Source organism: Ictalurus punctatus, chromosome 13 (assembly GCF_001660625.3).
Source record: "Ictalurus punctatus breed USDA103 chromosome 13, Coco_2.0, whole genome shotgun sequence".
Classification (NCBI taxonomy): Eukaryota; Metazoa; Chordata; class Actinopteri; order Siluriformes; family Ictaluridae; genus Ictalurus; species Ictalurus punctatus.
This window is the reverse complement of record NC_030428.2, coordinates 15,771,592-15,843,680: the sequence shown is the minus strand read 5'-3', so window position 1 is coordinate 15,843,680 and position 72,089 is coordinate 15,771,592. Positions and strand designations below refer to the sequence as shown.

The following is a 72,089-nucleotide window of genomic DNA, read 5'->3' as shown; positions in this document are numbered from 1 at the left end:
TCAGAAGCTTTTCCCCATGACTTCATTTTATCCAGCAGGCTGACCCACTTAAACAGTCAGCTCTAGCTCTGACTCTCTCTCTTATGCAGGTGCAGAACAAACAGAAACATTTCTCATGATGTGTAACATCTATAAGGAATTTTTCCACAGGAGGTTATATTCTTCTGAGGGCATTGGACGTCAAGAACCAGAGTGAGGGACCTACTTTGGAAACCAGTTGAGACCAAGATGTTCGGTTTTAGAGTAAAGGATCTTCTCATAGAGCTCATACAATGGCCTCCAAGGCAACTCGAGATCATCCTGTGAGAGCAGTTCTTTTTTTCTATTTGAAAAGAGAACAGGTTTAGCACCACAAATACACTCAATGCAGAAAAGTAAGAATACAGTACTAGATGTTCTTTTCATTGTTGCAACATGGTGAATTTATGGTGCATACTTGAGTAAGTTGATGAGGAGTCGAGCAAAGCCCTGCAACATGCTGATTTCCAGCTCAGGGATGGTGACCAACTCGTACAAGAGCTTAACGAAGAGCACATGGTCCTCTTTACTGAACTTTCTTCCATTAAGACGAAGGTACCTGTCCATGTACAACGAGACGTTAGTATCAAGAAACAACGTGACAGAAAGCACAATTTATAAAATCATGCCATACACATATAGAACAAACCATCAGTCACTAACAGCCTGACCTCTGTCCAAACTAAACTCAGATAAAACAGGACACAGCAAAGTTAATATTTCAAAACGAATTGACTAAACATGCAATTACTAGTACACTTTCTTAAGAAGATAGCCACTCGACCATATCTTATCTAAACAGGATGTTTATTGGCCTCTGTACAGAAAGAGTAGACATGCTCACAGGGAGGTCAGGCTGTGTCAGGTCAGTAAGTTATGGATAAACAAACAAAATAACTGATTAATGGATAATGATACAATAGCTACTACAATTCACTATATTAAACTAGTTTGTAAACTATAGTTTGCAAACCATTTAGGACTCTCCACTGTCCTTAGAGTACATCATAAAAATACAATACACCCTGAGCAAAACTTTGAACTTTAATGATTAGTTAAAATTAGAAAGCAATATAATAAGGCATAAAAACATGGTGCGAATCTTGAGCATGTTTTCATTCAAAATTAAAATGTAAAAAATAAAAACGACTGTAGTCCAGTCCAGTCTGTGCAGGTTAGTTTTAATATGTGGGGGTGTTACTGTGTATTTGGGGTGGAAATAGTAGTAATAAATACGGAAACAAATGAACGTTGTCGTCAATTACTTCCTGAAATACATTCTAGAGGTCCACGGGCCCCTTTTCCACACAAAGACAGCTACCTATAAAAACTACAAGATATGATAAACCCTAACTTTCTCCCACTGTAAAGGCTGTGGTAGTCTGCTCTCTGTAAAGGCTACTGAGAAAACCTCAGCCTGTGGAATTAGCCATGACGGGCAAACTGTAGCAAATTCCCTGATTACATGATGATAGACAACGTGTGAGTTGCAAATACTAAACAAAAAACATACAGAATTAAGTTAATTTAGTCACTTTTCTGATATTCGTTGATTTACTTCATTATAACAACACTCTTATTGCTAGGTGGTTTAGCAGCTGAGTGACTCAGGAGTAGCAGACTTAGCGGACTAGCCGTTTGCTAGCTAACTAACGTTAGCTTGCTAGCTAGCAGCAATCTTTCCCCCTCTTCAGACAGAACTAGGCACAACGGTTCTGATTATATACTATTGTTTTATTGTTGACGACGAAGTACTAACTTCGAGAGCTACTGAAGGACACAAGTATTTCTTGGGCGATGATGTGAATAGTTTATACTCACGTCGAGAGTTTCCTTGTCCAAAACAAAACTCCGGGCCATAACTCTCTGAGTTGGATAGCGCGACCCAAGTTCCCTTTGATTCTGGACAAAATGTCATTGGATTCGTCGTCTAGTTTCTCTGCATAAGGAAGGAGTTTGTTGTAGACAATGTCTTTTTGAGGGACAAATCCTAATGTTTCGAGCTGCTCCTTTTTCATATTACGATTCCCGAAAATATCCCGTTCTTTTGTAGTTTTCTTTATCCGAAGTCCTTGACAAGTTCCGTTGACAAACCTTTTATTTACAGATCGTCTCCTCTCGATGTGTCATTAGAAAATTGCGCTTGTTTTCAGAGAGAATCACGCTTCCACAGGTAGAGCCGTTATTCCTCAGCTTTTCTGACCTCCTGGTGTCAGGCGTTAGATTCAATCATCAACATATAGTCAATTTTAACACACTTGTACACAAACGCTGCGAGTCATGCGAATTCACAGGTCACCTCTGCAGCTACAGGGCGCCCTCCATCGGGGCCTCTCTGCCACTTCATCGTACTCAAGGTTCTCTCCAGATTGTTGCTCATGGACTGAGGTGCTGGAGTACACAGGAGTACAGTTTAAGGTTTTCATTCCTCATCACATTTGATTCAACTAATCAGCTAAACAATGTGCTGGGAAGGGCTGGGAACTCAGGCATTAAGTACAATCCCTCACTGTATTTGTACACTCATTGCTTCCAAGGAAAAGTGTGTGTATCATGAAAGGTACAATTTAATCCTTTTTGTTTCTCTTTAGAGAGGAATCACAGCATTCATGTTGCATGCACTCAATATGACAGTAATTTTAACTATTCATTACTGAGATCTGAACTTTTTAGGAAGTACATCACACAGTGGAATCGTGTGATGTACCTAACCCTAACCCTGGCTTCCATAATTCATTTTTTTTAGTGAAATAAAATGATATCGTAAATTAAAGATTACATTTTTAACTTGCATCTGGATATGTTTAACATTTCAATAACTCCTAGAACCTTTTCATATAGCATGCACTAAGGACAGAATTCATGGTAATTGACATAAAAACTTGGTGAAAAACTGGTTTATTTTTTGCATATAGGACTTCTTTATATTGTTTAAATGGTTTATCAGTGCTAATGATTATAATAAGGTAACTTCAAATGACTTTTTGTACTATGACCCAGTGCACCATTTCTCATACTTGTTTTGTAAGGACTGTCTAGACACTGTCTAGTGAGTTGTTGCATTAAATGTTCACTCATAATTTTGGGCATGTCAAGTCCAGCTGCATTCCTTACAACAGCTGTATTTTTCCAAGGCCTAACATAAGTAGCATCATATTATTTATTTCCCCTCATCAGCTCTATCAGCACCTTCTCCAACATACCAACAAGATTGCTCTGTGTTGAGGATCACATACGCAAATGTGGGCACACACCCAACTCTTTTACACGAGTTAAGATTAGTCTAATCTCATCAAGCCAATCTCTTGCAGCGAATCAGAAATGTTACATTCTGGTACACCAATCATATGTGCTGACCTGTTACTAGCTAACCAATCAGTCTGTTTGCTTGCAGGATCAGTTAGCTCTAGGAAAGTAGATTTATTTTCCTGGATCATCAGCAGTGTTAATGAAATCCTGGATTAACCAGCCTTCTGGTGTCAACAGTGTCTCAGAGACAGGCTCCATCAATTGACGTAGACAATAGACTGTAATGGAAATCAAGTCAGAATGTTGGAAATTTTTTAACTCATTCATGTAAGAGTGATGTTCTACAGTTGTTGAAACTGGAATGTTTATTGAGACTCTCATTTTATTCTCTCTCTCTTTATTGAGAGCCACACGATCCACTTTCAATCCCTACAGACAATCAGGAATAATTTACCTGACAGGATATATACTCTGTCATCAAAAATAACATTAAAGAGTTATTTAACACTGGTTTACATTGGTTATCACCAGGATGACACGTCTCACTTCCAGCAAGATGATGCATTTATTCGCCTTAAAGATTAACTAAAAGTTTTGACATGACTGCCATCTTGAGGATAAATTAGTGAACTCCACAAAATATACACAGTGTTTAGAAGGGCAGGACAAAGTAACCACTATAATTAGACAGCTATTTAAACGTGTATCTGGTTTCTTTGAAAATAAAACTGCTGATGATGTATATTGAGTGAGTTATTGAATAACACTCTGACCTTAAGGATAATGGCAAATTAACTTGTGTCATGTAAAGACTGCTCAATTAAATGGGAGGCAGAAACTGGCACTGTGAAGAAACACATTACTTCCTCATATAGAAAAATCTTTGACTGCATTCACTTTGATCCACAGTAGAACTACACATCTTCAGTTCCAGTATCAGAAACTGTAAAAAAAAAAAATCTACAAAAATAATTGCTTTAATAGTCTCATCATATCAGAACTTCTTCACTTAATATTGTCCTGTGAGCAAACAGTGTTGGCCTGTGACTCAAAGATTAGACCTGTAACACAATGTTTATCCCAAATTTATAAAAAATCTATTTACCTTTCTACTACTGGCCAGTGGTTAAAGGGAGTTAAGAGACTATAAACCAGTTACTCCCTGTCTGGTTCCAGGGTGACTGATCCTTCTTAAGCTTTTAAACAGAGACTCTGTGCAACATATGTGAAAAGAATGGGAGTAGTGCTTGGTCCACAGGGATATGACATCATCAATCGGATGTTTGGTGTTTAGCTTAGGTTGTGGCTATGGAACATGGTTGTTTTTCGGTTAGTGAGTTTCATAGGAGTGTTCGGGAAACTGAGTGGAGGCCTCACCCCTCTTCTGAAATTACAGTATGTGGAACAATGGCTCCTAAACACACTGCAGGGAGTGCAGAATATAAAGAAAAGTGCCATCAGCAGAAAACCTCTCATTTAAGTTTATTGCACTACTCTTCCAAAGTATTATATGGCCTTCACTGATAACTGTAGTATGTTTTATATTCCATCTGGGGGCAGTAAAAGTTTTTTGTAGAGTTAAGACAAGCATAAACTCAGAGTCAAGTTTTGAAACCCAGCACAGGAACAGAAACTAGATCTGTATCTATATGGTAAAAGGCTGTGATGCAGTAGATCTTGTTCAAATCCTGAGATTATTCAGTATTAACACTTGGTAGTTATTATTCAGATTTTATGTCATCAATCAATCAAGCTTTTCAGAAATAAGTGAAACATTAAAAAAAAAAAAAGTTCATTATTGGCTAGGTTTTTACTATATTTTATTTGCTTTACTATAGAAAAATGCTTCGTGCTGATTAAGAAACACATACATGTAGACCTTGGTATATATCTAGTCATGCATGCCATGTTTCCTGTGAACTTGTCAATTTAAAAGAATCTCATGGGGTGTTTAATATATTGTTATCTCAGTGAGGTGGCAAAGTGCTTCCATATAAGATGAGATAGTATGATAGCTACTCTGTGCTACATATAGTTTGAAATGAATTCTGTACTTTCAATGACTAACAATTAGAAAGATTCAATGAGTTCTACACCAATACAGTATTTTTTCTACATAAAAAAAATCCAAGAAGATTCAGCTTCTCAGTCGCAGCTCAAACTGTCAGAAGTAGACCTGTAGATGGAAAAAAAATAGCACACACTTTTATCCTGGTTTCAACCTTAAGATTGCATTGCATCACTACTTCAGCCCTGAGGTAGGAATATAGAACAGGAATATGCCATCTCATGTCATGAAATATACATTGAAGCCTTTTGTGTTCATCTTTCTCTTCCTTTTCTGGCTATTAGTAAGGAAATATCTTGAAGAGACACAGACTATGTGGCATTAAAAACGGTTGGGCTAAACGTGGTCTATATTTCTCAGTACAGCAGCAGTATAAAGCAGAGAATAAAAAAGGCAGGAGTATAGATTTTGGTGCCAGGCAAGGGTGACCTAAGTGTGAAAAAGAAAATGGGACGCCCAAGAATAGCTGTTGACAGGCTTCTGGGATTTCCCATGATGTGAATCTCACTTATGAGTTTTCACTGGACATGGTTCAGTTGGAAGTTGGCTTTCATAATGACAGTAATTCATGCCCACATATAAATTTCAACACACTCAGTTTTTGCATCTTGGTTCTATGACCTGACATTTAGGACTAATTTGCTGACCAAGTGTTTTCACTTAAGTGCCGGCACAAATGCAGTGTAGTTCAAATATGTAAACTGCCCAGTCAGGATGGCAAACTCACAAAGCCTCAGCAATATCCTGCTGAGTAGACAGACTTGCTGTTCATCTGCACACTCTCTCACGCAATGAATTCCATAAGAAGACATGCTTCTAAGCTTAGGTCTTTCTAAACTTAATCTTTTTTTTAGAGTTATTTATAACTAGTGGAACTTTGCCTCTCATAAAAATGCCATAATTGGTTTTGTGGGCCGACTCAGTTCACATAGAGAAAGCCCAATGACTACCTTTTTACAGAAAATATACTAAATTGTTGAATTATTTCTTTTGGCTTACAAAAATCTCTGGACTAGAAACTCCTTCCAAAAATTCTTCTGCTCTCCCTGGAGTGCATTTATAGCTTTGTTTTGTGTAGTGTATTCTCTCATGAGGTAATACAAGGCATTAGTCTGGGCAGTGAATGTTGTGGAAAAGAGATATGACAAAGTGATAAGATTTTCCACACTTCAGTGATATGTTCAGAGTTCCACATAGTTACATAAACCACCAGTGAAAACTCACTGATATGTGGGTACTCCGACAGAGATAAAGACTATTATAGATTCCAGGTGGTGTGAACTGAAGGCTTTTAAAATAAAACACATCTAAGAACTTATAGCAAAAGATTATCATTTAATCTTTGACACAACAAAAACCTTCCTATCATATGTATCCATCCATCCATCCATTTTCTATATCGCGTATCCTACAGAGTTGCGGGTAACCTGGAGCTTATCCCAGAGAGCATGGGGCACAAGGCGGGGTACACCCTGGACAGGGTAGAATCCATACAAATAGTGTTAACAAGAGAGCATGGTTCATGAAAGTGGGCATGACCTTTTTGTCATCATGCTTAACTTTGGTCAGCCATTTGTCTTTTAAGTCAGACTTAAACACAAGAAGTCATCTATTCAGGGCTCTAAAAACAAATTCTAATTTTCTGTTATTATTATTATTAAACAGTCCATACAGGATTTGTCATTGTTGCGGATAAAAATGCTTGATTTTGCTGCAGCTTTTTTCAAAAAGAAAATTACTTGAATTGGTCGAAATTGCAATTGCACGAAATTGTTTTGCATTGTCTTTCATAGTGATGTTTGTTGGTAAATGAGATCTTTTAGCTATACTCATGTTCGATGCAACTGAATCGAAGAGTGCTTTGACTGAATGCGGGTTGTGATGATGTCCCATGGCGCATCTTGGCCCAAATCTGAGTAAAATTTGTGGCCATTTTGAAAACTTGCAATCTCCTCTGAATATTTCAGGGTTTGCTTGATTTTGAATTAATCTCTGTGATCGCAAAATCCTGGAAGGATAATCTGAACATAATTTCTTGTTCTGAGCCATGTGCTTATTATGTATACATAATTTCTATTTGGTCAAAAGTTCCCTTTGGAAATGGAGTATTTGTTTCTCTGTTTCTTGTGAACATGAATGGGAACATCTGTGAAGCCCTTTGTTTCCTACTAAACTCTATATTTTTTATATATCGTCGAGATAAATGTATCTAATTCCTTATTTCCATTTGAATGGGATTCATACAGTGGTTGATGAACTATTGCATGTTTCATGCTAATAGTTTTGAATATAATGAATGAACCATAATAACATTAGAAACATGGCAGAAATCTATTAATGAATGCAGCTCAAAGGCTTGAACCAACTTTCTCTATTCAGGCACAGATGTTCATAACCAGGGAAGGACGAATGATGAAAAGCACCAAAGAAGGAGGGCTGTGTTTACAGATGGTACTAGAAAATGAATGTGGGCTTTTACTGTGGTGTCAGCACATTCTTTCTAACAGGCCATGTTTTTACAATATCACCCATCCCTGTTTCCTCGCTGGAGTCACGGATAAAAGTAGCCTCCGTGTGATTCCCCATTGTGACTGAGTTACAGCCATCTGCCTGCTGCAGTGGGTTAACTGTGGATTATAGTTGTCCACAATGGATAGCATAATTAGGCCTGCATTAAGTAAGGCTCCACATTACCCACATGCCCCCATACCTCTTTTCACTCCCCTCATGTTTTACGCCATTCACATTCTCAACACTCCATCATCTGTCGTCAGCTCTATTCTTATAACTTTGTGCCTGTATCTATGTATACTTACTTTTTCTCTACACCATTCTGACGCTTCCACTAAACAAGACTACTATCACTTCCTTTGTCTTGTCTTCTCTGTTGACGATGTAAAGTTATGATGGCTCATTATCTGCATGATATCTGTACCATTTTGCAGGAGGAAACTGCCCTTGATATGTGTAATGGAAACCAAAATAATATACCTCTACTATGATGGTAAATCTTGGCAAGCTGGTTAAATATATTTTATTACAGTTAATAAAAGCTATTCCTTCTTTCCCCTTAGAGTCTTGGTTATGATTAGTACCACTGATGCAGCAGTGTGGTCTGTGCACCAGCCTCACCCTGCAATTAGCCTACATCGGCTGGATCTGTGATACACTATGAGAGGCGCTGTTCTCACCACACATACTAACCAGGCAGTTCTGTCATGATTTTAACAAGCAACAGTGGAAATATTATATAAACACATATGTATGTTTAACTCTAAAATATAGAGACACACTTGGCATGATATCAGATTCATCTAGAGCCCTGGGGAGGTATATCAAATGCTCTTAAAATTCTTCTGATGTCAGGATTCCTGCCAGAACCTCATGAAAGTTAAAAATCGAAGCTTTAGGAAACATATGTGAGCCGTTCACAAGTGATTATGCATTAAGGAAATCCCCTTATTTATTTTTCTCCCTGAATGAATTAGCATGCTGACACTTTTACAGGCCTATCAGTCACGGTGCTAATTTAAGTTATAAAACCACAAACTCAAAAGGTTTTCATTTTACTTTTCATTGTATTATTTTCTCCATTTAGTTAAAATAGAATAAGATGATGACCAGGTTTTGTTAGCATTTTTCATGTTTTGACACATAGCCCCAGCTTTAAAAAAACAAAAAAAAAAGACGCAAAACATTGTATGCAATGAATTAGCACAGTCATGCAAATCAGGAAATCTGACCCGAGAAGTCTCAAGTTAAGGCTCACGTAATGTTTCCTCTTGCTCCCATTTGCCAAGACCTGTGCAAAGATAGTCTGATGTGCTTTATCAGTGTACTTCCTCCACTTGATTATATCAAGATAACAGTTGTATTTGGACAGAACAGGCCTTTCTATATATTCTAAAAAGGAAGCAATGGGTAATAAAAAATCTAAATTGGAACAACATGTAGATATACTGTAGATGAGAAAAATGTTCTCAGTTATACGTTCCTTACGTTTGTCTCGCACTTCTGAGGTTGGGGGTTCGATACTCACCTCTGCCCTGTGTGCGTGGAGTTTCCATGTTCTCCCCATGCTTCGGGGGTTTCCTCCCAGTCCCAAGACCTGCGTTGACTGGTATCTCTAAATTCTCCATAGTGTGTGAGTGTGTGTGCAATTGTGCCCTGTGATGGATTGGCACCCCGTCCAGGGTGTCCCCTGCCTTGTGCCCTGAGTCCCCTGGGATAGGCTACAGGCTCCCCCTGACCCTTTGTAGGATAAGTGGTACAGAAAATGGATGGACAGAGCTGAACACAGAGACCTTGGTGTTCACAAGACTATTTTTCAGATTTTTTTGTTCCTGTTCAGAGCGAAGAACAAAATTTCACCAAACTGACAGTGGATTTTAAAACTCATGAAAGCAGTATGGGGAAATAAATAATGTTCCATAAATATATGAATCATTTGTGATTTGTGATCATTTTCTTCTTCTAGGGTGTATGTGAGTGTATTAGATGATTTCTGTGAATAAACTTGATATATATCAAATCAAATCAAAAGTGTGTGATAGTTTGTGAAGCTTGTAGGCCAAAGAAAACAATCATTTTACAATAAACCATAGAAACTGTTAGTCCCTTTAAAAGTGTCCTTCTCTTGTTAGAGTAAATGTCCATCCTTTTTGTGCTTCCTAGGTGCATTTGTACAGTATCTTTCTTTTCAGCTATCTCAAAGGTTAAAAAAGGAAAAGGAACAAGCAGTGCTTTTTGAAGGCTCATGAAATAATATATGGGTATAGCTCTTATTAATTATGTGCACTGCCAAGCCATGGAACATTATCTCCAAACGTTCCACAGAGCTTAGATTTTTTCCAGAAGTTACTGACAGCCTAATTTGAGGCTCCCAAAAGAGCCTTCCTAAAACTTCCTAAGCTGGTCCAGTTTCCCTTGTCCTAATATTCCAAGGCACAATAGAAAACAAAGTGGTGTGCTTCTATTTCCAGATTGTATGGTTTATGAGAAACTGTAATGTTGATTGGGGAAGTTTGACCACAGATGTTCATAGCTACTGCAGCACTGGATGGATGTACTGAATGAAGTGTGTGAGGGTTCACAAGTGAATTACGGTTGAGAACTCTAAGTACAGATAAAACTGAGGGAATATGGCATTTTATCACAAAACCAAGTGCTGGGGAGAGACAGAAAAATGAGGTAAGCAGAACAAACAAATCCCAACTAACATGATCATATGTCTCACTTAATGCTCCATTGCTATTTGTAATTTTTGATAGTAGTGCTTTCACCTCACATTATTAGCCCTAATTAGTGATATTTGCCACTGACTGTCGGTCTTAAATGGTCTCAACCTTAATGCTCATTAAGTACGCATGAGCAGCCCTGTAATGTTTGTCATATGTTACCCTAGTGTTTGGTTCACTGAAGCCAAAATGGAAAACACCTGCCACTGTCTTGGTGATCCTCTGTCTGGTAGGAAAGTCCAAGCATCTGGTTTCATCTGTACTTGACACAGATGGTGGATTATTCTTAAAGCCCTGTCCATTTCTCTAGCACTCACTCGTGTCCCCCTGCTTCATCTTATTTTTTTATTTTTTATTTGAATATCATATGGAACATTCCTTTCCTACTCTCAGTAAAAACAGACAAAAACCCTGTCTGGATTCCTGCGCAGCAGCAACAGCAGTGATTGATAGAGATGTATCTGTTTTCATCTTAAAATTTTGGATAAAACAACCAACCATAAATCTACCAGTGTGCCTGATTAACAGGCCCCAGATAAAAAATAAAAAAAAAGAAACAGCAACTCAGTGAAAACTTTATGGCAGTGACAACATTAATGATGACTTTGGATGGTTTCACTGACTCAGTGTGATCAGATTTAACACGCTGATGCCAGAAAATGTCATTAATCTCCCATGACATACAGATCCATTACCTATGACTCACAACTTTAGACATAGTACACGATCTGTTATTTGATTTAGAATATGGGCAAATCATATGGAAATCATTTTTTAGTATTAGTATTTGTTAGTATCATTTGTTCTACATTATAAACTTTACAAATAATAAAGAAGAAAACACTTCTCCCTGTCATATCTTGGATTTAAATGTATGTTTATCTTTTGATATTGTCATACAATGGTCAGAAAAACTACTCCAGTGGTGCTTCCATTAATATCTATGAAAAATAAAAATAGACATTTGGAAAGTTGCATATATTTGATATTTCATGCAGAAAGTAACACACGAAAAAAATTGGCAACTTTCTAGACAACCCAGTAACAGCTAAGACATATTGAGTTGTAACTCATACTTAAATTTTACGTTTCCACACAAAGCAAAGCAATATGTATGTGAATCTCTAGAGGCCATAGAAATACCCGGAATAGGCCTGATAGGTTTGTGACGTGCCTGAGAAAGTAATTCGTTGTAAAGTAAGGTAATTTGAGCAATAATGGAAAATGGTGTCTGGGGAGGGCAAAGTACAGTTTTATTTATCCCTATCTGTTAGATATGCACACAGATCTCATCCTACTTTCACAGATACAGCAATAAGAGAAAACTAAGGTATGTTGCAATTTTCTATGTCTTCTAAACTTAATTCCTAATACATCAAAACTGTGTGCTGTCCAGGCATTGACATATTTGCCTAATAATTATCATGTCACTCTCCTCCATCCTCTCCTTACCACTGTGGATCAAATGTTCCAGTGAGGCTTACGGTGGTGGTTCAACAGTTAGGGCTCTGGACTTTTAATCTGGGCCTTGAGCAAGGCCCTTAACCCTCATGCTCAACTGTAAGTCACTTTTGATAAAAGTGTCTGCCAAAATGTATTCTAGTACATAGGACAAATAATCTAGCTTTCACATTTCTACTTAGCTGTAAGATAAAAAAAAAAAAAAAATGATGTAGGTCTTTTGCTTTGAATAAGCAGATACTTTCATTACAATGCTACACTATATGGTCAAAAGCATGGCAAAGGTGATCATTGTGGTTGAGGTCAGGGATCTGTGCAGGCCACTCAAGCTCTTCCACTCCACGTTGATAACTTATGATGTAAATGTGTAAAAGGGACACATGTAAGGCCATGATGACTAGTGATAATACTGACTTACTCTGAAATCAACTCTTAGAAGTTCTTGGTAGTCTCTCAGCTTCCTCAGAGATTTTTAGAAGAATTCTTTATATTCTTTATATTTTGTTCCATCCAAACTAAGCTGATGCTAGCTATGTGGAAATACTTTGGCAAGAGTACGTGAGGACTTTCATGATTACTTCATAAATCTTTGTCCAAAACAAGGAGTAAACAGATTTACAATGATTTTAACCAAAGCTCCTGGAGACAGAGTAGACAGAACAGTACAGTTCTTTCATCAAAGTCCATTCCCTGTTCCTACTCCAAGCTCTAAAATAAACACAAAAAATATTCCACTATTTTTTATTATTTATTATTATACAGAGCATAAAATAAAAATTATATTATACAGAGTTTAAATTAAAAAAAACAAACAAACAAATGAACAAAAACAGGAATATATTGTCTGCTAAATGCCATGTGAAGATTCAGTAAATATTGAACATACTTGAAGTTATTCATAAGATAATAAGCCTCAAAAGAGGTGATTGATTCCAGCCAATGTCTGGACCTACATCGCACACCCTTTTTAATGGTTACATGGCATGCACTCTCATGTCACAATTCACAAGAAAGGCCAAATACCATGAAAATGAATTATCCTAGCTCTTCAATATCACACAAATCTGCTTTATCACTAGTGTTTTATTAGTTGTAAATAACCAAATTCTTAAAAAATAAAATAAAATACAGCTTCAAATTATGCACATGAGAAAAACAGATACAGCTTATGATACAAACACACACACACACACACACACACACACACACACACACACACACACACACACACACACACACATTGTTATGTATATTAGCATCTGAGCTGTAAGTTTATTAGCATGGAAATAGTGAATAAATAAAACGCTAGGAAACTTAAGCCATTAAATCATACAGCTTCATACGTAATACTACATCATGTTAGTGAGACTGAGCACTTTTGAGTGCCCAGTGAATCACTGTGGCCTGCTGTTGGCTGACTTAGTCTGTGTTCTTGGTTCATGTTTAAAAGGGGTGCTGTTCACTGGGAACTTGGACATGCGGTATGTTAAAGTAATCACGCTCATGACCAAGACCTGGCTACAACCTGAGGTAGAGGAGGAGACTTTCTCTCTCTGACTGCTTCTCCTCAGTCACAGGATCAACAGCGGAAAAGCAGACTCTGCACAGGCATTGAAATTATGCATGCATGCCAATTGGAAAAATGTCAGTAAACTATAGATTTCTATAATTCACGTTCTGGCAGTAATGTTAAGGTTGCAGTAATTGAAGAAGCATATTCAAACAAATTGATGCAAATTGAATTACGATGAACCAAAAAACTACTGCTGTTGAATCTACAGCTTTGGGTTGCTTGGTCCCCACAGCACGTAAAGTTCCAGAAATTACATGCAAAATCTCTCTATCGCCTTATTGTAAATCACTAACAACTCCAGAGGTGCAGTATACTTAGTCATGATGGTTCCTATTGAAGAATGTAATGACTGAGTACTCTGGTTGCAATTTGGTTTCAGTGGATGTAAAGCATTGCACAAACATTAAGTATTATGTTGGTAGGTCTGTACATCCTGAAACCATGCTAAATAGCTGCATGTGGAAAGCACATTCCATGTGTAGGGCCAAAAACAATGCAAGAAATCCCCTAATATTAAGCTGAGCTTCTTGAAAAGTCATTATAAGCTTGGTGCAAGCAGATAAGGAGATTTTCTGTTGGCTGGGAAAGTCATAACAGACTGTTGAAACCTTCAGTATAAATGCAGTTCAAATTCAGTCCAGATCAAGTGGACATTTGCCCAAGATGAGCTCCTTTGGACCCAAACAGTGTTGCATTGCCAGCAGTCGAGCATATTCGTAAAACTGTATCAGGGAGGTAGAACATTATATTATAATTATGAACTCCTTTAAGAAAAATGTGAGTTTTGTGCAATAATCAATAGGTTATAGTGAACATGCCTTCACTACTATTAATAATGTATTAAACAATTTTATCAAATTGATTTCTGCTAATTACCATGCATCTTAGCTTATTGATTGCAGTGTAACTGTGTGTAATACTAAGTAATTCTGTGGTATTAAATCTAGAACTTTTTGGCAATTGAGACTTGTACAAGCATCTGCTAGAAATATGTGAACAGCTAAATGGCATTACTTTTCACTAAAAATGTGTCCGAACATGCCAGTCCCTACTTGTAAGGCATTTAAATGCTTCCAAATGTCTAAAAAGAAGTCGTTTGTTTCCTATTTTGCCCAAAGGAAATTCAAGTTTAAAGTTTTACATTTTATGATGAAAAATTTGAGCTTAATAATGTTTTATTCTTGAGGACGCTTCAGTAGTTCCAAAATATTTACGTGCTCATAAAAGTTGAATGAATTTTTTGTAACTGTTTAAAAAAAAATATTGTGTGCTTGGTCAAAAAAGTATAATTTTGGTGGCATATCAAAAATGTGATTGGCTTCTGATTTCAGGTAAAAGTAACTTGATTGCTAGGTCAAGGTTTTGCCAAAAAACATTGATGAATAGATTCTATTAATTATATTGATGTGCTGATCAAATGTCTATGATACTGATTGGGTCTGAGCTCTTTCCAGTTTATAATCATCTCTTATAATAATCAAAAGTGCTTTGAAACAGCTGCACTGAGCTTTCCTTGGAATGTTTTTTTCCTTCATTTTGACTTCAAACATCTGGATGACTAGTTGAATAAATATGATTTATGTGGACATCTATCTAAATAATGGAGTGATTTCATCAAGCATCATATTCAAAACTATTTCCTGCAGCCCCTTGGTTAAAAAATATCACATTCATGTTGTAAGGCAATCTGTATTCTATTGTGTCAATTACGTATGACACAAAAAATTAAAGGAAGTGCAAATAAGCTGTGCTTCAGTGCTGAACATGACCAAGTTGAACTTGACCTAAGTAGCATGTGCTGGGAAGTAATGTTGAGTACTGTGGTGGCTTGCTCCCATGCCTGCTGACTTTCAGTCATAAAAGAAGTTCAGTACCACTTTACGTTATGATCTGTAGTAAAAGACATCAGTAAACCAGCCATTTGAACCAAAGCTAAGTTTGCCTTAAGACTTGGGAACAGAGTACCTAAAGTCTCTAATTAAAACCACCAGAGATCATGTAAATTGGTGTCTGGTGTTCTTAATCATTTGTAGCTACACAAAGCCAGGTCTGTGAAGCAGATGGGTCAGGACCAGGATATAGCAGAGACAAAACATACACAGGTTTATACATGGCGAGTCACAATCTGAAGTGTCACACAGAGGCCATTGCAAAAATTTACAACAGAGGTGTCTCTTTATGGTCTTTCCCCAACAATTTGATCTGTTTATTTAACTAGCAGTTAACATTACCCCCAATTCCATTCGACTACTTGCTGATAGTAGTGCCAGTGGGACTTTGTGAGAAAAGAAGCACTTGTTCTTTTGTTTTTAGGAGCTAACAGTGAAACCTGAGTGTCATCACTTATGTTTGAGCTCACTGTAATTTTTTCCTCCTATTAAATACCATTGTAATTGTGCTAGCAATGACGCAGTGTGATGGCAGCATGACAGAAAGCCATGAACTTCTCATGGGACTATTTGTTTGACCATGTATGTAATTATGTTTTTGTTTTTTTGATAGAAGAATGTTTTATGGTTTATTTTCACAGAATTATGTAGAAGAAGAAGAGGAGGAAAACTTTATTTCACATATACATTTCAGCAATGACATTATTTTCTTTGCAACTTGTTAGGAAGTTTTATGGAATATGGAATGGCAGGTCCTATGATCTACATATTATACATAATATTATGCAGCAAATTACTACTACTACTGATAATAACAATGATAATATTAATAATAATAATAATAATAAGAAGAAGAAGAAGAAGAAGAAGAAGAGGAAGAAATAAGTAAATAATAGTAAATAGCAGCTTGTCAAAGCCCAAGCAGGCTTGAAAAACTATAGAACCAACTCAAAGTGAATACTAATACACACAAAGAAAAAGGAAAAAACAAACAAACAAACAAAAAAACAGAGTAACAAATTGCATGTGAATGTAAGTACATGTTCTGCAGTGGGTTATCAATGAAAGCCCCATTCTAGCTCTGAACATTTGGAATGGTCAATTATGTAAAATTATGACCTGAAAAAAAAAAAATTTGCTTTGAATCCTACATGAGATACCATTGTTGGTAGGACATTATCTGCTCTCACTCACTTTGTCATCTTCATCAACTTTGCATGAAAGGATGAAAAAGAATGCTATTCCTCCACCATGAGCCCAGGTTTAATTGCATAATGCCATGATTTTGGCAGGAACTAAATGTAACTGCAGATGTAACTTTGTTAATGAGCAGGGGAGAAGAGCTGCTTAAAGAGAGAGGATGATCCTTTGAAATCCTTTTTTTTTTTTTAAAGGTTTAAATGGCTTTGTGGACATTCTTTACACACATGGCAGTAAAGTAGGATGGGGAAAGCAGCGGTTCTCATTGAAGACATTAAGAAGACAGTATTGATGCTCACATGAATAAAATGAAAAGTTCTGCATATGTTTTCTCTTGCCTTTGCTTGGAGAGCCCAACCTGAGCCAGGGAAAACAGCTGCACAAACCAAACGTTCATTCTTCTTCTTTTCTTTCTCATTAAAACTAATTCTTATGGGTTTTACCTAAATTGAAAGTTCAGACTTTGACAATCTATTTCTCTTTCAACTTTTACCCAACATTAATAATCCGCTTGAAGTAAGGGCAGACAAATATAACCTGAATTTTGATTTGTGCAGGTCAAACTGATACTGATAAACACTTGCGATGTGTGATGTACATAATATCCAGGTGTGATGCAGACTCCCGCCAGGCTGGTAAGTGCACTGAAGAGTTTACTGGTGCATAGCAGAGCAGGGCATCTTTTCTTTATTCTCACCAAAGCATAAAATCCTGGAGAGAGCTGTCAGTCATAGAGAGCTGGGCATCACCACAGGAAGCACTGGATGTTTGGCTTCAGTAGATGCGCTTCGGGGATTTGTTTTCCAAGCACTGTGTTGAGAGACGGGAAGTAGACTTTGTTTTTTGTCCTCTAGATTTTTAGTGCGTATATGTGCACGTCTGCTACCTTTGTACTATCAATCAGTTTATGTAAGTTTGGTTACATGATTTGTAGTGTATATTTGAATCACTTTCTCCATAGTTATTTTTCAGGCTCTAAGTGTGCCTCTATCGTTATTCTCAGTGTGGGTGAGTCAGGGTATGAAGGCTATGACTCACCATCTCCAGCCTTTCTCCACAGGAATGTTCCTTTGCCTCCCTGTAAATCAGAAATCACATCTGGCTGAGGTAATGCAACCAACCTCCCCATCTCATCACTGCAACAGTTCTCTGTTAAACATTTAAGCTCTAATACAGCAGCTCTAATTTAGAAGATAACAGCAATTACACCTTATTACTTTTTTATCTGCTCCTCAGGCACAAGAGTCCGTAAATGGCTGTGCATTAACTATTTTCAAAATGAAGTGAAAGACTTTTGAATAATGCAACTTATCATTTTGAGACTTTTACCTAAATTCTTTTCTTCCTTGTAAACCCCACGCACAGGGAGAGTTCCAAGCATTTCACAGCATCTCAAACAAAAAGAAAGTAGAGTCTCTAAAATTTTGTTTGTTAAAGGCAGAATTATAATTTTAATGGGAAGTTGTCTGCAGGCTGTGTTGATCAGATATCCATCTTGCTTTCCAAGCTCACCACAGAGATCCAGCATGGGATGTGGACGATGGAAGAGCGTGAGAGGACTTCTGCAGGCTTAGCTCCAAGACCAATATAGAGAGTCATGTCTGGGTTTGGTTAGTCCCAATTAACCAATACAAACAGTTTAAGAGAGGAGGATGAGGAGGAAGGGAAAGGGTCCAAGATAAATGCTTTTACCAAGTGATTTTTGCAAGTATCACCAGCATATCCTAGCAGGTAAATGAAATTAATTTCTTTCTTTCTTTCTTTCTTACACAATTTAAAACATTCTGTCTCACATGAAGATTCCCAAAAAGTTTATATATCTCTGTGTGAATTTATTCTGTAAACAGATGCAAATATGATGGGAAACAAAGCTAAAATTTTTCCCAGTCTATTATAAAACATTTGTTATTCTGACATGATATGTCAGCCAAGATCAGAAGTCAGGCTTAAGGTCATCCATTAACATTTCTCAAAAAAAAAAAAGTAAACATGGGATGATGAAATCTTCAGGCCCTCATTTGTCATCAAAGTTTGATCTTAACACACCAGAGCAAATCCTCTGGAAATACCGTAATATTATTGTAACCTCTGATGCTTTTAATTCAACATATACAACTGGGAATTTTGCGAAATGTGAAATTATAGAAATCTGCTGTGATCGGCTGAATACAGAAATATAAAAGTTGAACAGAAAGAGTGGGCTCAAATGTGTGGCGATTCATACAAATTTTTGCCTGATGCTCTGGACAGAATATAAAGAGCCCCTCAAAACATTGTGTCTTCCCCTGTCAGCAAAATCACAGGCAATAACTTCTAAATTAACTTCTAGGGAAGTTTCATGATTTTGCTGTTGTCCACAATTCCTCAAGCTAATTAGCCTGAGGGTTTTTCTTGTTATTACTGGACTTTATTTAATGACTTATGCAACTATGTAAATTATAGTGTATCGATGTAAATTATGTAAATGGTGGTGTATGATGTGGCTTTTTAAAATGAAAGTGAACCGAGATGAATGCAATGAGCAATGAGTGCAAATTCTTCATAAGAGTCAGAGATCAACAAAAACAAAAAGCTTTGCAGTCAGTATCCTGTGGCTATTTTGTAGACCCTGTTGCACCTTGAATGAAAGTTTTTTTGAGTAGTTATTTTAAGATCCAGAAGGCAGTGGCAGAAATGTACATGCACACAGAGAAATTATGTAGGAAATATCACAGCAGGGATTTGTTTACCAATCTGCATGCCTTTGAGCTGTTGTGTTACATCTCATTCTATCAATACTATGAACTGTTATGCCTTTACCTGAGGTAAGCTATGATGTCTACATCTCAGTCTCAGTTACTGGTAACAGTGCTCTGTAGTGATTTGTCTTTCTGTCCCTCCATAAACATTGGAGCTGGAAATTCCATGCCAGATCGTATGGCAGTCAAAATCACCACCAATGTCACATAAGGTTATGCTGGGACTCTCATAGCTTTAAAACCATGAGAGTCTATTTAAAAAAGAGAGATTTGTTACTTGGTCCTCATTCATACCTCCTGACAAACGTTTCCAAGCGCTACGAGGTTCACAGGTGGTGTTCAGTAATAGAAAAGCCATATTTCTCTCCACATACTCTTGGATACTGTGTCATTGAATTCCAGGCTGGCAGGACTCCACGAAAAACCGTATCTACCTTCTCTACTGCTGAAACCAAAGCCATGAAATCCCCCTAGCAGGGGTTTATCACACGCTCCAAATTTCCAGGGTTGTTTTATTTTGTAAAGAAGAAAGAGGCCTTAATGTTATGTATATTGGCACCCTTGTATAGTGATATCCATGAGAGGAGAGTTTTTTTGTGATTTTTTTTAACAAAAGATCAAAAGGTTAGACAATAAAGACAATTATTCACAGCCTTCTTTGCTCATATTTACCAAGGGTGCCAATATTTGTGGAGGGTACTGTGTGTATATATATATATATATATATATATATATATATATATATATATATATATATATATATATATATATATATATATATATGTGTGTGTGTGTGTGTGTGTGTATGTATGTATGTATGAATGTATGTACGTACATACACATAATCTTATACATGTCTGAGAAGGGACTTGAAACCACTTTCCACTTTTAGTAGAACTGTGAATATCAATTAAGTGTAAGTAATATCAAGTGCTGTATGAGTAATGTGCCTTCCATCTTTCAGGTATTTGTAAATGATGTGCTCCATGGCATGAACAAACATTTTTGTAGTTCATTGATTATATTCTCATATACTCAGCCACTCAAGAACACCATATTAAACATATACAGCCCTACCAGTTAATCATACTTTTCCTCTATAATCAGTGGAATTGGATTCATACCCAAAACTTACTTCATTTTATTATCAAACTCTTTTAACATCCCCAGCTGTTGTCTCTAGTTTGGTTGAGTACTGTGCTGCTTTGTTTTCAACTTCTTTAATAGAAAAAAAAAAAAAAAGTAAAATATATTAGCATCACCATATGGTCTCCCCGTCACAAAAACAATGTGATAAACTTCATAAAGCCTCTTATAAAAACTCAACTGCTTTTTCTCTTAATGAACCAAGCACAATCTTTTATCTCATCTCTAAAATCTAATGCATGTTCTTACCTGCTTGATCCTGTGTCTCTGTCATCCCTGCTTCCATCTGTTATCTCATTAACATGTTCCTTATTTCAGGTTATGTCTCTACTGCTATTAAAATTCAAATGACACACCCATCCTTAAGAAACCTGATCTTGACCCTGCCTTACTGAAAAACATCCGACCTATTTCTAATCTACCTTTCCTGCTTAAACCATTGGAAAAAGCTGTAGCCTCACAGGTATTAAACTATAAATAATAATCATTTATAACCTTTTCAGCCTGATTTCTGAACATTACACAGTAATGAGACCACACTTTTACATGCCTTAAATGATCTCCTCCTCTCTGCTGACTCTGGAACGATAAACATTCGAACCCTTCTGGTTTTCAGTGTTGCCATTAATATGGTAAATTATGACATACTCATTTCCCGTCTCTCAGATATTAGGGTTACATGCTTAGCGTTTCCTGTTTCTAATCTTATTTTATTAAAGACAGAAATGTTGCCACTGCTACTGTAACTTATGGTGTTCTCAAGGATCAGTACTTGGCCCACTCTTTTTTTATTATTTACCTGTTACTCTTGGGTCACATTACAGTACAGTGCATCCGGAAAGGATTCACAGCGCTTCACTTTTTCCACATTTTCTTATGTTACAGCCTTGTTCCAAAATGGATTAAATTCATTATTTTCCTCAAAATTCTACAAACAATACCCCATAATGACAACATGAAAGAAGTTTGTTTGAAATCTTTGCAAATTTATTAAAAATAAAAAACAAAAAAAGCACATGTACATAAGTATTCACAGTCTTTGCTCAGTACTTTGTTGAAGCACCTTTGGGACCAATTACAGCCTCAAGTCTTTTTGAGTATGATGCTACAAGCTTGGCACACCTATTTTTGGGCAGTTTCTCCCATTCTTCTTTGCAGGACCTCTCAAGCTCCATCAGGTTGGATGGGGAGCGTCAGTGCACAGCCATTTTCAGATCTCTCCAGAGATGTTCAGTCGGGTTCAAGTCTGGGCTCTGGCTGGGCCACTCAAGGACATTCACAGAGTTGTCCTGTAGCCACTCCTTCGTTATCTTTGCGGTGTGCATAGGTTTGTTGTCCTGTTGAAAGATGAACCTTCACCCCAGTCTGAGGTCCAGAGCGCTCTGGAGCAGGTTTTCATCAAGGATGTCTCTGTACATTGTGCATTCATCTTTCCCTCGATCCTGACTAGTCTCCCAGTTCCTGCCGCTGAAAAACATCCCCACAGCATGATGCTTCCACCACCATGCTTCACTGTAGGGATGGTATTGGCATGTGATGACTGGCGCCTGGTTTCCTCCAGACATGACGCTTGCCATTCAGGCCAAAGAGTTCAATCTTTGTCTTGGTCTTGGTCTGAGAGTCTTTCAGGTGCCTTTTGGCAAACTCCAGGTGGGCTGTCATGTGCCTTTTAATGAGCAGTGGCTTCCATCTGGCCACTCTACCATACAGGCCTGATTGGTGGAGTGCTGCAGAGATGGTTGCTCTTCTGGAAAGTTCTCCTCTCTCCACAGAGACAAGCTGGAGCTCTGTCAGAGTGACCATCGGGTTTTTGGTCACCTCCCTGAATAAGGTCCTTCTCCCCGATTGCTCAGTTTGGCTGGGTGGCCAGCTCTAGGAAGAGTCCTGCTGGTTCCAAACTTCTTCCATTTATGGATGATGGAGGCCACTGTGCTCATTGGGACCGTCAATTCTGCAGAAATGTTTCTGTACCCTTCCCCAGATCAGTGCATCAATACAATCCTGTCTCGGAGGTCTACAGACAGTTCCTTGGACTTCATGGCTTGGTTTGTGCTCTGATATGCATTGCTAACTGTGGGACCTTATATAGACAGGTGTGTGCCTTTCCAAATCATGTCCAATCAACTGAATTTACCACAGGTGGACTCTAATCGAGTTGTAAAAACATCTCAAGGATGATCAGTGGAAACAGGATGTACCTGAGCTCAATTCTGAGTATCACGGCAAAGGCTGTGAATACTTATGTACATGTGCATTTTTTAATTATTATTATTATTTTTTAAATAAATTAGCAAAGATTTCAAACAAACTTCTTTCACATTGTCATTATGGGGTATTGTTTGTAGAATTTTGGAATAAGGCTGTAACATAACAAAATGTGGAAAAAGTGAAGCGCTGTGAATACTTTCCGGATGCACTGTATGTGTCATCATAATCTCAGGCTAAAGTGGTGATACCCAGATTTAATTCTCCACATCCATACCATGACCTGCCCTTATACCATCCATTCAGCATATATAACTATGGATGAACACTAATATTTTTAAATGTAATACTGATAAATATGACATTTTAATTATAGGCCCTATGTTTTAAGTTTTTAGCTTTTTCCTTTTTAAATATGATATTTTAATTATAGGCCCTTTGTTTTTTCACTAAGTATTGAACAACTTCTTTTCTTTTTTTTTAAATGGAGAAATATATACAGTACAGATAACTGCAAAATTGAGTCAGAAGATGTATTTTCCTTATGCATACACAATCTAACAAAAAAAGTTATAGTCTGCAGTTATTAACTATATATACATATTTATATGTACATATGTACACACATGCATGCACAGATATACTTAACATACATATACATGCACATGCCATCTACATATACATAGATACATACATACACGCAAACATATACATATATTCCAACATATAGAAAACTCCTAAAACAAAACAACTCTCCACCCACCAACCGACCATGCACTCTCCGTCTGCCTGATACGCACCGTCTGCTTGATACTCATGGGGAGGAATGCTAAAAACAGCCAACAGTGGAATGGATCTTAGATCCAGATCACATTGCATCAACATCCCTTTCCTCTAAGTCTCCTCTGCCTCCTCCCCCTATGTACCTTATAAAGGGTTCCCATGTTTTAGCGATCTGTTGTCTCTTATTCCGTACTAAGAGGCGTATACGTTTCAGTTGAAGTGTATTTGTTTGTTGAGCCAAAGCTGGAAAGGGGGAGACAATTTATTTTTCCAGAATGTTAAAATGAGAGTTGGGCAATTTCTATGACTTCCTTTGAGTTGAATTTCTCATTAACCTTCAGACCATGTTTTTTAGATTTAATCAGCCACTCACATTTTTTCAACCAAAACCACCACCCATAATCTTTACAGATGGACATATTTGTAACTAACATTTCCATCTCTTGTAAAGCAATAGTAGAAACATATCATATCAAATCTCCTGCACTGCAGATGATGAGAATAAATAGAGCACTTCATATAACATATACATTTACCCACACATATACCCCCCTTCTTCCCCATTATTCCTCAACACTCATCCAACTATAGGTTTTCCAAGCTTCCCAATCATTGTGAGAACCAAGCCACATGTCTCGTTGTGTCTAGTTTGTCTAACAAATATCCCATTATGTTGCAATCCTAGACATTGTTTAACACTTTTTGTTTAAATAGCATGCCTTGATGTTGCATGTATTTTTACTGCAGTTATGAGCAAGGGTCTAGGGTCTAGTTCTGTAGTTACATTCACATAGTTTCTGGTTTTGATCTTTGCCTGACAGTTTGTCTGTCTTAACCATGTCTGCACCCCTGCCATGGACCTTGACAGGGTCATTGTGGCTGGGGCAGGGGCAGCCTGAGTGGTGACTGACACAATTATTGCCATTCTTTGTGCTTACAGAGCATGCTCACACAGGGCTTGATAAAATTACAAGCTCTGCAATCAGGTTTATCAGCCAAATAGCATGGGAAACTTGTCTCTTCATGATGAAGTGCTGCATGTCTATTCCTGGTTTACCTATATGAATGTGCTGGCTGTACTTAAAGCAGATATTGAACTGCTGTGATTCTACCACCTCTCTCCTTCAACGTGTATGAGATATTATCTTGTGCCTATTCATAATGCTAAATGCATGCAGTTATGATTCCTTGTGCATTACAGCTTGTATTTATTGATGTTATTTCATGAACCCGTATTGTAAAATGTTCCCAGCAAGCAACTAATTAATTAACTAGTACATACTCAAAGTTATGTCTCCAGTTTTCTAGTAAGAAAACTTTAAGAAATGTGCCCTCTACAGCAGGGTTCTCTTTTCTTTTTGATGTAATAGCTACGTACGCCGTCTTTTCCATGAAGAGCCTGCTATTTTCTGAGTTGGTTTTAGCCAAGAATGGCCTTATATTGAATGGGACCAAGGCTTACCATTACAGTAAGAAAAAAGTTAATGGGAAACACTGATTCAAATCAAAAATGAGTGAACACCTATAATATCATTTCCCTGACTGAATGTTCAGTCATTTAACTTGGTCTACCATGGTGACTAGACTGTGCAACATTTTTTAATCTGTAATTATTGCAATTTGTAAGATCAGAAGAAATTGGGGATTTTAGACAAAGAGCTCTTATGTGGACTTCAGTTACTGGCTATCTTTCCTTCGCTAGCTCAAATGTACAAACCGCCTGCTATGTGGAATACATTTTAGCAGTCCAGAATCTTGCTGTGCAGTTACGGAGCATGGAAGACAATTACATAATTGAGTGTGGACTCAGCCAACAGGCTGAAAAAGTCAAATGAGCCTGTCAAAAGAGCAATGTACAGACAAATTAAAGTAAAATTGTTGGGTCTATTATGCTGTAGGGAGTGTTTTATTTTACTGGCATGGTTTTTGGTCCACTTATCTCCTTAGAGGGAGGTGTCACTGCAAATCAATACAAAGTTATTTTGACTGATCACCTTTATTCTTTAATGAAACATTTCTATGGTAATAAGAGTACTCTCTTCCAGGATTAAAATATCCCCATCCACAGGACACAAGGGCTTTTTCATGAGTATGAAAATGATGCAAATTTTATGATATGGCTTTGCAGTCCCCAGATATCAACCCAGTTGAACACCTTTTGGACTGAAATGATAGACAGCGATGTCCACCACCATCATCAAAACACCAGTTAAGGAAATATTTTTTGAAGAATGATGTGTATCCCACCAGTACAGTGCCAGAACTTGTACACCTTACTAATACACTTTGTGTTATTTTTCATTTTAATTAATAAACAGATGCTGTATTTTAAATTGATAGAGGATATGCTGGATACAACTTGATTCACCAAGTTCAGAACTGCCACAGCAGAAGATGACAAGCTGTGGTTAAGCTAATCAACCTCATGAATAAATTAGAGAAGTCTTCTCACTAAACGGGTATCTGTTGTAGAATGGAGTCACTAGTATTGAAGCTCTGTTCTGGTGCTAAACTGCTAAAATAATACTCAAACAGAAATAGCCCTGTTCTCACTCAAATGTAACATAGACCAATTCCCTGTGTAACTACCAGAGCCAGCCCAGCTGAACTTCTTATAAGGAGAAAGATTAGAACAACTAGTGCTCTGGAAACTATTTGACATAGATTTATCAACAAGAAAAGAATTAAAAAGGGAAGTATGTCAAAAGAATGCAGCTGGAAAGGGAAAAAAGGCTTACAACATTATAGGGTGAGGCACTTATTGGTCTGTATCTGGGTGATGCTGTAATCACCAAGTACAAGTTTGAGAAAGCCTGAGTTATTCCTGCAGGCATCTTTTGAGAAAGTATCACCCAAATGTTCTACCTCATTAAGATGCATCACCGAGCTCTGCTGCAAGCCACCTTCAAACAATCAAAGTGCCACAGCCTACTCCTCATAACAAATTTGCCAGCAACTACTTCACCAACACTGAATATTAACACAGACCCATGGCCTCACTCTCTCTATCAGTCTCTCTCTCAGCTGCTCATGATTACAGCTCATCCTCTGTCTCTGCTCATGCTAATAGCTCATTCAATTCTCCTGTTCTTGATGCTGACTTAGTCTTTATTACTCTAGCTTCTTGTATTTCTAATCCTGTGTCTCAATCCTTCATTCTGGCCTTGTGTCAATCTCAGCCACTGTCTTACTCAAGCTTACTGAACCTTCAAAGTGTTAGGTTTAAGCCCTACTCTTATACTGTTTCATGTCTTGAACCATTTCTAGTCTCTGTCACTGGCCTTGATGCCTTGCCCAATCCTGAGATAAACTAGACTCACTGTGCACTCATTCATGAAAATATCTACTCAGCCAATTGTGTAGCAGCAGTGCAATGCATAAAATCATGCAGATCTGGGTCATCAGCTTTGGGTAATGTTCACATCAATCATCAGAATGAGGAAAAGTGATTTTCACACACAACCATCTCTAGAGTTTACTCGGAATGGTACAATAAAGAAAAACATCCAGCCAGTGGCAGTTCTGTGGACAGAAACACCTTGTTGATTAGAGAGATCAATGGTTTGTGTTGACAGAAAGACTATCAGTAACTCAGATAACCCCTCTGTGCAATTGTGGTGAGCAGAAAAGCATCTCAGAATGCACAACATGTCGAACCTTGAGGTGGATGGACTACAAAAAACAGAAGACCAGGTCGGGTTCCACTTCTGTCAGCCAAAAAAAGTTGAGACTGCAGTGGGCAATTTTTCTTGGCTGACAGAAGTGGAACTTGACCAGGTCTTCTGTTTTTTGTAGTCCATCCACTGAGGCTGCAGTGGGCACAGGCTCACCAAAACTGGACAGTTGAAGACTGGAAAAACATAGCCTGGTCTGATGAATCTTGATTTCTGCTGAACCACACATTTACATTTACATTTATTCATTTAGCAGACGCTTTTATCCACAGCGACTTACAAATGAGAAAATACAAGCACAGATGGTAGGGTCAGAATGTGGCACCAACATCATGAATCCATAGACCCAACCTGCCTTGTGTCAATAGTCCAGGCTGGTGGAGGTGATGTAATGGTGTAGGGAAAGTTTTCTTGGCATATTTTAATCCCAATCAATTGTCACTTGAATGCCAAATCCTATATGAATGTTGTTGCTGACCATGTGCATCCCTTCATGGCCATGATTTACCTATCTTCTAATGGCTCCATCTAGCTTAATAATACACCATGTCACAAAGCAAAAGTTGTCTCAAACTGGTTTCATGAACATGACAATGAGTTCAGTGTTCTTCAGTAGCATTCCCAGTCACCTGATCTGAATCTGAAGTAGAACACCTTTGGGATGTGGTAAAATAGGAGATTTACAGCATAAAGTGCACCTGAAAAATCTGCAGGAATTGTGTGATGCAATCATGTCAACATGGACCAGAATCTCATAGGAATGTTTCCAATGTCTTGTGGAATACATACAACAAAGAAGTGAGGCTGTTTTGAGTGCAAAGAGAGGCCCTACCCAGTATGACTTTAGTGTTCCTAATAAAGTGTTCGGTGAGTGTATATTGTCATTCTAATCCCCATTCATGATGCTGATTCTGCCTCCAAGATTTTTGTGAAGTCTCTTTATTTCTTAATTTGCTTCACTTTTTCATATGTGCACACCACTGATCAAAATGATTAGCCGCAGTGTGTCTAATTTGTAACCCATTTGATTGTAGGGTCTCTTATAGGTATGATCCCTGCATTTCTGAGTTTCCATGTTTCCTTGTTTCCATGTTCCTATATAGCTTGTTTTCTAGTTTCAGATTCTATCCTGTCCCTGTCTTTTTGATTATGATAGTGGACTTGAATGCATTTATGATGTCTCTGTCTTACCCCTCACTATGGACTTAGACAATGATTCATAGAAAAGCCTGACCAACTGCCAACCATCCTTACAGAATTTAAACAGCCATAAATATCCTAGATAGCTAACTCAGACATAATAATGGCCAAATAATGGCTAAAATAAAACTGTCACACTGCAGTACCTTGGGGGCACTAGAAAACAGCAAGAGGGGTTTGTTTTTCTATCTGATCCCATGATATCATAAGAAATATGACCCCATCAGCATGGTTCATTATTTTACTTTGCTTCATTATTTATAATAGGCTAGCAAAGATCTCTGAAATGAGATGAAAGCAACTCAGTAGGCTGTCGCCTTTTTCTTATTATTTTTAATGATGATAAATGTCTTCATTTAAAGTTGAATCTTTAAAACAATAGATTGTCATTTATAACAACTGAACTCTAAATGATAAGAGCTGTGTATGAAAAAGACTGTGTATATAAACATAGAATGGAAAAAAGCTATCACACACATATTTCATTATGTGAGATGAAAAGAAGAGTTAAGGTCAAGTTTTCAGTAAGAATTTAGGAAATGTTGACTCATATACCCCAGTCATTTTCTAATGTATGATCCCTCATAATTCAAGTAACTGAATTGTTAAAATACACAATTACCCACTTAAAAGGTGTGAAATATGAAAAGTAATAAAATATTTTCACAGGTCCAAGACAATGGCACAGAACTGTAAATGACTGAAGTAATGAGAATTTGTCATACTGCCCCTTTTCATAGTCAGTGCTTAGGGATTCTGTGCCAGTCTGGAAGCAATTAACTGAAAGTTAGCTATGTGAATTCTTTGCAGGTCAGCTTAGGGAAGAAGACAGGAAATATATTTCTGCTTGTTATGGACCTTAATGCATTTAAACTAGTAAAGAGAAACAGACATAGTTCATTTTAATAATGCCTTAAATGGAAATAAACTTTAATAGGAGCAAGGTTGGTAGAAAATATTACTCATGATATGCCATACTAAGGAGGTAGCTTTACTGAAAGTGGAATTGAGCAAAACTAGGAATTGAAATATGTAGCACTGCAACAGGAGAAGTCAACCATAAACACTCACTAAAACATATACACAAACACCTTGCTAGAATTTCTCTGTCTGCCATGTGCATAAATATGAATACATGGACTTCACAAAACACATTAGTATGACACAGTAGTCTGAATATTAGATCTAAAAAAGAGTCATTAATCTACATTTCTCTGTAAGATTTACTTTATTATATAATATAATATAATATAATATATATAATATAATATATAATTAATATATTATATTACTTTATTTAGTTAATATATATTGGCTTGCCAAAACCAGTGTAAATTCCATTTTTTCAGCATTACTCTTTCAAAGGCTAAATGTCCACAAAATCAGGGGGCACAACATAACCTGTGCCAGCTCACCTGAATGCATCAATTTATAATAATTGCCAACAGACAAACATGCAACATCGTAGCACCTAGTTCAAGAAATGTCTGTGACGAGGTTCCATGCAAATCATTTTCAGGCTACACCTCAGAAATGACATCTATAAACTTCTTTCTGACAATGAACTTGAAACAAGATCACGCTTCATTCAAACAATCGCTATTTTTTTGTTTAGTCCTGTACAACGTGTACTTTATTACCACAGATACTCACATTTCCTATAAACATTTATGTGGAGATTAAACTTGTAGTTTGATGCAATGGGTCAACACTCATTTGCACCTCTTGTTGCACTTTGTTCTGGGGGAAAGATTCTGACTTCATTAAAAGGGCGTTAAAATAATTTGGAGGGCGTAGACCTTTTTTGAAACCTGCTAGTTCACTGCAAATGACACATCTGTCATGCATTTTAGTGAGCTTTTTCCACAGGGCTCAGAAATCTGCATATACACCCTATAACCACAGGGAAAAGCTGTGTAAACTGGCAGCTCTTCTATTGAGTGACTATTAAGTATGCTTTTTCAGCAGTGGACAACTGGACATTTTTCATCCATCCATCCATCTTCTATACCGCTGATCCTTTCCAGGGTCACAGGGAACCTGGAGCCTATCCCAGGGAACACTGGGCACAAGGTGGGGTACACCCTGGACAGGGTGCCAATCCATCGCAGGGCACAATCACATACACACTCACACACCCATTCATACACTACGGACACTTTAGACACGCCAATCAGGCTACCATGCATGTCTTTGGACTGAGGGAAGAAATCAGAGTACCAGGAGGAAACCCCTACAGCACGGGGAGAATATGCAAACTCTGCACACACAGGACCACGGTGGGAATCAAACCCCCAACCCTAGAGGTGTGAGGCGAACGGGCTAACCACTAAGCCGGGTTTAATGCCGACATTTTTCATATTATATTTTATCCACTATATAGTATTACATATTACTCATCATACTAGAGGAACTCACTGCATCCAACCTAATTGGTAACGGACAACAATGTGACATCCCTTTTTCCTGTAGTTTAGTATTCCATCCATCTAATCATTAATTTATCTTAGCTCGAAGGTATTTCCTTTCCTTCCCAAAGAAATGTCAGTTTCACAGTAGTAGCACAGTGGATTAAAATGGCAGACAAGGGGTAAAAAACCCCTTAAAAATAGCTAACTGCAAAATCTGTGACTGAGAACAACAAATTGATTATGCTAAACCCTCAAGTATAACCTAGGTTATAATGAAATGACCCACATCTACAATTATGGTTAAAAGTATATACTGTTAACATTGCTGCTAAATATATGAATGTAGCACTGACACCAGCATTGGAAGGGTAGCTCTGTTTCAGTGCTGTCTTATCTAACCAGAACCTCCTCCGGGCTAGGGGTAACCTCCAGATGGGACGTGAAGTCATCCGAAACCCCCCCCAAACCCGGAGCAAAATTCTTGGTAAGTCATTTGGTGAATAGAAAAATGCATTGACGAAACACACAGCCCCGATGCCGTTCGTACACTGCACACCCTCTTCTTTCCTTGAGACTCCTCCTTACAACTTCAGATGCGCGCGGACGATAAGCCCCGGATTCAGGCGCACTATTAAGGAGGAGTGCGCGAGGCTGGGATCACCGGTATCGATCAAATTTCAAGCTTTGGAGCACACACACTGCTTGAGTGCATCCCAACCCACGACCACAGCGTTTAACAGGAGAAGTGATTGACGGTTTTCCTCGGAGTGAACACAAAGACCCTGCGTGCCGAGTACGCTGGATCCGCCTTTTACGCACACAGTGGCTGGATTTCTTTGGCGACTTTACCCCCTGCAGAACTGATTCATGACAAGAGCAGGCGTCCATTTAAAACTTTTTTGAGGACCCTGGCATTCCCCCTCCCCATAAATCCAAGGACTTCATCTTTGGTTCAGGTAGGACAGCTGTGCTCCGGAATTTTGCAAGCAATTATCCAGTTTATTGTGGGACTAATTAAAAGACGGTTTTGCTTTCGTGAAGTAAAACTTTTGCGCATACAGTAGCTACATTTCCCAATCTATCCTGATTTCTTTTTCCTAAACAGTGAAATCAGATCGGTGTAACTGTCATTAACGCATAAAGCATCTGAATCTATTTTGCTTAGTTATCGATGATCATCTAAAGTAGAAGTGAGTGCAAGGTTAACTAATTCTTATGCATTGTTTAGGAATTATGATTCTCCGAAAATGCCACTTCGGGCTGGTCCTTTTGTTTCTGTGCGCCTCCGCCATCGATCCAGGTAATTTTCAACTTAATACACACACTCTCACTTTCACATCATACACGCTTAGAAAATATAGAACCCACTCATTTAATTACAGGAACCCTTAACGGATCTAGAACCCCACAGCAGCGTTTCCTTATAAGAAAGCATGCAAGTAAAACCCAATTTGGAAGCAAAGCACCCTTAATTATAAACGCAATCCCTTTTCTAAGAGTGTATGTATGTTATTATGCAATGCAATGCAATGCAATGCAAAAAAAAAATATGACTAGGCTATTAGATGGCAACTATCCCAACAATTCCACCTTAATGTATGCCTTTTAGAAGAGCCGGTGGAGGACGTGAGCGTGTTTGACTTATTCGAAAGCAGTGGAATCACACAGAGGACCATCGGGGTGAAATTGTTCCGAGGCCCGGACCCGGACTCCCCGGCGTATCGCTTCATCCGCTTCGACCATCTTCCCTCAGTCAAACCTCAAGCTCTGGAGCAGCTCGTGCAGCAAATTCAGAACAACGAGGGCTTCACCTTGACTGCAAGCCTGCGCCAGGACCGTGCGTCCCGCGGCACTCTGGTCTCCATCGAAGGTCCCGGCGAGCGCCGGCAGTTCGAGCTGCTTTCCGACGGCAGAGCTAATACACTCGAGCTGGTGTACTGGTGGGCCGACGGCTCGCGCAACGTCATCGCGTTTGAGGATGTCGAGCTGGTGGACTCGCAATGGAAAAACGTCACGTTGCACGTGCACGGCGAGACGGCCACGCTGTACGTGGGCTGCAGCCTCATCGACAGTTATATTCTCGACGAACCTTTCTACGAGCACCTGCACGCCTCGGGTGGACGGATGTACGTGGCGAAAGGATCCAGCCGCGAGACACATTTTAGGGTGAGAACGTTTGGTCATTCACACCGGCGAACACAGGATGTCATCCTAGTCCTTACTTTACATTATGGTTTCAACACACTTGATAATGAGCATTCTACAGCTTACCTGTTACATGTGTTTCTGTTCCTGGGATCCTGGTTAGTGGGTCTGGAAGACACTTTTCAGAGCCAACCCAGCACACTGAGGCCTACAGCAGTGTCATTTCCAGGATTTTAGACGTGGTGATACTTAAACACACTAAGTCGTGGCACCACCTAATTACATGCATACCAAGGTTGTTTTTGTTCCTTGGTGCAAAATGAGTGGCCACTTAAAGACATAAACTTTGGATTCATATTTGCCCTATAGCCCTAATACTTGAGTGATTTGCCTAAAACATACTTAGATATGATTCATTAAGTCTGCCTGAATTGCATAGGTGTACCAGAACTCTCAGAGATGTGATTTTAGGTCAAAGTCAGGGAGTCGATTGGGGTGGCAAGGTGGCCATTGCCAACCCGTGCCACCCATATGTCACCACCCCTGGCTTATCAATGTAACTAACTAAACTATAAATACCATGATACTGATTGCACACAACAGATAATTCATTTATTTCTAATGGTGAACTTGACCTAGTCAATTCAGACTAGAAAACTGAACTGGTGCTCCTCTATATGCCTCTATTTTTTCAATATCCCTGCTGGCAGGCTGAAGAATGCTTATATTTTATCCTTATATTTCTATGTGTATTCAGGGGCTGCTGCAGAATGTGCAGTTTATTTTCGACATCCCTCTAGAGGACGTTCTAGAGAGCAGAGGGTGTGAGCTGGCAAATACAGGTATAGTGTTTAATGCTTTTCTGCTATATATCCTTTGACACATTTAGACTCTCTTCCAACATAAAGTCTGTACTAAGAAAAATAATACAGATAAGCAGTGGTTTCTTTTATGTCAGCTGAATCTTGAATCTCTGAAGTGCTCTCTAGAATGGGCTGACAAGTTAGAGTTTCCAGTTTCAGTCCTGGAGGGCTGCAGCATTCCAGCGCTGATGCATACATTTCACCTTATCAGATTATCAAGTACTGAATTTAATAAATTGGTTTGGATTCAGTCAAGAAAGGAAGATATGAGAGCAGTGTTGTGGAACTCCAGGAGTGGAAGTGAGGTATCTTGCAATGGTGTTCTGGAAATATTCTGTAACAGTCCAGCAAACTGTCGCTTATGATTATGTGAGTTTTTTTTAAATCACTGGCTAAAGAAGGAAAGTAAAATATCCCGAGTGAGACTGACATTCTTACACCCATCCAGACAAAAGAAACAATTAGTAACAGGATAGCTTGAGTGTATATGTGTTGACTTTGTCAATGCCATTTGATTGAAGGCTGGAATGTTTGTGCAATTGACTTGTAACTTGCACGCGTAACTTGCACACGTAACTGATTAAAACTCAGTAGATCATATTTTGTAACATACATATTATATTTCAGAATATACAGGTAATATGTGAGACATAACTTCTCAGTTTTTACACAGAGGTGGATACTCATTTGGCTCAGTCTTGTAATACGATATATCCTGGACCTTAATGACATCAATGAGGTCATGTAATAAGAACAACAAAAGGGGGTCAGACACACACATATATATGCACACACTCACAAAGACATACCACATGGTGGTCATTATATTATTTTAAGAAAAAACCCCCAAAACAAAACACAAAAAAGAAAAAAAAAGCAATTTTCCTCTGACAGTCAAAAGTGTCAAAATTTGGTCCTCACCAAGATATAAAAACACATGCACGCACACACACACACACACACACACACACACACACACACACACACACACACACACACACACACACACACACTCACACAAACAGCCGAGTTTGACAGTCATTAGGGATTTGAATGAGTTCGGCAGACCTGGGACTGAAGCGTGAAAAAATCTGTTGGCTCAAGAAATTGCAGTCAAAGCCAACAAGCTTTCTTGATTTAAAAATCTCTGGAGTGTCTGTATGACCAGCAGATAATTCATGTATACTGCGTCTACTTTCCTATATTTTATATTTGGATCATTATTTTAAACAACTGTTCTGCAAGATATAATAATGTTTCCTCTGAACGAATGGCTAATCAGTATTCTGTTCATTGGCTGTTGAGCAATTTCATTTCAATGTTTCACAATTAAAATGACAGATATAATCAGCACAGCTCAGTCGAGAAGGCTTTGTTTAGTTTTTGCATGTATAGGACAGTGATTCAATTGCAGAAAAGCCACTATGAAACGGTGTTTGGAAAATGAAATGCTGTTAGATAAAAAAAAAGCAAAAAAAAAAAGAACCAAAAAACAGAACTTGCTTTAGATGCTGGCTTTCCACTTTATTTCTCTTCAAGGAGTCTGATGTTTATGTTCAAGATTTATCAGTGTCAGACATCAGGCATTCAGTCAGAAGTCAGAGAGAGAGTGAGAGAGAGAGAGAGAGAGAGAGAGAGAGAGAGAGAGAGAGAGAGAGAGAGAGAGAGAGAGAATGAGGAGATGGGCGTGAAAGCAAGAAATATGTTGCATAAATTATATGAGTAGCAAAAGCAATCATCTACTGTACATATGCTCCTTAAATTAATTAGCTTTTTGGACTAAATTTCTGAATGGTATTTATCGACATTGTGCATTGCAACATATTTATAGAGCCATTCAGTAAGTGGCCTGCCCCCAAAAGCCCCTGTTCCTGTGGCTTTACAGGCATCATGTACTTTTTGAAATATGCCCAATTCAAAGGCTGGCTAAGAATGAAGTCCATGTACTGTCTCAAAACTTGTATTTATGGTTGCACATGTATGATATAACTGCAGCAACTGAATCTAGTACTGATTTCACTCGTTTATATCTTTACATAAAATGAGGGCCTTTCACATAACGAGAGTTTATTACAAGCAGGTTTAGACAACATGCTGAGGACCCCCTTCCAAGCTTTTTTAATTTTATTTACTCTGTTACTGTTTCCATGTTCGTACACAGCCAGGCATATTCTGCTGGGTAATATGGGGAACATGGCTGATTGTTATCCCATCCAAATGGGCAACAGTACTGGAACTGACCCTGACCTCCCATGACTCCCATGACTCCAAATTACTCCTCCCCACACTCACCTTTCCAGAATATTGTTGCTATTCTACAGGTTGAATCCTCTGCATGCGGCTTTTTTGAGAAACTAAACATGCATGTAAAAAAAACTATAGGATAAAGGAATTGTTCCTTTTGAAGCTAGAATCAGTCCAATTCACATTCACATCTACATTTCTCCCAGATGACTGACAGCATGATGTAACTGTATTGTTACTTGATTACGTTCAGATTGAATCTCTTCTGGTGCATTATGTAGAGGCTTACAAAGGAATGTGTCCCATTGCTTTGTCTTGCAGTCATTCAAGAGCATTTAACACTCATTTTTTAATTGGTCACGTGTTTGTCTTCCTCTCTGTGCACAGAGGAGTTGAACACAGTGAGTGAGAGTGCTGAACTGGTGGATGTTGTCTCCTCCATCTCCACTAACTTGATCAGCCCGAACACAGACCCACCAACAATAAGCCCCTCTGAAATGATGTGTGAGCGTTCGTGTGAGGAGTTGGCCAACCTCTTCCAAGAGCTCAAGGGCCTCCGAGTTGTTGTTAGCAACCTCATTGATGGCTTGCAGAAAGTGGTGAGTCTCTCAGAAAGTCTTTCTAAGTTGAGACAGGCATGTCATACTGCTGGTTTTGTGAACCACCCCAGTAATAAAGTGAACATTTTGGAAAGTCCATTGAGGCATTTTTCACTGTTTCCGTTTTCTTAAACTGGATAATTGGGTCATAATTGTTTACTAACATACCTGTGGAAGGAATTATAGTGTTGTAAATCACAGGGTTTTATGCACTTTTGTGTGGAAATTTATGGCTATTTGACGGCAGTGCGCTGCAATAACCATATGTCAGCATATACTTGGGTATGCGGAACCCTAGTTGAAAAACACAGCTCCATTTTGGCTCATCAAGATTATATGGAGACTAATTTGTTTAGTACTGGATTTCAGACAGAGGAGAACACTGCCATGCGTGAGGCTCTGAATAAGATACAAGATCCAGTGCAGCAGAGCATTTGCTGGCAGGATGGGCGACTGTTTGAGAATAAGGAGGACTGGATTGTGGATAGTTGCACCAAATGTACATGCCAGGATGGGAAAGTGGTGTGTCGTCAGATCACTTGCCCACCAGTATCCTGTGCCAATCCGTCCTTCGTTGATGGGGAGTGCTGTCCAGTTTGCCTTCGTGAGTGCCTCTCACAATTCATATATCATACTTTTTAAAGTTATTATGACCTAAAAACTTATTATCATACTTTATGTCTATTTTGGGGTCCAGCAATGGACAGTGAGGATGGCTGGTCTCCCTGGTCAGAGTGGACTCAGTGTACGGTCACCTGTGGCAGCGGTACACAACAAAGAGGCAGATCATGTGACGACACCAGCAATACATGCTCTGGCCCCTCGATCCAGACTCGGAGGTGCAGTTTAGGAAAATGTGACCGCAGAGGTATGGAAAACGTTTTCTTTGTGCCAGTCAAAATTCTCTGTGGGGCAAGTGGAAAAAGTGGGTCAAGTGGAGCTAACATTGAGTTCCTGTGTGTATAGTTCGTCAGGATGGTGGTTGGAGTTTGTGGTCCCCCTGGTCTTCGTGCTCAGTGACATGTGGGGAAGGGTTGATCACACGCATCCGCCATTGCAACTCCCCTATTCCTCAGCGAGGAGGCAAAGACTGCGACGGCGAAGGACGAGAGACACAGAGCTGCCAGGCTAAGCCCTGCCCGAGTGAGTTTGAGTGATACACACATATGCTCATTTAAAACTCATCCTCTCCCTGCTGTCCAAAGTTGAGCTGAGAACGAGAGAACGAGAGAGTGATGTCATTCTTTCCAGGGCTCATATTATCCTTAGCGCTTGGAGGATACACAGCTATAGGGCTGGCAACTCATACCATGAAGGATTATGGGTAAGACTCTCATGAAGCGCCCAATAAATGAGATTGTCCAGAGGGAAACAAGAGGCAACTGTGTTCAGCTGTAAGCACATTAGGATTTTTATAGCCAGAGTAATCAAGCATTTAAAATCTAGCCAATCGCTCGATGAGTTAAATGAATGTTTCAACTGGTGAGAGCTTCAAGGACAGGCAGTGTGCACATTACATTTACATTTACATTTACATTACTCTGCTTACTTTAACTATTTATGGATATGATGTGTATGAACTCATACATTCTTTACAAATTTATACTATGATAAATTACCATTTTATAAACACTTTAAAAGTGGTAAACAGACATCTGTATGCTCATAATGTATGTAAAGTTATAAAGCTGCTATACTGTATGCTCATAATGTATGTAAATGTTAATAATCTGATATTGATTTTCACCTCTGCTATTTTAAGCAAAAATTGAACGAGTGCTTTGTCATCTCTTATTTAATAGGTATAATTATGCATTTCTTCAATTATCCAAAGAGAACAAAGAGAACATAAAAACCAAATAGCAAACAGGGCAAAACATCTAACCAAATAACAGATGTTGTGTCAAAGTAAATGTGTACCCCAGAAGACTGAAGCAAAGCAAAATCTTTCCATTGCACTAATATTGTCACCATGCCACCTGCATGCATCCTGAACCCAGGTCTGAGACTAGGGCTGATGTGTGTATTTTAAAGCTTAATGTAATTCATGTATATGTGGCGTATCTGTGTGTTCAAACAGTTGATGGTGGCTGGGGCCCATGGTCGCCCTGGGCAACCTGCTCAGCAACATGTGGTGGGGGTTTGAAAAGTCGTGAGAGGGAGTGTAATAGCCCTGCTCCTCAGCATGGGGGCCGGAAATGTATGGGCGATTCTATTGACAATGAAGTATGCAACAAACAGGAGTGCCCCATTAGTAAGCATCCACGAGAACCAATATTTATTTTGCCATATTCAAGGTTTTTGATCTTTACCATTCATGTTTATTTGTGTAATGCAATTCATACATATTTAATTCTGATCAATGCATGAGAGATAATAAAAATTGATTCTGACTTTTCTGATAGATGGTTGTCTTTCAAATCCATGCTTTGGGGGAGTGGAGTGCAGCACCATTTCTGATGGCTCTTGGGAATGTGGGCCTTGTCCACCAGGCTACCGTGGTAATGGAACTTTCTGTGAAGATGTGAATGAGGTAAGTAATCTGATAGCTGATTGATTACAACAAGAATATTATGTACCTTTCAAGCTCAGGACAACTTCAAGCTCTTTATCTCCCTGTTGTCTTTTGCAGTGTAATATGGTGTCAGATGCATGTCATAAAGTGGGTGGGCTTCAGCAGTGTGTGAATACAGACCCAGGATTCCACTGTTTGCCCTGCCCTCCACGTTACAAAGGCTCTCAGCCCTATGGCCTTGGAGTAGAGTCAGCTAAAACAAACAAACAGGTCAAACAGCCCTCAGCTCACAGAGTATATTCATTCCTCCACAAAAGCTACAAACATTGCTGATTCCTGTGCTGTATTTTAAACTATATTATATAAACTATTTAAACTATCTATCTATCTATCTATCTATCTATCTATCTATCTATATATATATATATATATATATATATATATATATATATATATATATATATAAAATAAATTCTGTCTCTCTTTGACTTTAAATTTTTTTTGAATAGGTGTGTGAACCTTACAACCCATGTAAAGACAATACCCACAGTTGCCATAAGAACGCTGAGTGTATCTTTCTCAGCCACATCACTGAGCCCATGTACAAGTGCGAGTGCCGTATTGGTTATGCTGGAGATGGAATTGTGTGTGGAGAGGACTTTGATCTTGATGGTTGGCCCAATCAGGATCTGGTGTGTGGAGCCAATGCTACATACCATTGCAAAAAGGTACAGCATAGCTGACATTTACTAAATGAGCATGACCTGCAAATTCATGGCACCATGTCAGTGTCATTAGATTTGTATATCCCTGAAAAATCTAATCACAGTTAAGATATTTCTCTCATGTGACATGGGGAAAGTGTATTTTATAGATTTGGACACACTCAGAAAACAATGATTCACTTGGCCCATATTGTCATGCACATTGAGAAAACTGACACATTTGACAGTATACCATTCCCTCAGAGAAAACAAACAGCCAAAATATTGTGCATTTTCCAATAATATATTTCACGTGCAGCAAAACCCTTGCGTGTCTTTCATCTGGAGTTTTTTTTTAAGGGGGGGGGGATAAAAGCACAATAAGAAGACACAAAAGTAATGATTTCATCATTCTTCATGTTTATTGGATAATTGGCTGATTATTTAATAATGCAACCTGGAAAGAAAGACTGCAATCTGCAAATTGTTATGTAAAAATCAGGTTAGGACACAAAAAATATGCACACAAAGAACAACAAATAGTAAACAAGGAACTGGCAAAATCAAGCATGACACTTCATGATTTCCCCTAAATGTCATTGTACAAACAGGGTAGCAGAGCTTTTATCACTGTCAGTGTTATTTATTTAATAATAATTTTAGGACAACTGCCCAACCCTTCCCAACTCTGGTCAAGAAGACCTTGACGGTGATGGACAGGGAGATGCCTGTGATAAGGATGATGACAATGATGAAATTGTGGATGAACGGGTGAGTGTTTATCACAGTTTGTCACTAACAAGCTAAGTAACGCTAACAAGAATAATATGCAGCATTAAGATACAATTCTGTCTACTAACCATGTTAAATATGAAACATTTTACTTTCAGGACAACTGCCCACTGATGTACAACCCTCGGCAGTATGACTACGATAAGGATGCTATAGGGGATCGGTGTGATAACTGCCCCTATGAGCCCAACCCTGCTCAGACTGACACAGACAACAATGGTGAAGGAGACGCCTGTGCTATTGACATTGATGCAGACGGTATGAGACATGACCTGTCCCTAATATATTATTAACATTTCTTCTTTCCATTACATTAAAAAAAGGTGGTGGTGACTAACCTTCCTTAACTTTTCTTGATTTCTAGAGATTCTGAATGAGAAAGACAATTGTCCCTTTGTTTACAATACTGACCAGAAAGACACAGATTTGGATGGTGTTGGGGACCAGTGTGATAACTGCCCACTCATCCACAACCCACAGCAGGTCAGGACATTTTAAAATTACTATGAATTCTTTCTGGGAAATACGTCTGAGAAAACCTCAATTTTAATGCCCTGTTTTGTAGACGGATGTGGATAATGATTTGATTGGAGACCAGTGTGATAATAACCAGGACATAGATGAGGATGGCCATCAGAATAACCTGGATAACTGTCCCTATGTTGCCAATGCTAACCAAGCAGACCATGACAATGATGGTAAAGGAGATGCCTGTGACTATGATGATGACAATGACGGAATTCCTGATGATCGGGACAACTGCAGGCTTGTGCCTAATCCAGATCAGATGGATGCAAACGGTGAGGGCAGGATAACTTTCACTTTGACCATGTGGCAGCCACTCTCTGCTCTTGAGGCAGCACTATCTCTAAGCTACTTTTTAAAATACTCAGTGATAATACATCAGGTCAAGGGTTCAATCTTACCTCGGGGCAAATTCCACCTCCACTAAGATGGGATTAGACTTGAAATGAAGCTAGAATGCTAATACCCTTCGGCCAGAGTCATTAGTCCATATTTGCTTATACCGATTAAAATAAATGAATTTAGTTACAGGGTTATATATGACAGGAATGCGCCTAGTGCTATGGCCTGCAGAAAGTGAGGGCTGTGGGTGAGGATTTGAGAGAGGTAGGAGTCGCCTGGGGCAACAGTGATTTCTGATATGTTGAAACGAATTCTCGCAAATACTCTGCAGATCATCAGGAAACTCTGAGACTTGAGACACATTTCTTCTGGAATGTTCCTCTGGGCTTCCCACATGTGTTTATTTCAGTGTATAAGCCCCCCTTCATTTGTGTGGGGTCCAGTCCTTTATTAATATGGTACTTTTCACAAGTCCTGTGAAGGTAATCCAAGGCCCTGTCCCTGTAAAAAAAGGAGAAAATCAAAAGAGCATGATATGAGAAGCAATATGAAATACATAAATTTTAACTGGCAGAAACATGCAAAAGATCTGTATCTAAAGGTTTAATGACTGTCTCAGTTTCTCCATTTTAAATTCAGGATAGTTATGGTGGAACAGTAAATTCACATTGGAAGTTTCTTGTTTTTACTAAAACCATACCATTTATTGTGGAATTTTGTATTTTTGTACATACAATGTGTTTTATGGCTAGTTCATAATTTGTGAGTGTATTTTGCAGGAGATGGCCGTGGTGATGCCTGTAAAGATGACTTTGACAATGACAACATTCCTGACCTCTTTGACGCGTGCCCAGAGAACAATGCCATCAGTGTTACGGACTTCAGGAAGTTTCAGATGGTGCACCTGGACCCCAAGGGAACCCTTCAGATCGACCCCCATTGGGTGGTGCGAAACCAGGGCAAAGAATTGGTTCAGACTGCTAACTCTGACCCTGGCATTGCAGTCGGTAAGCAAACAGCATGACACAGCCAACACTCATACATTTTTACTCAGCAGTTATAGTGTATCTCTTTCCAATGACAGGCTATGATGAGTTCAGTGCCGTGGATTTCAGCGGAACCTTCTATGTGAACACGGATCGGGACGATGACTACGCAGGTTTTGTGTTTGGCTATCAGTCCAGTCGACGCTTCTATGTGGTCATGTGGAAACAGATAACACAGACCTACTGGGAGGACAAGCCATCGAAGGCCTTCGGTATCTCTGGAGTATCACTCAAAGTTGTCAACTCCACCACTGGCACGGGAGAGTACCTGCGCAATGCCCTCTGGCACACAGGCAACACTAAAAACCAGGTACACTTGCACTAAAACACCACTTTATATCAATATTAAAAATTTATAAAGATGATGATCTGAATCATGTTTGTTATACACAAAGCAGTGCAGAGCTGTTAATATTCATGGTTTACCTATGACTAATAACTGTCTATAAATAGAAACTGATAAACATGCTTGTTTTGTCTGTGCAACACTCAGGTACGAACACTTTGGCATGATCCAAAGAACATTGGCTGGAAAGACTACACTGCGTACCGCTGGCATCTTATCCACAGACCCAAGACTGGTTTCATTAGGTACAGACTCACTGCTGGGGCACATACTGTTCTTGAACGATTGTAACAGTTAATGTCCATAAATCTTGTTTATAGAAAAATCTGCTTAAAATATTATTTTCATGAACATTGAAATTACTGGGTAAAGTCTAGATCTATAGTCAGGAAGAATTTAAATACCAAAACCATATTCCCTTACTTTTATAATTGTATACTTTGATGTATAAAATTATTCAATCTAAGTTGGGAAAAATGGGAAATGCGATTTATTTTCTGTCTCTTATTTGCCTTCAGGGTTGTAGTGTATGAAGGCAAGCAGATCATGGCAGACTCTGGGCCTGTCTATGACAAGACATTTGCTGGTGGTAGACTGGGGTTGTTTGTATTCTCTCAAGAGCTTGTCTTCTTCTCTGACCTCAAATATGAATGCAGAGGTGAGGTGCTATGCTTGATTAGAATGCAGTTTGGTTATATATTTAGTGCAATGTATAATTACTTCATTAATGTGTGTCATTTATTTATTTATTTTTTTAAATTTTTTTTTTTTTTTTTTTACAGACAACTGATTTTGATACTCTATACCTCCTGCCATTGACTGAAATCTAAACCCAGAAAAAGAGTTTCAGACCAGTCTTCTGAGAACATCTGCAGTGTTTTTTACTTTATTAGAATGCACAGATTTATGAACTCCAGGGGCCTTTGACGGTGAAACTGACTCCATTTTGGACAACCAAGATAAGGAGTTAAAGTTACTACATTCCAATGTATTTCTTTAAATGCCTCTCAGCTTTGTTGCACAAGTACCCTTCATGATACCAAATTAAGTCCTGTCTTCTTGAATATAAACCTAAGGGTTTGAATATTATCTTTTTAATTTTTTTTAATTATTGTAGCCATGTAGTCTTTTTGTATGTGTTATATTAGTCATTTTAAAGAGTAGTTTTGCATTGGTTACAAGTGTTGATTTGAGATGTATGATATTCAGAATAATACTGTTTCTGTGGTAACTTATTTTTCTGTTGTGCAAGTTTATGAATTAACAAGTTATTTTTGCTTTTGCCAAAAATTGTAAATACTTATTTATTAGTTTTCACAGACATTTAAAATTTGCAGGTGAAATGTAAAAATCTTATACATCTGCCTTTAAAATGTTTTCCCTATTAGACATTAAGGTATCTGAATTATAGTTCTTAACAGTAGTGAACCATTAGACATTTTTTGTGTTAGTTACAATGCTTTAGTTAAACAGTCTTTAAATTCAGCATTTTTATTGCCAGGTAATTCCCACAAATTTTTCATGTATTGGGATAGAATTGAACTTGATATGAAAATAATTTCAGTGGTTTGCTGTCGAAAAAGTTAGATTTGTTTATTTAACAGAATGATGTCTAGCAAGAGCAAAAGAAGACGTATGATGTGTTTGTACTTGACGATAATGTGAATATATACAGATGAGTGACAAATTAATGGAAAAAAAGTTGTTTAATGTGTCTTTCCTTTAATTTGTTACCCATCTCTATATGTGGTTGGAGGTGGTATTACTACTACAGTGTTCCAGTGATAAATTGACATGATGTTTCAATACAAATTAGTGTTACACTACTTTGGTGTATAGTTTAAAAGTTGTAAATTGTACAAGGCCAAATGAACTTCAAGCAAGACATACCTCATTTTTCCATCAGTATCATGAATCCGTTTATAATAAAGGAAAGTGTAGATGTAGCACTAGTAGACACCACAGATTGTATTTGCAAAAATAAACCACTAGAAGTAAAAAAAAAATAAGTCAACAATATCCATCACATACCATCAATTTCCAACAGTTTTTGGTTTTGTTCTGTGAGTTATAGTGAAGTACCATGTTCTTTTTTTTTTTTTTTAAATGAACATAATTACACTAATTTTAAAAATAACTTAATGACTGATCTATTGTCAGTGGATATTTCCTTTAACTTTGCTGCATGTGTGCCTACAATGCCTTAACCAGTTTCATATTTTGTATCACATTCCAATTCCTCTACATTGTAGAGCTAAATGTTGTCTTTTTTATGGATATTAAAACAGTTTTGGTTTTTTTTTTTTTGCAAACTTGACATGTTTGAAATAAATACATTATTAAAAAAAGGTTAATAAAAATATATTCACAGTATTCTTCATCTACTTTTCCATTGTAAATATGAAAAATGCAAAGGGTGACAAAAACTGACATTAGTGACTCAAATTATTATTATAACACACACAGATTAATGTAACCAAAAGGATTCTTATTGTAATTATGGCAATTTTTAATATAACACTCACAGAACAAAAAAAAAAATCACAAAACTATGTATTGATTGAATACAGATAACACTGTGTGAGAGGGCTAACTTTAGAGTCCTGTTTTTGGGCTCTCTTGTGATTTAGGCACTAATGACAGTTTGGATATACCAGAAAGAGTTTTCAAGACAGGTTATATACTATGTTAATATCACTTTTAATGATCGTCTGAGTTGAAGGCATCAGCTTTGAGATAAAACTGGCTCTAATGAAATCCCTCTGTGAATTTTTGGCTCTACTAAATTCCACAGCTGTAAATCAATCCCAGCAATTGACTATATGGAAATAGCACAGTAAAACGTGAAGGCTGATGAGGGTTTCCAACTCTGGATGTTCTTTTCTCTTATTAAGTCATGTCTTAGAGTCTGTGAAGAGATTTAAATGGATACAGTTTTTTGACTATGATGGATTATGCAGCGGGTGAATATGAAATCCATAAAAAATGCACATTCTCCAAAAGGAATGTCCCTTTTTCACAACTTTCAAATGAGGGTGATATGGTAACATTTTGTTTGTCTGTGTATCCAGCTGGCCTGACTATATAAATAAAGGTCTCGTTCAAGGGACGGCTTTGCTAAATTCAAGTTTCTTGTTATGTGTCAACAACCATATGAAGTTTATTTCTCTTTTTCTCCTACCCCCTCCCTCCTGCACATGCACACACACGTGCACATACACACACACTCGTTAGGATAGGGATTTCTTTAAGCAGTTATTTACTGCTTAATTGATTTTCTTCATATTTGCAAATATTAATGCACAACTACTTTATATTTGATTAATATTAAAAATAAGGGGAATAAATAGTAATTTTGGCATATGCAAAAGTTTGGACACCTTTCCAGTTGTAAAGTCTCTGAAATAAATGAAGTTTTTAAGCCTTAATTGACTCATTAGGACTCGTTACTCAGGCCAAGAATTGTCATTAGAAATTGAGTATAATTAGAGCATAATAAATTCTCTGACTCTTCAAAACTTGTCTTAACACCCAAGAATCATGGGCTACTCTCAGCAGCTGACTATATGAAAATGAAGCTAATTGATGCCAAAGCAGGGGAAAGCACTAAAAATTCCAGCTTGCAATTTCCACTGTCCGAAATGTCATTAAGAATGCAAGATGACCCAAGAATATCTCAGAACTAGAAACGTAGTGCTTGAAATTTCCTAAAACAAGAATCCAAAAGACCCTTAACTGGTTACAAAAAGCATGTGCAAGCTGTGATATCTGCCAAAGGGGTTGTTACTAATTACTGACTTAGTAGGGTGTCCAAAATTTTGCACATACCACTATTACTCTTTTATCCCCCCCCCCCCCCCCTTTTTAAGTTCATCAAATATAAAGAAACTGTGCATTAACATTTGCAGAAAATGTTATTTATTAAAATAATTTGCTGCTGTGTTTACTTCTTTTCACTTTGAAAATCAACAAAATATGCAATTTGGTGAAGGGTGAGGTTTGCATACAAATGTATTGAACTGTTTTACCATTATAATTCACTGCTTAGTTAATTACTATTTACTTCATAGCAAAAAAACAAACAAACAAAAAACAATCAAAAAGAGTCATTTGAAAATTCAATTCACCCTGCACTATATTGAAAACACATTATTAACACATTATTTGATGTTTTACTTTGTGAATTTAATTTATTTTGGAAAATATACACTCATTTCAAAACTGATGACTGCAACACACTCCAAAAAAGTTGGGACAGTCAGACGTTTACCACTGTGTAACATCACCTTTTCTTTTAATAACACTTATTAAGTGTTTGGGTGCTGAAGACACCAGTTGGTTAAGTTTAGCAAGTGGAAATATCCCCCATTCATCCATTATGCATTTCTTCAGCTGCGCAATGTACAGGGCCTTCGTTGCCTTATTTTGCGCTTCATAATGCACCACACATTCTCAATCAGAGACAGGTCAGGACTGCAGGCAGGCCATGCTAGCACCCGCACTCTCTGCTTATGCAGCCATGCGCTTGTAATCGTTGCAGAATGTGGTTTGGCGTTGTCCTGCTCTGGATGGTAGCATATGTTGCTCCAAAATGTGTACATATCTTTCTGCATTAATGATGCCCTCACAGATGTGCAAGTTACCCATGACATGGGCACTGACACATTCCCATACCATGACAGATGCTGGCTTTTGGACCTGATGCTGATAACAGCTTGGATGGTCCTTTTCCTCTTTGGCCCGGAGAACACAACGGCTGTTTTGTCCAAAAACTATTTGAAATGTTCACTCATCGGACCACAAAACACAACTCCACTGTGCTACTGTCCATCTCGGATGAGACCGAGCCCAGAGAAGTCGGCGGTGTTTCTGGACAGTGTTGATGTATGGCTTCTGCTTTGAATAGTAAAGCCTTAACTTGCATCTGTGGATGCAGCGGCAAATGGTGTTGATTGACAAAGATTTACCAAAGTATTCCCGAACCCATGTCAGGATATCCATTACATACTCATGACGGTTTTTAAGACAGTGATGTCTGAGGGATCGGAGATCACGCGCATTCAGAAGTGGTTTTCAGCCTTGCCCTTTACGCACAGAGGTTTTACCGGATTATTGGAATCTCTGAATTATATTGTGCACTGTAGAAGGTGAAATACTCAAAATCCTACTGATTTGTATTTGAGGAATGTTGTTCTCAAAGTATTGGATTATTCACTGACACGTCTGTTGGCAGATTGGTGAGCCTCGACACATCCTTGCTCTTGGAGGACTAGGCCTTTTATGGAGGCTCCTTATAAACTATGATTAGACGATTTCCCCACCGGTTTCGCATCACCTTCTTATTTCAACTTGTCACACAGTTATTAGTCCTAAACTGCCCCTGTCCCAACTTTTTGGAAGGTGTTGCATACATCAAATTCCAAATAAATGTTTACCTTCAAAAAACTATGCAGTTGTTTAGGTAAAAGATCAGATACATTGTGTTTATACGTTTTTTGTTTAAATATAAGCCAAAGTACATTTAAATTGTTTTTATTAGCATTTTCCATACTGTCCCATCTTTTTCAGAATTGGGGTTGTATATAATAATGATAATTAGTCTTTATTGATCACATATACATTACAACACTGTGAAATTCTTTTCTTTGCATACCCCAACATGTCAGGAAGCATATTAGGAGCATATATTGTGTATTTTGTATATTTTTGTATACTGTAGGTTTTTTTGCCCTGTGTATATTTTGTATTTGGAGTTGTATGTTTTGCTTAGTAGATGTTACATGTCAATATATGTCCAGTATTTGTAAGTGGAGCTATCACGAGAATTTCAATGAACAGTTTTCCATGTTTCAGCTGTGCAAATGACAAATAAAAGGCTCTGACTTTGACTGTTTGACTTTGACTACCATTAACTGCTATAATGGTGCAATAATAATCACATAAACACTTGAAATGATAGAAAAACAACTTTGGCTGCAAATTGAACAGGGCTTCTCGAGAGAAAGCTAGATGTTTAACACGTAGTAGTACTCATATGTAATCCTGATTTACAACACAGGACCTGGGTGTTCTCCAGAGACACAGAAAGAACTCAAAGAAAAGAGAATTACATTTTAATTATTTTCCTGTTTTGGAGAAAAAAAAACTGGGCTTAAGTTTCCTCAATTGATTTGATTTGTGCCCCAGGATGAACAAATGGAAGGCCTGAGAGCCTGAGGAACAAGGCGTTCTTGATACCTGTGTGCTACTGTATAAGCCAAGAACACTTAAGCTGCACTGAGTCTGACGTTAATTCTTATGTCAGCACCAGAAAGCTGTAGAAACAGAAGAACAGTAGAAAGGAGCAGTATTAAAACAGGATTCTCCGGACCACATCAGAAATCAGATTCACATCATTCCTGTCCAGCACAAGCCTTCACACTTTCCTCAAACACCAACTTCCAAAAGGCAACCCGATCTCCTTTATGCCATTATGTGCTGATATGTTAGTTCTTTCTCTGGACGATTGGAGAGATTAGGTGATCAGACATAGAAGATTGAATCACAAAAACTTCCAATAACTAAGTGACTAAAAAGACCTGTATTGTATGTTCTGTTCAAAGACCCATAAAAAGCCATACTCTGTATAAAGGTCATATACTAACATATTCATTCGAATCTATTTGTTTGGCAGCAGTGGAACAAGCCTTTGGAGGCCAAGTGGAAAAGAAAACGTTTTCCATTTCAATGAGCCTCCTCAGACCAGTATAGTAACACCAGATGGACGTCCCTGCTATAGCACAATGGGGATATGAGGTCATGAAAATGGATTTTCCTGAAATTAAGGACAAAGTTTGAGGTTTACATGTTATAATGTTCTATGTTGTGATTGTAAAACACCATATGATATTTACTGCATTACAAAACAAACTGCATAGTTACCCCTTTGGAGTGTACTGACTTCATCACCTGTCTGAAAGTCATTTTGTTTGAATTCTGTACATACAAAAAGTCCAACACTGAAAAGGCTAATATACAAATATATTGACAACATACCAACTATGAAATCACCATGAAGGCTTGATTATCAATGATTCATACTGGCTAGTAACACTAGCCAGTATGTGCTCTTTTGTTTTTGAGCGTATATGACATGTCCGCTGCCATGTGACTGACCTTCATTTTAAATAAAATTACCTCTTTTTTCTTTAGCTCTGATCATACCACAGCCAAAATGAAAAGGCTGCCCCATAATCACTCACAGAGTCAGAAGTACTGCACTGCCCAGTTGGCATCAGTTCCCCAGTTATCACCCAGTCTATAGTCATTAAGTGATTAATCATTTCCTCATATTTACTCACTTATCAACATTTGTAATACAATTTTGGGGTCTAGGGCTATTAGAGGAACATCTGTGCATTTTCACATTTCTCCAAAGCTAGACAGTTTATTGATCCAGAAATGTCAAACATTTTTGATGATCAACAGATATAAATGTATGTGTTTTAAACTACTTGCAAAAAGCAGAGAATGAAGATACAATCATAGTTAATTATTACCATTAATCCAGCTTTTGCAGACTGCAGGACTGGGCCCTGGGAGCATTTAAGGATATGGAAAAATTCTACGTGAAAAAAGGCAAGTGAGGGATGGAATGAATGAGTATGATTATATTCATTAATGTTCATCCAAGAAACAACAAGACTGCTTTTCTATGCACAATGCTGCCTTTCAGAAAAATCCAAGAAGTTAAGGAAAAATCAATCTTTCTTGATGTCTCTCATTTCATGGTTGATTTGATTTTTTTGAGGCCTTTTTGGACTCCTCTATTTGGCTATTTTAATATGGTTAGCGCCATCACATTACGACGTAATTTTCCCTCGACCGAGAAACAGCATATACTGCCATTTGAGACCATACTACTAAAATTCATATACTAGACGGCAGAGTGTATAGTGCATAGTATAAGTGTATAGTGTATAGTATGTGATTTGGGACACAACTTAAGTGATTTTTTTCTGAGTTTTGAACAGTATATTAATCTTAGAGCTCTATACTGTAGTAGAATATATTCTGTCCCCTGGGTTAGTGGTAAGTCATCTGATCAGTAACTCCAGGATTTTGCAATTTCAGAAATCAATGCTAAATTAAACAAACTCTGCAATACTTGTAGGAGCTTGCAATTTTTCAAAATTACGACTTTCAAGATTTGTTCCAAGATGCATCATGTGATGTCATCACAACACACATTCAGCCAAAACCCTCATCAATTCACATGATATGAACATAAGTAAAGCTAAAAGGTCTCATTTACCAATAAACAATGCTGCAAAAGACTGTACAAAACAATTTTGTGCAATTGCAATTTCGCCAATTCAAGTAGTTTTATGTAAAAAACAAAACGCCACAAAAAGACTGCGAAATCTTAACTGACGTTAGAGTCAGAGGCATATTACAGTTTATTATAGCAATGTTGGTGCTTCAGTGCTATGAAATTAAACAAGTCGTGGCTGTTATAGCAAGTGTAGAATGTATTTATGGCACATTTTAGTTTTAGTGGATTTATCTTTCTAGATAATGCATCATACCTTACACCTCAGTAGTACTATGTAACCAATAAAACGATAGTCTAGCTAAATTAACTTATACTACAGTGCTGTTAAATTCTTGAATCTTATAATCATAATAATCAACTTTGGTAGCAGTAACTACCGCAACACCCCATCATGGATTATTATCCTATCACATCATGCCCGCCATTTTATTTCTTATATAACACATACAAACAAAGCAAATTAACACTAAAAGCATTTTTCACCTGTTTTTGTACTGTAATGTAGTCACCTAGAACCAGAGATTAATGGACTGATAAGTGCATTAGATTTCCTCTGTGGGAGCAAAGATTGATGTTTTAAAAACAAATCAGTATTGCGAAACCAGCATTCCCAACCAACACAAACATTTGTCTTATTATTCTTGTGAAGACCATTCATTGACATTATTAATTATTTAAACATTTATAAACATTTATAATTAAACATGTATAATTATTAATGCTGCTAATCAATGCTAGGCATATACCAAAACCTAACCCTCAGCTTAACCTCAGCAATGAAAAGGAAAACTGAAGTTTTTGTTTAAAAGTATCATTATTATCCATCCATCTATTTTCCGTACCACTTATTCTGCATATTATGATTACATTTTATTATTATTATTATTATTATTATTATTATTATTATTGTTGTAGGGAGAAATAGATCTATATATCTCTAAATGCAAACTTGTTTGCTCACTTTATCTTTCTTTCTGGCTCTATTTTTTAAATAAGCGGAAATGTGCTGAAGGACAGTAGCAGATGGAATAAGGAGATAGTACACAACTTGGCTTCATATCTCTCGAAGTGTGTGGAACCGTCTTAATGTATTAGACATTTGAGAATGGGAGAGTCATAATTCTTTATAGACTCTTTATAGTTTTCACTAAAAAAACAGAAGTGAGTTTTTATCTGTGTAACTCTCCACATTTCTTATATCTTATATATTAATATTATTAATTAATAAATATTAATAATTGTCTGAGTGCACACAGGACAATTTTCTGTGCTAAAATGAAGGCTTAATTGAATTAACAGCTGAACACAAATGAATATTTGACTTAAGTCAGCAGCATGGAATTTGCTGTTTGAATATACACATTTTCTAAACATTTCCTTAGCAGTCATGTAGCAGTCTTGAAAAAGAGGCTAAAGAGGAGATAAATCAGCAAAAGTAAAGCAGTGCTTATTCCTCAGATGAGTTTACAGCATGCATTCTCCTGCCATCTTTGCATAGCCTAAGTTAGCTTAAACACCCCTGTGGGGTGACCTTGTTGGCAGTAATGGGTTTTCCAGATGCTTCCGTCCAGCAGACAGTGAAGCCAGCACCATCTGGGAGCTCTCCCTCTCTTTCTCTACTCTGGCCAGGACCAGAACCTCCGTCTTGTTCCCAGAGCTGTGTTGGGCCAGGAAAATGCACTTATTCTTAACCTGAAACATATGCAGTGGTATGTATGTGTTGTATGTAGTCCCAGTCATTGACATGTGCAAAAACTGCAGCTGAAAGCCCAAACGTTGGTGTTTGACTCTTGCCAAAACACGAACCCTGAAAAATAATCAGGCTGCCTTGGAGAGTTGTGTCATCAAGGTACTTCCATGTGTAGCAAATATAGACAGACCATGATCAAGTGTCACAGGATCAGCGAGCAGTAGTGAAATTTCAACATATTGTTGCTGTCCTGCATGAGCCATCTGTCATAAATTGACCCTCATTAGGTTACTTTCAGACAAACTGTGCCAAACACAACTGGCTAGACTACAGACTTACAGGACAGTCAGGAAGATGCTGTAATATGTGCCATGACATTATGTCCAATGAGATTAAAATCAGTTGATGTCTGTTCTCTGTAAATAGGACATGTAGTCCCTGTTAGCTCCCTGGCTTTTCATCTGTTACTGTGTCATGCCAGTAGCAGAGAGACAAATGTAGTGTTGAGAGCTGTGGAACCCTGAAAAGAGCCTTAATGTTTTATGGAATTGTTCAGAGGAACATTTAAACATGTTCTTCAGTTGGTAAGCTGCTTTTACCTTAAGAAACATTATCAAATACAAACAAACACATTAATGTATGTAAGTGGTGCCTTGCAGTTTTATCCCAAAAGTTTCATTTTATCATGAACTTTTATTTTAATCATCTATTGAGACTTCAGCATCACCATAATCAAGTGTGGACATTTAAATATAAAGAGTGTTCTATCAGAAACTGAACAAACTGATCAATTATTGAGTAACCTTAACCTTGATCATCTTACTGAAACTTACTCCACAACTCCATTGTGTTTTAAAATCCCCAGGTTATAATGTTTATCTAGACAAGTGGGAATCCACAGCATAGGGGGAAGGGTTTTATTTATGTAAAGGAGGGCATTTAGTGTAAACAAACTGAAATTCCTTATAGTACTACTCTGTAGTGTGTCAAAATGTCACGATCCCCTAAAATGTCTTTCATTGTATTTGAATTTTATCCTCTACCAACAGCTACAGACGTGTTCTTTGATGATCTAGATCATGGTCTTAAATGATACAAGGGAAGAAAGTGCTTCAAAAAAACACAAAGCAAGAAAGCACAAAGGAAAAGGCTAAAAGGATACAAAATATAGTCCTCTCAAACCCTTTTCTTATGTAATTAAGCAATTAATCTATGTCTGCACTACTGAATTTAAATTTTGCATGTATTTTAAAATATTTTATCATAATACAGATCTGTAATAATCAATCATGTATTTCAAAATTGACTGGACACAGTAATCATATGTATCCTCTCCTAACCATTTGTATCCTATAATTTAACTTATTCTGTAAATGATGATCTCTGTGTGTATGGAATGGTGGGTTTTCCGTGTGTGGGTATGTGTGCACTATATATAGATTGATGGTTTGGGGGACGTAGGAATGAGTATGGGTTATGCTTACTTGGGGTTGGAATTCAGGTTGCAATTATGACTATATAGTTTTAGGCATGTAGTAGGTTTATTTTTGTTTGTCTCTACTTACCTGCCCAGGGCCTGCCTAGGAAGTTAGCTAATAGCTTACATTTTGTGTCTCAAAAGTCTAGATACATGGGGAACTATGTTTCCCAGTACCACATTGGTCGTGCCTTCCTCAGTGGGTGTTCATGGACACCCATTTTTGTATAATGGGACACTGGTTTTTTTTCTTCATAAAAGTTATCAAGAAATGCCTGAAACAAGAGCAACACAGGAGTTCAGAAACATTCTCAGTCCACTAGCAGTGTTAGGTTAAATGTGATACATTTTTTTTCCTGCTTTAGTCAGTTCCATCTTTTTTTTTTTTTTTTTTTACACGTTGCCATTGTTTCGTTTATTAAATCAACCGTAACCAATGCATCCTAAGTAAATATTCATGCTAGACCTGGTCTTCAACTAAACTCAGACAAGGCCAAATAATGAGCCTGTTTGGACTCAATGATTTTTGGAAATTCTTACATCAGCTAATCAGGAGCACTTTCAGACTATGATACAAGCAATAACGCACACCAGTGAGATTGAATGTTTACTGAAAAAAGAGCAGAAAGAGCATTATCTCAGCATTACATGTAACTACACTGTCAGCAACGCTACATTGAAGAAAAGTTGTTTTAAGAAAATAACACAGTAACAGTAAGGCTATTAGAAAATCACAAACATTTAGTGATTAATTTAGTAATGTAATAATGAAGAAGGAAAATAACTTAGCAGCTGGAAAAATGTTTTTTTGTCTTTTGGCAGCTGGTAGCTGGTCAGCCTAAGCTGGATTTTTCAGCCTGCTTTTGAGTTATGGAAGCCAAAAAGTTTCAGGAAAGTTTCATACCATACCATCTGTACATACAGTGGATATAAAAAGTCCACACACCCCGTTAAAGCGGCAATAAAAGAATAACACTAATATAAATCATGGCAGATCTTTTCCCACATTTAATGTGCAATTGCAAAGTATAAAAATAAAGTGAAAAAAAAAAAACCTTACAATAACCTAGTTGCATTAGAGTGCACACCTATGAAATAATACTTTGTTGAAGCAGCTTTTTTTTAATTTCATTACACCACTCATTATTTTTGAGCAAGAGTCAGCATGGCACACTTTGACTTGACAAAATTTTGCCACTCTTTCTTGCAAAACCATTCTAGGACTGTCAAATTGTGGGGGCATCTCCTGTGCACAACCTGCTTCAGGTCACCCCACAGATTTTTGGTTGGTGTGGGCTCTGGCTAGGTCATTCAAAAACACTGATCTTCTTTTGGTTGTAATTCCTTTGTTAATTTGAATGTATGCTTTGTGGGCTCTTTTTTTGCATTAAAATTGACTGGTATTTATAGCTATTCATGATTCCCTCCACCTTGATAAAACCTGCAGTTCTGGCTGAAGAAAAGCAGCCCTAAAGCATGATGCTGCCACCACTATGCTGCACCGTGAGTATGGTGTTCCTTTGGTGATGTGCTTTTTTGCACCAAACATACCTTTTGGAATCGTTCTCATCAGACCATAATACATTTTTCCACATGATTTGGGGTAATTTATTTGGGCTTGTATGTTTTTTTGTGAGAAAGGGCTTCCAGCTAGTCATCCTAGCCCATAGCGAGGACCTGTGAAGAATATGAGATATTTCTGCAGCTACTTTAACGCTGCTATAGGTCTCTTGACAGTCTCCCTGGTAGGTTTTTGTGACATGAAACTGAATGTGATTGGTTCATTCTGAACATAGCCACATCCCCAATTATATAAGGCTGTGCACACTTGTGCAACCAGGTTATTGTAAGCCCCCCCCCCATATTTTTCCTGAAATGTTTCTCTTTTTTCCCCTCCATCACAATCCACTGTATAACAACCTCGAATTTAGAGCTTCACACTTTACTTAATTTAGACATATAGCTCCCTCTGGTGTTAGATGAAGTGTTTGTGAAAAGTCAGATTGTTTTTTTTTTTTTTTTTTTTTTTTTTTTTTTTTAAAATTAGGGATGAGAAAAGGAAATAAGCAATGCTATAATTTGGATGGAAACGTTTGGGTACCCCTGGCCAAATTATTACGGCATGTGCAAAGGTTTTGACACTGTACTAAGTCAGTTCTTACTGCAAATGCTTTAGCCAGCTAAGAAAAGGTAAAGCTTGCATTTCTTTAAGAAGTTCATCATGGATTTTCAAGTATGTTTTGGGTCATAGTCCTGTTGGAGAAGCCAATTTCTTTTCAGCTTCAGTTTTCTAGACTGACTGAGTCACATTTCCAGTCACTTCCAGAATTTGCTGATAGATACTGAAATCCATACTTCCATCTACCTTCTGTAGTGTTTCCTGTGCTGCCGGCTGCCATACAACCCCAAAGCATAACAGATCTACCCTATGCTTAATATTTGAAATGGTGTCCTTTTCATCAAATGTGGCTCCTTTTTCACTCTCCAAATACCTTTGGGGACTGTGACAAGTTCCATTTTCTACTTCATCAGTCCACACCACAGGCTTTTCTGTTTTGCAGACATCAGACATTCACTTTGGTGACATTTTTGATGACTCTTCAGTACAGTTCATGTTTGTGCAAGCAACTCTGCAGAGTAGAACAGGCACCAGAACTCCGGTGTCATCAAAACCTTCCTGCACACCGTTGCTATCATTTGGGGATTTTGCTTTGCCTTTCTGCCCAGCATATGGGCAGTTCTATCTGAAAGTTTTCTTGGTTTTCTAGATCTTGCATTGGCCTCTACAGTTCCTGTTATCAGCCATTTCTTAACAACATTTCAGACTGAGCTGGAAGCTTTCCCCTGCTCTGTAGGCATTAATTAGCTTCACATTTTCAGATCCTCAGTGAGCTGCTTAGCTGCAGTAGTAGCTCAGTGATTGAGACATTGCACTACTGATCGGAAGGATGTGAGTTCAAAATCCAGCACTGCCAAGCTGCTACTGCTGGACTCTTGATCAAGGCCCTTAACCCAGTTAAGGCCCTTAGCTCAGCTGTATAAATTAGATAAATGTAAGTTGCTCTGGATAAGAGCATCTGCCAAATGCCATAAATGTAAATGTCATGATTGTTGAGTGTTAGCACAAGGTTTGAAGAGTCAGAAAATTTTATATGCTCTGGTATTGTTATTCCTAATGACAATTCTTTACTTAAGGACTAATAAGTTGATTAAGTTCTGAGACTTTACAGCTGGAAGGGTATACAAACTTTTGTACATGCCACAATTACTACTTATTAATTTTTTTTCTATGTACCTGGACATTAACATTGGCAGAAGATGTTATTATTATTATTATTATTATTATTATTATTTTCTTAAGTTTGCTTCAGAAATTGTGTTTACTTTAGTGGACTGAAATACCTGTAACATCTGGATCTCCATGACCAGGGTTGGGAACCTATACTCTAAAATGATGAAGTAAATATCTTGGGAGAACTGCTGACAAAAAGGTAGGCCTAATGTATTCCCAAGGATAGATAGAGACCATATGTTAAATTCCTGTTCAATTCAATGAACCACCACAATGGCTGAGCTAAACTCAAAACTAAATTTGAGCTAAATTCAAAATCCAAGAAAGTGAAATTATTTTTTGCTTCTCAAAAATGAAGTTCCATCACATTACTCTGTGGCTTACAGTTGGCACCTGCTTCCTCTTAGTTATGGTTATTTCTTCTTTTTTTTTTGTTTCACTTCCTCATAGGTAGACCTATTCATTTTTACAGCAGTAGGCACACATACATGAGACATGTGTTTCTGTACATCACCCACTGGGGGTTTTAGGGGGTTCCGCAATTTGACATTTCTGGTCTTATACTTCTATACTTTTGCTCTGTGCTGCACATTTTGTGTTTACCCTGCTATAGCACACTTGGCTCATTAGCTCATTCACAAACTCTTCATGAAATTAAAATGGGCATATAAGATCAGGAGAAAACTAGTTTGTGAGGAAAAAATGAGATCAAATGAAAAATGTGCCATTTTACATATGCAGGAAACCAACAGTTTGCTATTTGAACCAAAGTCAACAGCAGCATATCATAACGTCTATAGTCAGATGTCCACTAGGTAGGCTAAGCAAATAATTGTAGATGGTGTGGTTGTTATTCTTGCACAATGCTTTTTCAACACTAGGCAGTACACTAGATACACTCAGCAGAGTTTTCAACAGGTGCAACAGTATTGTTGGAGGTTTAATAATAGTGTACACATACTGGTTTGTGTCACACCTACTTTATTGTTGTACAGTTTGGACTGTCAAATTATGCATAGCAAAAGATGGCTGACAGTTAGTAATTGTATATAGTACCGTATGAAGTGCACCTATACGACATCTGTGCCTAAAAAAAAAAATCACACATTACTACACCGAATTTGCATCACTTGTATAGAACGGCTCATGTACAGTGATCACAATGAGGTAAAATGTAGATTCATGTACAGTGATCACAATGATGTACAATATAGTTTCATGTACAGTGATCACAATAATGTACAATATAGATTCATGTACAGTGATCACAATGATGTACAATATAGAGTCACGTACGATGATCACAGTGATGTACAATATAGATTCATATACAGTGATCACAATGATGTACAATATAGTCACGTACGATGATCACAGTGATGTACAATATAGATTCATATACAGTGATCACAATGATGTACAATATAGATTCATATACAGTGATCACAATGATGTACAATATAGAGTCACGTACAGTGATCACAATGATGTACAATATAGATTCATGTACAGTGATCACAATGATGTACAATATAGAGTCACGTACGATGATCACAGTGATGTACAATATAGATTCATATATAGTGATCACAATGATGTACAATATAGAGTCACGTACGATGATCACAGTGATGTACAATATAGATTCATATACAGTGATCACAATGATGTACAATATATATTCATATACAGTGATCACAATGATGTACAATATAGAGTCACGTACAGTGATCACAATGATGTACAATATAGAGTCACGTACAGTGATCACAATGATGTACAATATAGATTCATGTACAGTGATCACAATGATGTACAATATAGATTCATCATGAATCATTGTAATCACTGTACATGAATCTATATTGTACATCATTGTGATTACTGTACATGAATGATTCGTGTACAATGATCACAATACAGGAAACTGAAAGTGACGATTCCACCCATTTGCTTTTAAAACCCTCAACGTGCCTAGAAGATTTTATTCAAACCAAGAGAAATGATGCTTTCAAGAAGAGCTTACTCATAAAGCAGAACAAAAAGGTATGAAGGACCAAACCCTGCCCCACTGACGCATATTCGTTGCTGCTTCTCTTTTTCAGTTCGTGCCTTTTCAAAGTCACAAACAGCATCTTGTTAAACGAGTTCAGCCAGTTCACTGATTGAACATCGCCAGAAGGCGGAGACCTGTACCTTAGTAATGCGGGTTTAGTGTGTAAAACGACTCGTTACTAATCGTATACAGTAAACGCCGGCGCTGTGATTGAGCAGCAGACAGAGACGCGCCCTGCCTGTCCTATGGGCTGAACCTGAGCGAGGTGACGCGTGGAAGGAAGCGACGCCATGCGCTCAGTCCACTCGACACTGCTCACATCACCTTAGCGTCACATCACATTAGCCCAAAAAGAATCTGGTCAACGCGGCGGTAAAGACAATAGTGTGTTTTAGGTTGATATAGCGGTGCTTTCGGTACCTTAAGCAGCGTTACCTGTCTTTGTATCATCACTCCGGTGACAGAAAATGCTCGAGTGTCTTTGTGGGAACTGGTGCTCGCGTCTGGTCGAAGGAAACAAATCGACGTGGTATTTTCTCCTCTTGCTCCTTGCTTATGTGTTATATCTAGTTTTTGGGGCTGTCGTTTTCTCTCTGGTGGAATTGCCGTATGAAGACTTGCTTCGACAAGAGCTTAGTACTGCGAAACAGCAGTTTCTGCGGGAGAATGAATGCATATCCGAGGAGAAACTGGAGGCATTTTTGGCCAGAGCGCTGGAGGCGAGTAATTACGGTGTGTCCGTGTTAAAGAACAACTCAACCAACTGGAATTGGGATTTCACCTCGGCGCTATTTTTCGCAAGCACAGTGCTCTCCACGACAGGTGAGTCAGGTCATCAACTATATAAAAAAAACAGGCTATAGCATATCCTATTAAATATTTACAGCACTTCCTGTTTGCTTAGACGACCGTCGCGAGACAAATTGCCTTTGAATCTAAGGTCTTGGAGTGGGTTGTGTTATTCAATAGGCCTCAAGCAGCAGCACCATTCACCTTCAAAGGCCTTCTCTTTATTACATGGAATAGTTATGGTTAAACTCATGTCTAACATTCATTCATTTCTGAATTTTGTTTTGGCAGTCTGTCTAGTGGTCTGAGTACTAATGGTTTTTGACACCTTTTTTGAGTTACACATTTTATTAATGATTGCAAATCTCACATAGTGCAGTCAGATATAATGATCAGTGACTCGGGCATCAGATCAGTGCAAAGTGAGTGGTACACTGCTAGGGCCTGTGGACACTCCAGCATTAGCACAGAAGTGTGCACTTTTAGTGTCCCGTGTAGCAACACTGCAGGTGTGCTGAAGGCTGCGTGAAGGAAAACTTGGTGTTCTGTTTCCTGGACTTGAGTAACTTGAGTATTGGCAAGATCAAGGTGTGCTTAACACACTGTCCTGGCAGCAACATAGTTGCTGGGTTTTATTGTATGACACAACATGACTAAGTAGACTCCCTATGGATAGAAGGACATGGACCGATTAACACATGCCTAAAACGAAAAATGTGAGACTTCATCTGATGTTATTGACGTTATTCATTTCAAGACATCCATATACATGCATACAGTGAAAGAAAATGTTGTTCCACCAGAACTGTGGTGCAACGTACATTATATTTAACAGTACTTTAAGTGTATATGCATATGGAATGTAAATAATTCTCCCAGACATGGCACGCGGCAGACAGACCATACACACGAACTGCAGAGAACAATGTGGATGAACATGGTGTCGTAAGGCATAAATGCTTAGCATATCTGTTCAAAGATCAGAATGTAAACTGTTAAATAACAGCATGGAAGTGTAGCAGCATTATGACATAAATATTATGTGCGTAACGTTGCACTCTGGTCAAGATTCGATTCGATTTTATCCATGATCCTGGCTTCACAATTTCAGTTTGATTCGAATCTCGGAATATTTTGAACAAAATTTGACTGGCGAAAAATTATGACAAAAGATTCTTTAAAAAAATATATATATTTCTGAGTTATATACATTGCAAATCAATGTGCATTTTTGTATGCATAAAACTAAATAAATCAAAGATAGCTATGAACATAAAGTACTACAGGTTTATCATAACCTTTGTGTGTGTGTGTGTATATGTGTGTATATATATATATATATATATATATATATATATATATATATATATATATATATATAATATAAAAAATCCCCCCCCCCCCAATAATTTTTATTTAATATGTGAGGTGTCCTAGAAAAGATAGAGCTCCAAAGTCGGCTAAATCGCTCGATTTTCGTATCCTTTGGTGCTGTTTGAAAGCTAACAAAGAGCTCCTTTTAATGGTTAGAATGTGGCTATGTAACTGTATAATGTGTAATGTGTGTTGCAGTCTGGAGCTATCAGGCTATCAAAGTGCAGATTTGCACTTTTCAAATCTGAAAAGTTTTCGTTCGTCATGATGCATACTTGCATCTCTAATGAATATACAAGTAAACAACAGCAGATGACACCGTGATTGTAAGTGCAAATAATGATATGTGTAAGGTGAGTGAGTGCTCTGATCTGGTTTGTTTACTGTGCTGAAAGTAAGATCAGGTGTGTGTGGAGGGCAGCAGGGTGTTGAGGCTGCCGGAGGGAGGAGCTGTTGCAGAGTCTAGTAAAGATGGCCTAGATACTGTGGTATCTTCTTCCAGATGACATGAGCATAATGGGAGAGGTCATGCTTGTTGACATCCTGTTGATGAGGTAGGGATCATGTTTCAGATTTTCAGAGAAAGGAAAAAAAAAAAGAGTCAAAGATGAGTAGGTATTGCATATTAAAAGAAAATAAAAACTGCCTAAATCTCTGAAATGCACATACATTTTTTTAAATTGACCTAACATTCATATTACCTCCCCCAACACTTTAGCTTGCCATTTAACATGAACTGAAGTAGAGTAGAGTGCTAGAGGAGCACTTCTACACTGCCTTTATGTGGTCTGTTCATGATATATTTAGGATCAGAGTTTTGCTGAAGCTTGGCAAGATCAGACAACTTAGTCATATTTTTCTGTTTATAATGTCAAGATTTTATTATACAAACATGAAAAACATTGTCAGAAACTGTAGTTTTGTCCTTTCAATGTGCTTATGTGTAAATAATGAGTAACATATGTTGATTAGATAAAAATACAAAAAGCTTGCCTATAGTAGTTTTGTATAGTACTTAGGGCTGCACGATTATGTCCAAAATGATAATCCCGATTATTTTGATCAATATTGAGATCATGATTATTTATCACGATTATTCATTGATTTTAGGGATAACATATTTTTATTGCACTTTCACATTTAAATAAACAGACCGCTGCTTTCACCTCCATGTTTTGCTACATTCCTGCTAATGTACAAATTTTTGCATCAAATTAGACTGGACCTTAAATTGCATCATCTCTTAGAAGCAAAACATAAATAAAATTGTACCCAAAATATAGGATAAGTAAAAATAAAAATGCCATCAACCGAATGAAAATATGCAATCAAATATAACAATATGCAACCAAATGAAAACAGTACAGGCCTATGCAGAAAAGGCAATAACAGTGTGTACAGGAGGAGATTCACAAGACAGTTTCTTTTAGGAGCACTTGTGAACCTAATTACAAAAATTAGGAGCACAGTTGAAGTTGAGGTTTTTAAAAAAAACTATTTTTATTTATTATTATCATTATTTTATTTTTTTTTAGAGATGGTAACATTAATGTGCCACAATATAACACACAAGTAGCATGAGAAAACTTGCTGGTCAATTATGACAGAATTTAGGAACATAGTGTGAGCCATGACACATTAATTTACCTTCTGATAAACTAAATTTAATACTTTCAGTTCATTTTACAGACTTTAAGCAAAAAGAAAAAACACTGTTACCCTGTTGTTGTGGATAAAAAATGACATGAAATACACATGAGGGAGACTTAGTATGAGTAAAAATGTAATTTTATTGGTAATTCACAGGACGGGTGGGTGCGTAGTCTGGAGGAGAGTAAGAGGGGGAAGAAAATGGGGTGCGTCCTGGAGACATGGGGAAATCAGCAAGGGTGAAGTGAACGGACCACTGAGAGTCGGGCGGACTGGTAGGTGAGAAGAGGGACGAATGGTCGGGGCCCGGATCAGAGAAGACAACATCATCCTCGGATTGGAAGCTAGAGGGGGGTTCTGGTTCTGACTGTGTAGAGGCGTCAACACGCACGTTCGTGGGGCAGATTCTGTACCGAAGAAGAGGGGGGAACCCCGGGTCTCTATTCTTAGGGGGGGTGCTGCGAAGATAGTTAAGCAGCACCATGATATCAGCCGTGAGATGCACAAGCTGGTAATCAGTGTCCAGATCCAGATCCAGATCCAGGTCCAGTAACGGAGAGAGAAGGGACTGACGACGGGCACCGGCACCTAGACATACAGAAGCGGTTTTAGTCAGAGGTGGATAAAGTGGTAAAACACTTTAAAGATCTTTATGGGTTGTTAGTCAAAAAGTCGAAAGAAGTGTACGAGCTGAGGAGTGCTAAAAACACACACACACACGCTCGTACAGTCAAGGGCGGGCAAGTAGACACAACATACACACACACACTCTCTCTTTCTCATACACACACATGAATAACTTTAATAATATCTTATAGTAATAGAGAAACTCTATAAAAAACAGAATAGTAGGATATGCAGGACAGTAGAACTGTAATGATATTAAGAAGTTGGAAGTACAGTAAACCGCTTTTCAAGTATTATAAATATATATAAAATAAGAAATATAGTGCAAATATGAAAATAAAAACTAGAAATACAGGAAAATATAACTTACTCATGATTCAGATGGTGAAGATTCTCGTCTCGCAAGGAAGGCCTTAATTTTAAGAGAACCATGAAGAGAGCCAGTTATAAGGGTGGCTGGGTCAAACTGCCCCCCCTCGAGATAAAGATAAGACCAAGATCCCTCTAGGTTGTTTAGTCTTGTCCACGGTCTACTCTCTGGGTAAATGAAAATGCTGGTTTCTGAGGCCCTAAGGTAAATGAAAATGCTGGTTTCTGAGGCCCTAAGGTAACTGAAAATTCTGGTTTCTGATCCTCTGAGTAACTAGAAACTCAGGGTTTTTATTTTCTGGGTTATTAGAAATGCCTGGGTTCTGATTTTATGTGTAAATTAAAACCTCTGGTTTCAATTCTATGTGTAAGTGAAATAGCCCTTTTCTGGAACATAAGAGTAAGGTAAATGAGCTCTTTTTTAACCCTATTGGTAGTGAGATCATAGTCTTCTTGAAACATATGGGTTATTTAGTGTGTAGATACAGTATAAATACTGGAGCTTAAGCTCAGGGTATGGGAATCACTTCTGAGAATTCTCATCGGTGTGGATCTTGTGTGGTGGAATGGAACAATAAAGCTGGACCCTTGCTTCTTCTCACTCACGGCTGGTGTATTTTTTCTATCTCCAACTGGGCTCAGAGGTAGATGTGAGTATTGGCTTCTAAGTTGAATTTTAAATGTTTTTGGGTAATAGGCTAAATTTGAGCCAACACTGTCCACCTTGTAAACAAATACAATAAACCTCAATGTTCAGTCTTTGAAGTCTGCTCCTCTTAAATATATTTAAAGCTACACTATTAGACATTTTCCACTGTCATGGTTCTGGGTTGGAGTCAGTTCTCGAACCTCTCTGTGTATATTGTGTATATATCTGAATAATCTCACATAGGATGTGATTGGGTGAGTTAATTTACCTGTCGGATGCAAAGTGCTTTAGTTTAATGATGTTCATTAGGGATGCACCAATCAGGATTTTTTCGACCGAAACTGATCCAGACCCCAATCTTTTTTTTAATTTAAGCTTTAATCAGGAGGTCTGTCATAAACAGTTAAATGTAAGCTGTCTGCTCATGGTCACTGTTAGTAGAGTTAAAATAATAACAATAATTGTCCTAATTAAAAGTAGATTAACAAAAGCATGATCCATATTAGGAAAAAGGCTAATAGCCTTCTAAGGAAATAGCTTACTAAGCGTAATGTCAAATTGATATTAAATGCAACCCATAGTAATTAAACATTATTTCATTTCTCATTTTATTAATATTTTATGAAGTTATTATAATATCTATTTTATATATATATATATATGTATATGTATATGTGTGTGTGTGTGTGTGTGTGTGTGTGTGTGTGTGTGTGTGTGAAGAAAACAATTTCACTGTGCTCTACTGTATATGTGACCCAATAAAGACTCATTATCATTATTTATTTATAACAAAGCACATTTTATTGGTTTTCAGGTTGTTTGTTTATCAGTTGTTCCTTTTGGATGGGTTCCCCCAGTACAGTGTTGCCATGTCTGCTGATAATATTGTGTTTTGGGGTATTAAACCAAAACTTGGAAACTGGAACTGATTTTTCTAGTGACATCTGGCAACCCTGAGTTTAAATGAAGTGAATACACTATGTATTTGAGTTACTGAAGAGCGTGAGGAGCATTATTAGCATTATTATTAATTTAATCTGCCTGATGCCGCTGTGTCTACACGAGCAGGTGAAAGTTAAGGTCATTTTGTGGGATCAATAAAAGATGGCGGTTGTGAGATTGGGAAGTTGAAAGAAGCAGATGATGTACAGCGTTACTCTTGTCATCATAATGGCTTCTCTGCAGTATTTAAACACTTGTTCGGTTGACTGAGGAGATGAAAAGCAGTGTGAAAGTAACTGTGTGGCAACAAAAGTGAGTACACCCCTAAGTGAAAATGTCCAAATTGGGCCCAAAGTGTCAATATTTTGTGTGGCCACCATTATTTTCCAGCACTGCCTTAACCCTCTTGGGCATGGAGTTCACCAGAGCTTCACAGGTTCCACTGGAGTCCTCTTCCACTCCTCCATGACATCACAGAGCTGGTGGATGTTAGAGACCTTGTGCTCCCCCACCTTCTGTTTGAGGATGCCCCACAGATGCTCAATAGGGTTTAGTCCATCATCTTCACCCTCAACTTCTTTAGCAAGGCAGTGGTCATCTTGGAGTTGTGTTTGGGGTCATTATCATGCTGGAATACTGCCCTGCGGCCCAGTCTCCAAAGGGAGGGGATCATGCTCTACTTCAGTGTGTCACAGTACATGTTGGCATTCGTGGTTCCCTCAATGAACTGTAGCTCCCCAGTGCTGAGCACTGACAGGCTGACCCCCACCCCTTCAACCTCTGCAGCAATGCTGGCAGCACTCATACGTCTATTCATTGAGGGAACCATTGAGCCAACATGTACTGTGACATACTGAAGCAGAGCATGATCAGTATGCAGTATTCCAGCATGATAACGATCCCAAACACACCTCCAAGACGACCACTGCCTTGCTAAAGAAGCTGAGGGTGAAGGTGATGGACTGGCCAAGCATGTCTCCAGACCTAAACCCTATTGAACATCTGTGGGACATCCTCAAATGGAAGGTGGAGGAGCACAAGGTCTCTAACATCCACCAGCTCCGTGATGTCATGGAGGAGTGGAAGAGGACTCCAGTGGCAACCTGTGAAGCTCTGGTGAACTCCATGCTCAAGAGAGTTGAGGCAGTGCTGGAAAATAATGGTGGCCACACAAAATATTGACACACTGGGCCCAATTTGGACATTTTCACTTAGGGTGTACTCACTTTTGTTGCCAGTGGTTTAGAGATTAATGGCTATGTGTTGAGTTATTTTGAGGGGACAGAAAATTTACACTGTCACACAATCTGTACTCTCGCTACTTTTACATTGTAGCAAAGTGTCATTTCTTCAGTGCTGTCACATGAAAAGTTATAATCAAATATTCACAAAAATGTGAGGGGTGTACTCACTTTTGTGAGATACTATGTTTGTGTGTGTGTATGTTATATATATATATATATATATATATATATATATATTTATATTTATATTATAATAAAATAAAATATAGAGGTATGGATGTGAGTATAAAAATGTTGCTGCTGTAACCGCACGTGTAGTCACACGTATAAACCATCTATGCATAAAAATGTGTATCTGACCGAATCTATGCTTATTTGTGTTTTTAGGGTATGGCCACACTGTGCCCCTGTCAGATGAGGGAAAGGCCTTTTGCATCTTCTACTCTGTGGTTGGGATCCCCTTCACTCTCCTGTTCCTGACCGCAGTGGTGCAGAGGGTCATGGTGTTCAGCACTCGACGGCCTGTGGCCTTCATACATCGCCGCTGGGGTCTGTCCAAGTCTCTGGTGACAGGTGTGCATGCGTTTGTGTTAGCCGTCATCATGGTCTCCTGCTTCTTCCTCATCCCTGCTGTAATCTTCTCTGTGATGGAGGAGGACTGGAACTTCCTGGAGTCTTTCTACTTCTGCTTCATCTCACTCAGCACCATTGGCTTGGGTGACTATGTGCCAGGAGAGGGCTACAACCAGAAGTTCAGGCATCTCTATAAAGTGGGAATTACTAGTGAGTGTGAAAATTAAATTAAGTATAAGTTAAATGAGCCTCACAAATAAATGAGTTTTGTATTCATAGGGTTTACTGTATATGTCTGTCTTTTCTCTGCAGTCTATCTGTTACTGGGTCTAATCGCCATGCTGGTGGTTCTGGAGACATTGTGTGAGCTTCAGCAGTTGAAGAAACTAAGGAAGATATTCTATGTCAAGAAAGAGAAATCAGAAGACCAGCTTACAATCATGGAACATGATCATCTCTCTTTCACATCTATGTCTGATCAAGGAGGCCCAGTCAGAGACTATAAGACAGACCTTTCCCCTGACGTATCCCCAATATCTGCATGTGATACTCCTGTCGTTAGGTAAGGTCCTAAGAAATAGTCAGATTTAGATAGTCAGTGATCAAATGCTTCTGAATTAGATTAGTGGTACTTGAATTAATGGTTGGATTACATGCCAACTTTTATAAAATGGACATATGATTGTAGTTGTCATCGTATTGCCAGCTTGTCATTGTGTAATAATAAATTATTAGAAGGGAAATAAATCCTGTAAAATCTTGGCGTTGTTAGTAGGCTTTAATCTGTCCTTAACTTTTAGGTACTAAATATCTATAGGGACATGTAGAGTATCAAATACTAAGTTAAAGGATTTAAAAGGGATGGAAATTTGGAGATGTACCTAGGCTATTGATTGTCATTAATAAGAAATCAATGACATTGATTATTCTATGAATGTGTACTGATAGAGGTACTTCATGAAGCACTTTTTCCCCCTCTGTGTCTATACATGTTCACAGTGCCACAACTTTAATTGAGCTGTAATTATGCATATAAAGCCCTTGTCAAAGGTTTGGGCACTCAGTCAAAGGTTTGGCAAAGGTTGTCAAAGGTTTGGGACTCAGAGAGGTTTTCTTCATTTGTATTATTTTTCACATTTAATAAGAAGTCACCAAAATTATGAAATAACGTATGAACATATACAGTGACCATTAAGTGTTAAACAAATTAAACTGTACAATATTTTAGATTCTTTGTAGTCTTGCTACACAACTTTACACACTCCACATTCCCTCAGTCTTCCCTTAACATTCCCACATGCTGAGGACTTCTTGGCTGCTTTTTCTAAATGTTCTAAATGAAAACTTTGGGTTTTTAATTTTTCTTTTGGTAAGTGAATTCATCCATAGCCAAATCACTGATTTAAGATTAATTATATTTTAAGAAATGTAATTCTTTTTCTTGCATAAGCCTATGGATAAGATGTGTTTAAGATCATAGAAAAACTAGCATTTATTTAGGTGTGTTCAAACATTTGACTGCTACTGTACTATTACTGTGTCATTAAGGTAGTTCATTAATATCCTGAGTATACACAGGTAGCTTCTTACTGACATCAGGCAATGTAGGCACATCTGTAAAATATAAGCACATCTGGAAAAGCAGAAAAGACAAGTCAGATATGTAGGTCATGTACAATTTGTGTTAAGTGAAACTGGTTTGGTTCTCATGCTGTATTAGTTGATTAGTCGTACTGTATCAGCGGTAGTATGTACTGTAGTTATTCACATGAGGGCACTGTTTTGCATTATATTAGAAGTATAATGAAGGACTGTTTTCAGGTTTACAGACTGTGTGAAATTGTGATGAATGAAAACTCTAGCTTGAAGCTATAATTCCCATGATTGGGATAAAACACAAAACTTTTTTGCAATTTGTCTGTATAATGTTTGTCACAATACTGACAGCTTATATGTTACAGTTCCTGAAAGTGTAGGCTTTAAGACAGTGTATTGAAGAATCACTGCTAGTAAATTCATATGTGTATGGTGGTATGATCAATTTGTGTTTGTAAATGCTCAACCTCATGAATAAAATGTGTTGAAATTTAAAACTGTAAGACATGTGCAGTAGATTGACCCATCTTTATTATAGAGTTCCACTAAACTGTAAACATACATGTCTTTATATTTGTTAGTCATGTAAACACTGTACTCATCAACTACACGTCAGACGTGTACAAACACAGCCCTCTAGACAGTGAGTTCATTGCGAGGCCATATAACCATGTTTGGGTGAACTGCTGGATCACTGAGGCCTTGTGATCAGTAGCAGCTGTACTGTGTGTTGACAGTGTATCAATATGCCTGCTGAGTTGTGAATGTGTACACTGTTGCAGGAAGTGGATGATGTGCTACTTTAATAGTCATGCTGAAAGTGCATCAGGGTTAACAGCTTCCTCAAAAAACCTTTTATTATCATCGAGTTTGAACTAATGAATATCAAAAGAATTTTCTGCACACTTCATTTTAGAGGGATGAACAATGTTGTCTATACAGAAGACAATCCAAAAATCTGATTATCCAAGTAATCTCCCTACAACAGCTGGTCTCTTGCAAACTGTGCAAAATAATTTAATGCTTTAATAACAGCAACTTTAATTGGCTCAGTTGTGTCTTGTTCTTTACCAGGCTTATGAAAATGATGAAAAAAACAGGTCAAGTCAGCTTTATGTATGGGGGGGGGTTAAATCAGAAACAACGTGCTTATCACTTCACATCCACTATATTTGCCAGATCTCATTCCCCGTGACCTTTTTTTTGTTCCCCAAATTAAAAACGAGACTGAAGGGGAAAGGATTTGCCACCGTGGAACAAATCCAGAAGGATCTACACATGACAAAAGATGACTACAGGAAAAATTTCCAGGAATGGGAAAAACACTGGGACAAGTGTATTGCATCACCCTACTTTAAAGGGGATTAAAGGAAAATTGCTGTAAGTTTTACAATACTAGTATTTTTTTAACTATATATATATATATATATATATATATATATATATATATATATATATATATATATATATATATATATATATATATATATATATATATATATATATATATATATATAATGTTGTGGCAAAATGATGATGCAGTGTTACTCCATCATGATTTCTGGAGATAGTACTTGATCCTGATCTCTGGTTACTGTCTATGTGGCGTTTCTTATGGGTACCATGCAGGTAGGTGAGGTGAGGTGAGGGAGGGAATGAGGGGAAAATCCACTTATGATTCATTTAATTTTAAACAAGGAGGACACATTATCAACAACAGGAAAGTATTTTGGTATGGAATAAGGGGAGAGTGTAGCTCAACTCACAGGTTGTGGTACCCAATAATAATTTCAATAAAAATTCTAATTAACGATGTCTAATTCTATAGAAAGTTCTGTCACCTATAGGAAGTAATTAAATGGAGATTTAATAAAATGCCTCTTGAAAGATCCTGTATCAAAGTTATAATCAGAACTAGGCTTACTGCACATAATAACACAGTAGCCCCCCCCCCCCCCCCCCCCCCAAAAAAAAAATGCAGCAATATTATAAAAACCAAAATTTTTAAATTCTTTATTCAATAAGTATTTAACAAGAAAAAAACAATTACTAAAAGAAAAAAAAATTCAGCCATCTGCTCTTTATTGAGAGAAACACTGGCGTTGGAATCTTCACACAAGTGTCATCACATAACGTGAGCAGTACAGCCTGGAGATTGCTGAGGATGGTGCTGCTTGAAGTACCATGGAAATGGTTTTGGACTTCAATTTCACATAGACATTTTCGCTGTAGTTGCTGGGATTATGGGTGCTGCTATGGCCTTAGGACTGCAATTACCACATACAATTTTGCACTCAAGTCTCCTTTACTTGAGTTTACATTTACATTACATTTATTCACTTAGCAGACGCTTTTATCCAAAGCGACTTACAAATGAGAAAAGATACAAGCAAAGTGATATATCAAGAAGTGCTACCATACAAGATCTATTAATTGAATTCCAGAAGAAGCAAAGTGCAGAGTAGAGGTGTAAG

The 72,089-nt window shown here is 37.9% G+C and overlaps 3 protein-coding genes and 1 long non-coding RNA gene across 5 annotated transcripts in view; 2 read left to right on the top strand and 2 right to left on the bottom strand.

Annotated features, from left to right (window-relative positions):
* psme4b (proteasome activator subunit 4b) overlaps positions 1 to 2,339 on the bottom strand; it is a 24,358-nt gene extending 22,019 nt beyond the window's left edge. For both annotated transcript variants that reach the window (XM_017484035.3, XM_017484036.3), the window contains exons 1-3: positions 1,840 to 2,339; positions 437 to 577; positions 206 to 322 (exon numbers count right to left, since the gene is read on the bottom strand). In XM_017484035.3, the coding sequence (XP_017339524.1) occupies positions 206 to 322; positions 437 to 577; positions 1,840 to 2,036 (455 nt within the window). In that variant the 5' untranslated portion in view covers positions 2,037 to 2,339. The remainder of the gene's footprint in view (positions 1 to 205; positions 323 to 436; positions 578 to 1,839) is intronic.
* Positions 2,340 to 15,802: 13,463 nt separating this feature from the next.
* Positions 15,803 to 20,127, bottom strand: LOC108274282 (uncharacterized). The gene is made up of 3 exons (XR_001814448.3): positions 18,025 to 20,127; positions 17,734 to 17,773; positions 15,803 to 17,505 (listed from the first exon to the last, which is right to left on the bottom strand). It is a non-coding gene; the product is annotated as an uncharacterized LOC108274282 (long non-coding RNA).
* Positions 20,128 to 31,413: 11,286 nt separating this feature from the next.
* Positions 31,414 to 45,346, top strand: thbs2b (thrombospondin 2b). Its single transcript, XM_017484361.3, has 21 exons — positions 31,414 to 31,808; positions 32,081 to 32,152; positions 32,462 to 33,018; positions 33,755 to 33,839; positions 36,492 to 36,703; positions 37,073 to 37,307; positions 37,401 to 37,571; positions 37,670 to 37,846; positions 38,784 to 38,957; positions 39,109 to 39,236; positions 39,336 to 39,488; positions 39,728 to 39,946; positions 40,586 to 40,693; positions 40,813 to 40,972; positions 41,079 to 41,197; positions 41,280 to 41,514; positions 42,361 to 42,588; positions 42,666 to 42,937; positions 43,121 to 43,218; positions 43,492 to 43,631; positions 43,756 to 45,346. Exons 2-21 carry the CDS (start codon positions 32,086 to 32,088, stop codon positions 43,761 to 43,763), a joined length of 3,546 nt encoding a protein of 1,181 aa, XP_017339850.2. The 5' UTR covers positions 31,414 to 31,808; positions 32,081 to 32,085; the 3' UTR covers positions 43,764 to 45,346.
* Positions 45,347 to 59,916: 14,570 nt separating this feature from the next.
* kcnk1a (potassium channel, subfamily K, member 1a) lies at positions 59,917 to 70,112 on the top strand. Its single transcript, XM_017484399.3, has 3 exons — positions 59,917 to 60,624; positions 67,834 to 68,229; positions 68,332 to 70,112. The coding sequence occupies exons 1-3, from the start codon at positions 60,270 to 60,272 to the stop codon at positions 68,583 to 68,585; spliced, it is 1,005 nt and encodes a 334-aa protein (XP_017339888.1). The 5' UTR covers positions 59,917 to 60,269; the 3' UTR covers positions 68,586 to 70,112.
* Positions 70,113 to 72,089: the final 1,977 nt, after the last annotated feature.

What these genes read in the sequence shown, in the direction of transcription:
- thbs2b (XM_017484361.3), top strand. Translation starts at nt 32,086, where the DNA reads ATGATTCTCCGAAAATGCCACTTCGGGCTGGTCCTTTTGTTTCTGTGC. An exon ending in ATGAAATTGTGGATGAACGG is followed by an intron (nt 40,694 to 40,812) that starts GTGAGTGTTTAT and finishes TTTTACTTTCAG; the next exon opens with GACAACTGCCCACTGATGTA. An exon ending in TCATCCACAACCCACAGCAG is followed by an intron (nt 41,198 to 41,279) that starts GTCAGGACATTT and finishes CCTGTTTTGTAG; the next exon opens with ACGGATGTGGATAATGATTT.
- kcnk1a (XM_017484399.3), top strand. Translation starts at nt 60,270, where the DNA reads ATGCTCGAGTGTCTTTGTGGGAACTGGTGCTCGCGTCTGGTCGAAGGA. An exon ending in CACAGTGCTCTCCACGACAG is followed by an intron (nt 60,625 to 67,833) that starts GTGAGTCAGGTC and finishes TTGTGTTTTTAG; the next exon opens with GGTATGGCCACACTGTGCCC. An exon ending in CTATAAAGTGGGAATTACTA is followed by an intron (nt 68,230 to 68,331) that starts GTGAGTGTGAAA and finishes TTTTCTCTGCAG; the next exon opens with TCTATCTGTTACTGGGTCTA.